The sequence below is a fragment of the Panicum virgatum genome, chromosome 5N (genome assembly GCF_016808335.1).
Source record: "Panicum virgatum strain AP13 chromosome 5N, P.virgatum_v5, whole genome shotgun sequence".
Classification (NCBI taxonomy): domain Eukaryota; kingdom Viridiplantae; phylum Streptophyta; class Magnoliopsida; order Poales; family Poaceae; genus Panicum; species Panicum virgatum.
This window is the reverse complement of record NC_053149.1, coordinates 65,345,744-65,415,890: the sequence shown is the minus strand read 5'-3', so window position 1 is coordinate 65,415,890 and position 70,147 is coordinate 65,345,744. Positions and strand designations below refer to the sequence as shown.

Sequence of the window (70,147 nt, the reverse complement as noted above, 5' to 3'; positions counted from 1 at the left end):
TATAGCATGAGGAACAGGGACACGCCCACTGCTATGGCAGCATAGCAAAGGAAGGCTGCAGTAACAAAAATTACAGGACACTATAAAAAATTAAGTCCAGTGTGATGGCAACTAGCTAACTACGGCGAAAAGGCATGGAAACTTACAAGGCTGCGTCGCCAAGTGCCAAATCTGCTCCACTGAACTAGGGGTCCTCTCCTGGGGTGCATGTAGGATGATCATTGTCGACCCAACAATGCAGAGACCACAGCCCAGCACGCCCACCCGATGCAACTTCTCATTCAGTGTGAAATGGGCTAGAACAGCACTGCACACAACAAATCACCTCATCAGACACCTAAACAGACGCATTCAGAACAAACCAGCTGAAACAATCCCCAATATACCTGACAATAATACTGAGTGCGCCCAGTGGTGTGACGAGGACTGCGGGCGCAAACATGTAAGCGATGAAATTGGCAATCTCCCCAACAAGCACTGCAAAGTTCCAGTTTTGACAAAACATTTGAATACAAGTTTGGCATGATTAAGAACAAATGAGCCCAAGGGAACGGCTGATGCTTACTGGTGACCATCCCGACCCACCAGAGTGGCTCCAAGAGGTAGCCATACCCTCCGGCACCTGAAATTTTGGACAGTTCAAGTACGTTCGTGTCATCTGTTACATAAAATCGACCTCTACTGGGCATAAAGGAGCGGCCTTTGTCACATTTCCCAGCACTGAAGGTTCGAATTTAGCGTACAGGAACCAGAAAGACCTAGAGGGCGGCGAGCGGAGTATTCGAGAGAGAAAAAATTGCGAGCAGAGCAAGACAGCGTCTTCGGCGAGCGAGGGCGGGAGAGGGGCAGATACCTGCTCGGGCGCCCGCGGTGGCGGCGCGGCGGAGGCCCTTCTTCTTGACGATGAAGCTGACGCCGATGAACGCCGAGGAGGCGACGGCGAGGAGCGAGCCCGTGAGGTTGGCGGCGAAGAGGTCGCCGCCCGCGGCGTCGGTCGCGGCGGGGCTCATCGGCGGCGTGCGGCGGCGCGCTGCCGGCGCATTTGAAGCGAGCCCCCGCGCTCAGGTTCGGATTGGGTTTTTTTTCCTGAGGAAACCATACCTGTATTACTGAGTAGGAAAACCGTACACATACGCATACAAGTACGAAAGAGGAGGATACATGGACAGCTGTCCAAACCATCTAGCACAAAGACCCCTCAGAAAACAAGATATTACAATTAGGTCCCTGGACCCTGTGCTTCCCGGCGCTACCAGATTTCGTCCTCGTCCGCCGCCGTGAAGCCGTCGCCGGTCATCGTCGTGGAAGAAGACTCCATGGCCACCGAAGAACTGGAGGAGCCCTATCGCGTAAAGACTTTGAGTAGCCGCAGTAGTCACCCGACGCGGACCTCAGGATTGAATCGCCATGGAAGGAACATCGGCCGGGTACACCCCGAGCGCCTCCAATCCTGGACCAGAGCTCGTCGACGACGCTTGCCGCCGGAGAATCAAGCTCGATCCACACTCCATCAAGCCGCAGCACCGACAGCCGTCGCTGCATCCTTGACCCGAGCCGCCGGATCCGCCGCCGCACGAAGTCGACGAAGAACAGACGAACACAGATCGGACTCCTGTACACGGGCCGGCAAAACCGGACCCCACCTCCACGAGCACGTCGACGGCGCCGGAGCGGAGCACCATCAAGACGGGGACGAGCTCGAGAGAACCTTATTCCAAGGTGGCGTCGCCGCTGCCTCGACGCCGCCGCCGGAAACCTAGACCTAGACACCCTAGGACCTAATCTACATCACTGGGACGAGGACCACCGTTCCCCCACGGCACCGAGGGCCAGAGGCCCGCCGGAGACGGAGGGGAACGGCGATCTCGCCGGTGGGAGCACGGGCCACCTCTCTCAACTGTTCACACGAGAGCCTTCGAGCGTGGTTTTGACCGGTGATGTGCGCGATGGGGCTGAATTGAAAGGAGGAAACAGGAAAGAGGGGACGGGACAAGCGCAGGTGTAGCACGAGAGGGTGGAATTGTCTGGTTACCGGGAATGAATTCGATCCCCCATTTCCTTTCCTTTTCATTTTTGTTTGGGTTTTGCCTCGCCCTTGCGTTGCTTGGGGTGGATGGACGTTGGGCACGGCCAGTCTCTCTGCCACGAAATGTCGTGTTGGACTTGGGTGTGAAGGCGAAAATGCCTTGGGGATGCAGTATCATGTGCGTTTAATTCGCTATCCCACCTGCTTCTTCTTCTTTTTTTTTTCTTTTTCCCTGGATGTTAACAATAATAATAATAAATGTTTCGAACGAAGTCGATCGGAGCAAGCGAGGGTACCCACGTGACAGGTAGTAATAAAGTAGCGAGTTTGCCGTAAAATATCAGGAAGAGACGTTAGATCAATTTTAGTGGAAAGTGTCATCGTTCGTATAGTTATCAAGATTGCAAATTAGGTAATCGAGACTCTCATATTTTATGGCATTTCTCCTTCTCACTCTTCTAACATATCAGGTTTTCTTTAGTTGCAAGGTGTAAAGTTTTTGAAAGAGAATCTTTCTATATTTGAAGTACTAAACATAGACTAATCATAAAATTAATTACAGAACTCGTCTGTAAATCGCGAGACGAATCTAATGAGCCTAAATAATCTGTCATTAGAGTTACTGTAGCATTACTGTAGCACTTTAGGGTCTAATTACGGCCTAATTAGGTTCATTAGATTCGTCTCGCGATTTACAGGCAAACCGTGCAATGCGTTTTTTATTTCATCTAGATTTAAGTTTCCATGCAGATGCCAGAAATTTTTTTTAGAATTTTAAATTATACAACTAAACAAGGGCTCAGTAAATTTAATATCCATAATATTTACATGATACTCCATTGATATTGCCTTAGCACTTGATCCGGACCTGCCGGTTTCTCTCTACTCCTTGCCGCCGGTGGCCGAGCAGGTGGGGCGGACGCGGGTACGGAAACGACGCACCGCGCGCGTTTGGGCTTTGGAGAGCACTCGTGCCGGCTCGCTCATCATACGGATTATATGGTGGTCGGTTGGTTCTCACGTCGCGGCCTTTTGCGGCCTCCAGACCAGACCCTGGACCGGAGACAACTTCAGGTGGGATTGTGGGAAAGGGGCAGCGGTCAGCAGTCAGCTGAGCGGTGGTGGACTCGGAACTGAGGGAGCGCGGCGCGCAGCTCCCTCCATCGCCGGCGCTTCCGTCTTCCGTCTTGCGCCTTGGTTTTGCCACAGGGCACTCGAGCGCTTGTTCGTGCGGCAAAAGGCACATCAGTGTATTCCAAGTAAAGAATGGGTTTGCTCCCGACCCGCCGTGGCGCCTGCCGGCCCAGAACCGGCGCATCATCTCCCAGGGGTTCGTTTGGTATCCTACTCGTACGAGACTCCACCGCGGAGACGCTTCGCTTCACGGGCAACGCGACGTTCCCTGGCCTCACACCCAAAGAAGAGCATGCGCGCTTCTGCCCGGACACCCGCGGGCGCGTGGAGTCGGTACGCAACAGCGTAACGTGTGTTACGTGACCATCCGTCAAGTAAGGTAAGCCCGATGGGGTTATCGGCGACGCCACGCACTCACCTTCTTTTTTTTCTCCGTCAACAACACGCGCAGTACCTGCCCAGGGATAGGTTCCGTGCAGTCGTGCGGGCACCAAGCTCGCATCAGCTTCCGGAGCACCAATCTGCCCTGGTCTGGTCATTCACGTTCTTCTCACCTTTTGAAGCGAAGCGGACGCCGGTCCTGGCGAGTGTGCGGACGAGAGAGTAGCACGATGCCACTACGCGCGAATCCAGCCGAGCCAAGCATCCCTGCTTCGGCTCCAATTCCTGGACGAGGGAGGGGAGGCGGCGGCGAGCTGCCCGCCACTGCTTCCACAGGCCACGGCCGCTCGCGTCCTCTCCTCTCGTGCGGGGGTGGACAAAACGAACGGAATCCTGCGGCGGCGCGCGGGGCTGACCACCACCCGACGGCCGACGCAAGTGGGCGACCGGCGGCGAGGTCTCCGCAAGGCGGCGGCTCTGATTCCGTGACGGGGACTCGCGTCGTTGGACGCTAGCGATCCCGTGCGCCCGCGGCCTGCGGCGGCGGCGTCTCTTCGTCGCGTGTGGCCGCGCGGCCCCCCGGTTAACCTTACGGGTTAAGGCTGGTGGAGACGGCAAACGCCGGGAGGAATCACGCAACGCGTCGAGGATTCCTTCCAGCTAGCCACGCCCGACCCGAGCTGATTGACGTGCTACAGCTCCATGTTCTCTCGAGGACACGAGTAGGATTCCCTGCTTGGATTATTAGTAGGGCTTCTTCGGATTCGACGCTGACCGACCGGTGTTCACAGACCACAGCACGTTGCCATCCTCTCCTCTCTCTCTGTGTCTACGCTGTTGAGCTATTAACGGATTATCATTCGTGGGCCGTATGTATGGCCCGTATTCTCCTGTTTCCCTACGCTGGAAACCGACCGACTTGTATAAGGCTCAGCGTAGCCGGGCTTCATTACGGGAAAGAACCATGGCCCACCACGCCCACTTGGCTGGCTGGGACCACAGTCAGGTCGGCTCAGTGGTGGGCCCACGAGTCAGCCTAGTGGGCCTCTCACCTCGAGCCCACAACAGCACTGCAGTAGCAGTCCGGAATTGGAAAGCGTGAAGGCGGCCTCTCGCAAACAAAAGAAAAATTCTAAAAAGGAAATACTCTAATGTGAAGGCGTCAGCGCTCATGGAATCGCGGGGCCCCAAGGCTGATCTCCAGTGGCTGCGTCCTCTGTGGCCAAAACTGACACTACACCCCGTGCGGCACCGTTGGTATTTCATGAGTACTGAGATTTTGCACGGTGTATTCACACATTGTTGTTGCAGAAGTTTCGATATACAGCAATGAATACGTATTACCATTGCAGACTTAGTACCTGCCTAAGATGCAGCTGTAAAAAGTAAAGGGAATCCGCGTAGTAAGAGATAATCTGTGCACTCGCTTCGCTGTATTCAAACTTCACAGCACTGTTTCAAAAAAAAAACTTAACAGCAAAAGCTTTCCTGAAAATCTTAATATTGATGATCCAGTCAGTATTTCCCTCGCACCAGCTGGAAGCAAATCTTCTTTTTTTTTTAAGGGGCAGCTGGAAGAAAATCACGAGCGCAACAAGGCAAGAAGAAATTTCGTAGACGGGGCTGGACCAACCGTATATCTCCTGTATACACGCCCGTATATCTCCTGCGCTCCACTTTTCCAGGTTTTGGGGCCTTTGGGCGGTATTCGGTCTCCACACGCCCGCCCGCTTTAAATCCCGTCCCTTCCCGTGCGTTCGGGAGGGCATCCCCCTCGGTAGCCCTCGCCTCCCCAAGGCCCAAACTCCCGTACCAACGCATGGCCGCCACAGCCGCCGCCGCCGCCGCCGCCGCGACCTCCACGCCCTCCTTCCCCCTCCTCCGCCGCCCGGCCGCGGCGCCGATCACCGACCGCCACTGCCATCTCAGGTGCTCCGCGAAACCGTCGCCGCTCGAGCTGCGGCACCGCGCCGCGCGCCTCGCCCCGGCGCGGGCCCTGCTCCCGGACCGCGTCACGCCGTTCTCCTTCGACGCGGACGGCGACGACCACCCGCGCGAGGAGTGCGGCGTGTTCGGGGTCATCGGGGACCCGGACGCGTCGTCGCTCTGCTACCTCGGCCTGCAGAAGCTGCAGCACCGCGGGGAGGAGGGCGCGGGCATCGCCGCCGCGGACGCCGATGGCAAGCTCAAGTCGGTGACGGGGCTGGGGCTCGTCGGGGACGTCTTCGGCGACCCGGCGCGCCTCGCCAAGCTCCCCGGCGACGCCGCCATCGGCCACGTGCGCTACTCCACGGCCGGCGCCTCCTCGATGCGCAACGTGCAGCCGTTCCTCGCCGCGTACAGGTTCGGGCAGCTCGCCGTGGCGCACAACGGCAACCTCGTCAACTACCAGGCGCTGCGCAACAAGCTGGAGGCGCAGGGGTCCATCTTCAACACCTCGTCGGACACCGAGGTTATCCTGCACCTCATCGCCACATCGCTCTCGCGCCCGCTGCTCTCCCGCATCTGCGACGCCTGCGAGCGCCTCGCCGGCGCCTACTCGCTGCTGTTCCTGACGGCCGACAAGCTCTTCGCCGTGCGCGACCCTTTCGGCTTCCGGCCTCTTGTGATGGGGCGCCGCCCCAACGGCGCCATCGTGTTCGCGTCGGAGACCTGCGCGCTGGACCTCATCGACGCGGCCTATGAGCGCGAGGTGGAGCCCGGGGAGGTGGTGGTCGTCGACCGCCGCGACATGGCAGTGTCCTACGCCTGCCTCGTTCCGCACCGCCCGCGCAAGTCGTGCGTCTTCGAGCACATCTACTTCGCCCTCCCCAACTCCGTCGTGTTCGGGCACGCCGTCCACGAGCGCCGCAGCGCATACGGCCGCGCGCTCGCCGAGGAGTCCCCGGCTCCGACCGCGGACGTAGTTATCCCCGTGCCGGACTCGGGGTTCTATGCCGCGCTCGGCTTCGCGCAGGCGTCGGGGCTCGAATTCCAGATGGGCCTTATCCGGTGGCACTACAGCGGCCGGAGCTTCATCCAACCGTCGCAAGCAATCCGCGACCTCGCAGTCAAGCTCAAGCTCGCGCCCGTGCGCGGCGTCATTACCGGCAAGAGCGTGGTCGTCGTCGACGACTCCCTCGTGCGCGGCACCACCTCGAGCAAGATTGTGCGCCTGCTCCGCGACGCCGGCGCACGCGAGGTGCACATGCGCATCGCCAGCCCCCCGGTCATCGGCTCCTGCCTGTACGGCATTGACACGCCGAGCGAGGGTGAGCTGATATCCAACAGGATGGACCTTGAGGGCGTGCGGAGGACGATTGGCTGCGACTCGCTGGCCTTCCTCTCGCTCGACAAGCTCCACAGCATCTACGGTGATGAAGCACATGAGCTTTGTGACGCCTGCTTCTCTCGGAGCTACCCAGTACTGCCCACTGTGCCGGAGCCGGTGCCGGAGCTGGTGTCAGCCTTCGAAGACTAACCAGAAAGGGTGTGGTTCAATACGCTGCATGCTTACTATAGAATCTAGACTCGATTTTGGGCTTGGCATTTTTATATTTGCAATTGCATTCATCCATCTGAATTTTGAGGTATACAAGATTTAGACATGGATCGAACTGCTCAGTGAGTTTGATCATCTATTGTATTACTATGATGATGATGACAGTGAATAACAAGAAAATTGTCTCAGCGACGCGGGGTTAAGAACTACCTTCTTGGCAATTCGGGTTTAATACGATGCTGTTTTGGGTTTGCATCAGATGTTGGTCTCACGTTGCTGCTTTTTGATATAGTTGGATAAGTTGCCTCTGTGGTTGAGTGCCTGTTACTAACAATTGACATGTTTGATCATCAGTGTTACAGTACAGTATCTATCATCTATTTTGCTTATGCTAGTAGCCATATAAATCATATGATTGCGATGTAAGCGATCTTCTTCAGGTACAAAAATTGAAATAATTTTTTTTGGGGGTAGGGGAGTCTTTACTTTCTTGTTTTGATATCTGAGAGACTGAGATCTGTTGCTCAAGAGTGGGCTAACAGATTATGTTTTCAGAATTCCTTAAGTCGGCATGAATTAGTTGCAAGCTTTGCATTACTTCTCTAGAATCAAGGTTTAAGTTTAACTGAGATGTCCATAAAAAAAGTTTCTGCTGATTATGATTTGAATAAGGTTCTCCAGCCTCAATCTTTAGTGAAGTGCCTCCTAGGTCCTTGCTGAGTTGGAGATCAAATCATATCTGCTAGTTACTTATTCAAATTTTATTTATGTGCCAAGTCAAGCAAGGAAGTTTCTGAAATCTTACTGCATTAGCACTGGAAGTATGATAGTCTGCTCACTGCAGTCAATCTTGACTGTAAGTGTCATACTAGCTGCCTGTCTTCCGACAACATTTTTTTTTTGGATGTTGATTTGTATTCAAGAAGGTAGTCAAAGGTAAGCATAAACATCACGACGATGACATGATTCTTGTTTTATGGTATTAAACCTGGCCAAAACAAACACTCTTTCGACAAGGGTTTCTGCTCACGTGATCTTGCTGCTTTGAACTATACTGTAGTATATGTTGACTCATCCACTTTTCTGTTGGAATACTTTCCGTTGACATCTTCAAATTTGGTCCTTGAAATCTTTGCGTTGATCTCATCTCATCCTCTGTATTGATCGAGACATGTAATGCTTTCCTGATAACAGCCATCTTTCTATGTTTTCTCTGAATCAGTCTGGTTTATGTGAAGGTGAGCTATCAACATGTAATCCATGCCTTGTGAACGTGAGGTATCTGTTAACATGTACGATGTCTTATTTGTAACAACCAACATCAAATCTGTTATGGTTGAGATATAGGTTCTAGAAGAGGTAGTTTGTTGTACGAGCTGTTGTAATCCGGTCAAGTAGTTGTAGTCTATCTCAACCTTTAACAGATTTGGATGTATATCTTGTAAGCCACGCAAGGGGCGTTTCCTTGCCTACTTAACAAAGGTGCGGCCTCCTACGGGAGGTTCAACGCTTCCCAAATTTTTCACATGGTAATCAGAGCCATCCTCTAATCAAAGTTCATCCATGTCGAGCTCCACCACCAGCGCCGTCCTCCCATCTACTTTCGGTCATCCCGTGACTGAGAAGCTTTCCAAGTCCAACTATGCTCTTTGGAAGCTGCAGGTTCTTCCTGCCATCTGCGGCGCACAGCTTGTGCAATATATCGATGGATCTTCTCCCGCTCCTGCCAAGGAAATTGATGGAGGACCAGACGGCAAGCAAAAGGTGCCAAATCCAGGATACACAATCTGGCTGGCCTATGACCAGCAAGTCTTCAGCTACCTCGTCGCGTCGCTATCACGCGATGTTCTGAAACAAGTCGCCAGCTGTGTAACCGCAACAGACTTGTGGAAACCCTTGGAGGAGCTATTTGCATCCCAAACTCAGGCACGTGCGGTGAACACTCGCATCGCACTGGCGAACACGAAGAAGGGAGCAACATCCGTCGATGAGTACGTCGGGAAGATGCGTGCTCTTGGTGATGAGATGGCGGCGGCCGGCAAGCCCATCGATGATGAAGAACTTGTCTCCTACATCTGCACCGGCCTCGACATCGAATTCAACCCGGTAGTATCTGCTATCCTTGCACGTGTTGAACCTATCAGCGTCACCGAGCTCTACAGCCAACTTCTTCTTCTAGAACCTATATCTCAACCATAACAGATTTGATGTTGGTTGTTACAAATAAGACATCGTACATGTTAACAGTATCAACATGATCATTTGCTTTCCAAGGCCATGGCTAAAGGGTAACTAAATCACTCCTTAACATACTACATCTTTAGTCCTTCTGGCCTCATGGACGCTCTGATCCCGTCATCTATTTCAGTCCAGACATGTGCTGCTTTCCCGATAATTCTCATATTTTTGCAATGTTTCCGTGAATCAGTCTGGTTTTATGTGAACGTGAGCTATCAGTTTTCGAAATGTGATTCCATCCATGGCCTTTTTTCTTTTACTGTGAAGTACTCTTGAAACTTGAAAGGGCCAAGGCCATGGCCGAAACTGAGCTAATATGCAGGACGCAAGTTTTGAATGGTCAAGAGCGACTAGCCTGTTCCAGTCTTCCAGAGGATGAGATATGGATGATGGCATCGTGTGATCTGCGAGTCTTACGGTCGCCTTCTTCTTTCGGCAGAGAATATATCCTGTTCTGTCTTTTTCTAGTTCCGGGAAGGCATGAAAGCACGTAACCAACAGGATAGACAAGCATATGTACCTTTTCATTGCACTGAGCATCATTATTCGGAGCCCGGTTTATCTGAAAATTGAACGTTTATCAACTACTATACTAATAACACGCGTTTTTGTATTGCGCTTTTGTATTGGAGAACCCTGAGCTGAGACTTATCTCTTCTTGGCTTCTTGACATGCGTTTTTGTCCATACAACGTGTTACACTGTTAGTCTGTTCTGTTGGAAACTGATGGATCAGGCAACTACGTTCGTGCTTGTCCTGGCTCCTAGATCGCGGTCTCTTGTGCGTGTTAGTAGCTGTGGTTTTCTTTGACCATGCAGAATGTATTTGCCGCAGAACTGGCTGCCTTGATCTAACTTTGTTGCTAATACTGCACTGTTCACTTTGCAGAAACGGTAGTATATCTCCATTTTATTGTGAAGACCTCCAATCTTTTTACCAACGCCATGAGCTAGCCGGGCTCCAGCTAGAAACCATGATGGGGAGCACTACGGGGTAGCCATTGAACTGTAAACTTGTGTGAAGGCAAGCAATACAATGGATGTACTCGTACTGTGTGCCGCTGAGCTGATTCGTTCCGGTAAGAGATCACCACTGGGGATTCGACAAGTTGTGAGGCAATTGCCAAATCTGTTCCAAGGTTTATATCCCGCCGTCTGTCTTTGAGCACCAGAAGCACGCAGGCACACTAGACGCTAGTGTCGTGGGTGTTGCGTCGCATTCCGTCTCGATAGTTTCTCTGATCGTTGCGGTCTCTGGTCCGGCTTTTCTCCCAGGAGGACCCGCGGGGAAGGGAATTTCTCGGGCGCGCGCGACGCAACGCCGACGGCTGTTGAAAGCCTGCCCCCGGCCATGAGTGCTGCTTTCCGCAATGTGGCGCGCGGGCCAAGGAGGCCGACACCGCAAGAGAGAATGATGCTGTGCCGCCGTGCCCTTCTCGTCCTGTGCCGGCGCGGTATCATGCTTGCTTTCTTTCGTGCCGGCGGCCATACCACCAGCCACAAGAGTGGAGTGGTGATGCACTCACTGATGCTGCCGTGCCGGTCCGGACCATATAGGGGCCTTTAGTTCCTTAAAAAAAAAGTTTGGCCAGTATCCGTCACATCAAATTTTCGGACACATACATGAATTATTAAATACAGTTGAAAAAATAACTAATTATATAGTCTAATTGATTCATACGAGATGAATCTAATGATGCTAATTAATTCATAATTAAATATTAATTATTAAATAACAACAAAATGTAGTATAGTATCCGAATTCAAACTTATTCACCAACTAAACACCCCTCGTAATTTCCTGCTTTTCGCTGATGCCGTGGTGGCTGGGTGGTGGTAGTGGTCTGGTAGGTTGGTAGCACAGAAGTAGGATCCATGAACCGAGAGGATATTTGTACGTCGCGACAAGAGGGATGACCTGGTATGTACAGCCAGTCAGTTTTTTGTTTTCGCGAGGGAAGTTTCTTTGCGCGGCACATGCACGCAGAATTTTGGTTCCAATTCGCATGATCCTATGTTGTTGTAGGCACAGAATGTGGGGTTTGGTAATTTCCTTGGCTCGAAATCACAGGAATGGAACCAGTTTCATGAAAAGATAGGATGCCGAGTGACGAAAAAGACGCGAAAGGAACCCCCATTCGTCCTCCCATCATCCTTCCATCATTTTGATCACACCCCCACCACCACCACCACCACCAGAAAAGCACACGAGACAAGCGCAACCCATTCCCAACGGCCGTGGGGGAACGCGACGGCGAGGAAAGCAAAGCTCCCCGCCCCGCCCCGGCCAGGCACAGCCCCCATCCATTTCTGAGGAAGGATTACCACCTCCCCTCCGTTCCCCTCGCGTCGCGTCGCGCGATTCGATTCGGTTCCTTTCCTCCGCTCCGTTCCGTTCGTCGCCGCTGCGGCTGCGCCCCGGACCGGACCCCAGCGACGCCCCCAAAGGCTGCGGCCGTCGCAGTCCCATCGATTCCGCCCGCCCGCTTTCCCACCCCTCGAAGCCGAATCCGATGGTTCCACCCGTTGACCGCCTCCGCCCTCGGAGGCCGCGCCGCCTCCTCCCCGCCCTCCTCGGCCCGCGCGCCCCCGCCCTATAGATAGACACCCGCCGCCCACTCCCCGATGGCGGTCGCCGGCGACGACGACGACAGCATGGATCGGGACTTCGCCGCCAGGCTGCGCCTGGCGCATTCGCCCTCCCCGGCCCCGCCTGCCGCCGCGGCCGCTTCCTCCTCCCCCACCGCCACAGGGGGGATCGCCTTCCGCGCGCCGCAGGAGCAGTTCACCGCCGCCGACTTCGAGCTCGGCAAGATCTACGGCGTCGGCTCCTACTCAAAGGTCGGCCCTATGCTGCCACCCACTAACTGCCTGCATCATGTGTCGTGGATCGTGGGAGTTGCGTGCGGTTACTTATCGGGGTGGAATGCGACATGGGCAGGTGGTGCGGGCCAAGAAGAAGGACACGGGCAACGTCTACGCGCTCAAGGTCATGGACAAAAAGTTCATCACCAAGGAGAACAAAATCTCCTACGTCAAGATGGAGCGCATTGTGCTCGACCAGCTCGATCATCCGGGTGTCATAAGGCTGTTCTTCACCTTCCAGGACTCATACTCCCTCTGTTAGTGCCTTACTGGTCTAAATAGCAGCAGTCAGCATTGCAAGGAGCTGCTGATTCAGTAATGCTGTGTCTCTATTGGCTTGTAGACATGGCGCTCGAGTCGTGCGAAGGCGGGGAATTGTTTGATCAGATTGTTCGGGTTAGTGTCCACTGCTCATAATGTGGTTCATCCGTGTTCTGTCATTGCTTCTTAGGTGCCGAGTTGGTTCGCAGAAAGGCCGGCTGTCTGAGGAGGAGGCACAGTTTTATGCCGCTGAAATTGTTGATATATTGGAGTATTTGCATAGCGTTGGTCTAATTCATCGGGATCTCAAGGTGTGAAAATCATGATGGAGTTTTCCCATGAGACTTTATTTTAATTCGCATTTGACAAGGACTATTATTCTTTCAGCCAGAAAATTTACTGCTTACTTCTGATGGGCACATCAAGATAGCTGATTTTGGTAGTGTCAAGCCTACAAGGGATACTCCAATCAAAGTCCTGCCAAATTCAACTAGTAAGAGAAAACATATAGCAGCATTGAATTGTCATAAAATTCGGTAATGTCCCATTTGTTAATTCTTGTGCATTTATGTACAGATGAAAGGGCCTGCACATTTGTTGGAACAGCTGCATATGTACCACCTGAGGTCCTGAACTCTGCCCCAGCAACCTTTGGGTGAGTGGACAACTTGCATGGTAAAACATGCAGCAACCAATTACTGTTGGATACTTGTTTACCTTCACTAATTTAAATTCTTCAAAAATTTCGTGCATGCTATGGTTGTATTCCGTGTGAGCTATTTAATGCATTAGCGCGCTGTTGACTATATTAGATACATAAAATATTCACATTGCATTAACCTCAGGAAACTAAATGAGCACCATGCATAAAATTCTGAAGCTGAAGGTCTGAGCTCTCAAATTGCTAGATTAGTTCGTCGTGAAAGAAAATGATGCATACTATGAAACGCACTTTGATGTGATATGGTCCTTTTTCTTATTAACTTCTTGACAGAAATGACTTATGGGCGTTGGGGTGCACACTGTACCAAATGCTTTCTGGCTCTTCACCGTTTAAAGATGCCACTGAGTGGTTAATTTTCCAGAGAATCATTGCAAGGGACATCAAATTCCCTGAGTATTTTTCAGATGAAGCAAAAGATCTTATTGACAAGTTGCTGGTATGAACAAATACTGATTACTTGTACAGATTCTGCACAAGTTCCTCCTTTATTCTTCATGTAAATACAATGCCGTTTCATATTACATATATACTGCGAGCAAAAAGTCCGGACGTGTTTCCAGTTCTCCAGTGGAAATATCAGGTCCGCTATTCCAATGAAGTGTGTCCAAACCTCCACCAGCTACCTGCTTTGGGTCAAAATAGGGATTCTTTTCCATGTGGACTGTACGGGATACTTGTAAAAAAAGATTAGTTTTTAGAAATAACCAGGATTTTAAGAAATAATAAAGTAGCATAGCCAAGCCTAGCAAGTAGTAGTTCGATTGTGGGGTAGACCACTAGACTATGTAAGTCAGTCGTATTCTGGAAAAATCCATTGGTTGCTTAGTTATATTACTTACTGTCCAAATGCAAACATGATGACTTTCAATAGTAAATTTGCACAGTTTCCCTAAAAAAATGCATGCCTTATATCCCAAATTTAAAAACTGTCAATTTGAAGTTCCAAACATATAGGCTTGACTTATCTTATTCCTATATTTATCTTATTATAATATGCAGGATGTTGATCCAAGCAAAAGGCCAGGTGCGGGGCCCGATGGTTATTCTTCCTTGAAGAAGCACCCTTTCTTCAGAGGCATTGACTGGAAAAACCTGAGGAAGACACGACCACCAAAGCTCGCCATTGACCCAAATGTATTTTTGTTACATATATCAATTAAATCGGTTAATTTATTATGGCCTTCCTCTTCCTGACAATATCCTATTCAGGCAAACGAAGATGAGGACAGCCAGGATTCAAATTGGCTATCACACATGGGAAGTACCACAGTTAACCAACAGTCAAACACTGTTAATAATAATGGTGCTGCGTCATCTGAAGTACGCTCCCATATATCTAAATTAGCTTCCATCGACTCCTTCGACTCAAAATGGTAAATTTTGCTTATCATGAAATTGATTATACCTTACAAGAGTCAGGAAAGAGAAACAAACGTATTTTTATATGGTGGACATCATGCTCACATTTTTTCCTTTCCACGAGTAAGCAATTCACGTTGACTATTTTCCTTAAAAAATGTGGCAGGCAAGAATTCCTGGACCCTGGTGAGTCTGTAGTCTTGATATCAAAGCTGAAGAAGATTAATAAGCTAGCAAACAAGAAGGTCCAGCTGATCCTCACTGATAAACCTCAATTGATCTATGTTGACCCGTCAAAAATGGTGGCCAAGGGGAACATTATTTGGTCTGATGACCCAAGTGAACTTAGTGTTCAAGTAACAAATTCATCACATTTTAGAATATGCACGGTATTCATCTAAATTGCCACTGCTTCTTTAGTATATACTGGAACTTGCATATTTGTCATCCTTAATTGACTTCTCTTGCAGCCAAAGAAAATTTCAACATTTGAGGACTCAAAACAGCGTGCCTGGCAGTGGAAAAAGGCAATTGAAGACCTCCAACGCTGCCAGAAGTATTGATTTTCAATTCAAACTAGGTTCCTGAAACCTCAAATCAGGCAATATGAATACAGTACAACATCCTTTTCACTTAGAGGAACATGGAGGAGCTTGTTTTCCTGCTGTCCTGCTCATGTGCCTGGTTGCAAGGAAGTTACTCGCTAATTGGCATGTTGACGATGCCCCTATGAATTTTCCATTTCTATTGACACTTAAATATAGGGCACAATTTTGTTTGTTGTTTTTGTATCTCTCGCCGTGGATAGCTTGAAACGGTTGCGCTCCAGAAATATTAACACAGGATGTCAAACAATTCCATCGAAACGGCTTCACAGTGCTTCCCATGGTTCATTGTCAATTGTCTTCTGTTCTAGTGCAGCTACAAATTTATGAAGTCATTATTTGATTTTGCAAGTTACTGTGCGATAACTGTCGCATCGCCTATTTTGTCCACATAATAGAATCACAGAAGGTACTGTAGGCACTGTAGGCTGCCATCTTTTCCATATCTTTTTTGACAGAACCGCCAAGTTAAACTAGCTTAATTAAGTGTAATGATTATTATTTGAACACATCAGGCACATTAGCTTAATTAAGTGTAACTTGACAGCCTGTTTTAACCCACGGCCCGATCGAAACAACACCGGTAGTCCCACGCGAAGGTGAGCACAGACGGTACAATGCTAATTACCTGAAACTAACACTATACTACATAACTCCCTACATTAAATTTTACAAACCATGTTCGAATACATAAATATTTTACAAGTCTGACTACCATCCAACTCAAAGTTTGATAAATATAAACTCCGACAACCACGCCACAGAAGTGCAAAAAACGAATTACACATTCAGCCCACGAATGTGCAATTTGGCAATCTACAAGACTACACGTCGCGGTCTTCAACGTTCCAACCATCCGCGTCTAGGCGAACAAACTTGGCGCAGCACGGACAGAAATCTACATGTGCAGGTCTTGAAATAATTTTTTAATAAAGCCCTGAGCAACTAATACTCAACAAAACTTACCCGGCTATGGGTATACTTAGCCTACTTATCTAGACATGCAAGGCTTTTTGGCTGGTGGTTTGTTTTGCAGAAAAGCAACTAAAAATAGATCCTTGCAAAATTTTAGCTCCAATTCAATTCAATAGATTTTCTAATTATTTACAGTTTGCATATCTACAACAATCAATGTGGACAAACAATTCATTAGGAAATATCATCAACCATTTCATCTCATTTCATTTTATTCCATTCTCTCGCTACGATGTGACCAAGAGATCAAGGCTCTCATATCCGCGAGTCACGGCGAATCGATCCGATTTAACCTTGCAAGGTGGACCTAACCAACACGGCACGTATTTGCCCCGTCGGACCACACGCACCAACCATTCCCCTCCCTGCTTCGAACTACAGAACCGCCCTACTTGCATATAGTCAGCCGAGCCCTACAAGAGACCACCAAAAGTAAACATATGCATCCCAATTCTCCGCGGCCACTCGACTACGCTAAGGGGTGGGTAGAAGTTCTGTACTTTCGAAGTGAGGCAGTACTCGGCTTACCGGTTTCAACTACCTCCTACTCCCAGCATGCGGTTAGTACAATTCAATCCCCGATCAGCACAACCAACAACGGTGCGGTCCTTAAGCGACACAGACGGGGCTAAACATTCCCCGCCCGGTCTCCAATTCCTTTCCTTTCCTCCATATTCCAATATTCCATATATTCGAATTATAGAAACATCCTACATCTTGCGAGTCCTATTTAGCATGACAAGGCTATCGACCTACACATACTAGTATAAAACCAAAGGAACCTAGGGATCATGCAACTAAGGTTCCAAACAATTCCTAAACACGTAATGCACAAGTAATAAACATATAATGATTTATAATTTAAAATAATAGGTTATGCTCCGGGGCTTGACTTCGGGCTGTTGCTCAGTGCTAGGCTCAACTGGGCCTTGGGCCGGTGTCGGTGTTTATCGCCAAGCCTGCTCAGGGATACTCTTAGCAGTAGGGTTTGTAGGTAGGGATCGACTGCTCTAGAACTCGATGTTACAAGGAACACAAAAATTTAGATAGGTTCGGGCCGCGAGTTTGCGTAATATCCTACGTCCTATGTGGTTTGTATTGCCTTAGATGTTGATGATTGTTTGGAGGGGGTCCCTGCCCGCCCTTATATATCTCGGGGGACAGGGTTACATGGAAAGTCCTAGCCGAGTACAGTTGGAGTCCTACTATAACACAATCGAGTAGTTTTCTTTATACTGTAGCTAGTTCTACGCCTATTCGGGTAATTTTACAAGAGAGGTAAGGTACATCCATGAGCTATCCCTTACTCTAGAACATTCTATGCCTATAAGAAGTCCCGCTGCCCTGGGTCTAACAAGCCCCCGAGCTCTTCGTAGCGGAGTCCTGCAGGCGTCGAGTACTTGGCTGACGTCTTCGAGTACTTCAAGTAGTCAGAACGTCCTTCTAGTTGCTTCTGGCCTTCCTTCAGATACGTCAAGTAGTTCTCCAAGTACTTCTGGTTGCTCCGAGGCTGTGAGGTGCTCTAGCCCTAAAATCTTGATCATATATGGTGCGCGAAGTACTCGCGCTCCATATGGAGTAGCCCCCCCGAGCCTTAGGTTGAATCGCAAAATCAGGCTGAGGGTCACTTCAGTCTTTTTCCTTCTTTTATTTTCTAAAAAATTTGAAAAATAAATCTCTGATGCCTATATCCCGCAGCCCTCGAGCCTTAAATCAAAATCCCTTTTGATGCGAGTAGCCCCCGAGCGTAGATTTGGAATTAAGGATTTAAGACGTTGCATCAGATTTTATCCTTCAAATTATTTGCAGGATTCATCAGATCCGGAATCCGAAAAAACCTCTTTTTCGGGTAAAATCTCAGAAAAATGATACAATTGGATACGCCACACTGATTGCACCCGAAATAACTTCAGGAATAAAACCCGGGATGTACGGCTCTTTATTCAGTGCTCACAAGGGAGGTTACTGTTTGGAGAATCTGCATTATTGCATCTTTTACTGCGTTCGTGAATGCTGCCATGAATGCGTTCGTGAAACGTGTACTGTTGAGTCACGGGTTCTCCTTCAGCAAGCTCCTTTGTGGCTATAAAAGGTGGGAGAGAGACCTTTGCCAGAAGCATCAAAGTGTAGCATCCATGGCTTATCCTTGGTGTTCTTGCTCTCGCCCTTCTGAATTTTACGTAGTTTCTTCCAACAAAATATGCTAGAAGAGAACTTGCGAGTGACAAGAGAAGTCTCTGATGCCTCCTCCTGCATCCCCAATGCTCTCATCAGATCCATTTTGGACATCATGTCCTTGCATCTTCCAATGAGGCAGATTTGTGGTTGCTGGGTTGAGTCTTGTTGTGTCACATTCTTGGGGTTGCCTGTTTCTGGGTGCCCAAGAACTGACATCTCTGGCGGGGAAGCTTAACCTTGTCACATCGTATTCTGGGAGAAGGAGAAGTTTCTCCAGAAGATGCTACAAGAGGACTTGCGAGGTGATTACTGTAATCTGCCTCCATACTCTTGAAACTTTTCTCCTAGAATACGAGTATCATTATTCCCTTGATGGGAATAACAAGTTTGTACTTTGTCACGGCCTCGGGCCGATCTAGCTGCAGCAGGCTTCTTAGGAAGCCAAGTAGTGTGCATGCAGACCCGAGTCGTTTGTAAAATTATGTAAAAAGTACTCGAGTTGTAATATCGAGCAGTTGTACTATGTCGAGTACTTTTCCTTATTCTTGGAATGTAATCCCAGTTAAAGAAAGGAAAGTCGAGTAGTTGACTAGGGATGTGAGTGTTTTCTTTTTCCAGAATGTAATCTTCAGAAAAAGGAATGTCTCTTTAAAATCCGGTTTTTTCCGTGATTTGTAACGGACTGTTAGCCTGTTGGGTGTTGTAACCATGTTGCTACCGCTATTATAAAATAAATTGGTAACTTAGGTTTTACCCCATCGACCGCCATTTATTTTCAGTGCCTTAGATCTATTTTCGCTCTCGAGCCCCCAGATCTAGAGTTCTTGCTTCCCTTGCGCTCCCCATCCTCATCCCTAGAGTTTCCGCCATTGTATGCTCGTGAAACGACCTGTGAATTTTCGGATGGCACCCAAGAAAGCAGTCAAGGGGAAAAGTGCGGCTGCGGAGACGACTCAGGAAGAAGGCTGGAACACAAGTAAGTGTTCCCAATCTGACTTAGAGTCTTTGGTAAAACAAGGCCTTTTGTCTCCCAGATCTGCTGTCCAATGGCGTCCTGCCTTGGGGAAGGATCATCCGTATGAAAATACGGGGGAAGTTGATGCTTTCACCTCATTCTTGGAAAGGGGATTGGGGTTTCCTTGTTCTTCTTTCTTTTCTGAACTCCTGCGCTACTACAGGATCCAGCTGCATCATCTGACCCCCAATTCCTTTGTTCATATTTCTATCTTCATGCATTTGTGCAAAGCTTTCCTGGGCATCGAGCCCCATTTTGAGCTTTTCCGATTCTTTTTCCATTTGAAGCCTCAACCCGACTCCTACGTTTTAGATGTAGTAGGAGGTGCGGGTCTCCAACTTAGGCAAGGGAAACATAGAGAGTATATCTCATATAGTCTTAGTAATAAGGTGATCGAATGGAAACCCAAGTGGTTCTATGTCGAGAACCAGTCAGGATGCTTTCCACCTATTTCTCTTGGCCCTCCAATCCAATGGCCTGAATGGAATAAAAAACCAGTCGACGAGAGTCAGGTTTCTGAACTACTCGAACGAATTGCCGTTCTAAGGCAAAATTTGTTGACTGGGGAAGCAGTCGTATTCGACAGGATGAAAAGAAGGATCCAGCCATTACAGGCTCGGGAATCACTTGGATTCCAGTATCAGGGAATAGCTGATTCGTCAAGATACTCGAAGGAAGAGATATCGAATGATGTAGCATTTAGTCGAGTACAACGACTGCTGAGGAACGTAAAGAAAGTTCCGATTGTTCCTAATACCTTTTCTGCTGTGAATCCACCGAAGCAGGTACTTGATAAGAGTAGTCGATATGTAGAAATCGAGTACTTTATCATAGTGTAAATCTGATAGGATTTGCTTTCTGTAGGAGGACATGGATCGCTTTAAGAGTAGTCCTTCGCTACCAGGCATTTATTCGCCTTTTTGTTCTTCCAATTTCCTCGATCTATTAATCAAATCTTAGTATACTCATATGAGGTTTCATATAAACAGTACTTGTCGGTGTTTACCGCCAAGCCTGCTCAGGAATACCCTTAGCAGTAAGGTTTGTAGGTAGGGATCGACGGCTCTGGAACTCGATGGTGCAAGGAACACAAAGATTTAGACAGGTTCGGGCCGCGAGTTGCGTAATACCCTACGTTCTGTGTGGTGGTTTGTACTGCCTTAGGTATTGATGTGTCTCGAGGGGGTCCCTGCCCGCCCTTGTATATCCGGGGGAATAGGGTTACATGGAAAGTCCTAGCCGAGTACAGATGGAGTCCTACTACAACACAATCGGGTAGTTTCCTTTGTACTGCAGCTAGTTTTACACCTATTCGGGTAGTAAGAGAGGTAAGGTACATCCATGAGCTATCTCTTACTTTAGAACATTCTATGCCTATAAGCAGTCCCGCTGCCCCGGGTCTGACTGCCGGGTTCTCACGCCTCTCCTCCTGCTGGGCTTGCTCTGGCGGCTCCTGTGGCTCTGCAACCACCTCGTAGACAACCTCCCCCGCTATGGCTGCTACATGTATGCACATGATATGAAAATTAAGGCAATGCAAATATTACTATATGTCAAAACAAAACTAACCCAACTGGTCTTACATTTACAGCATGGCTCTAACTCCAACTATGCATTTAATAAGTCATAAAAACATTTTATCTAGCATAAGTAAAACTGTATATAAAAAGTTGTCAAACAACAAATTTCTTGATTCTATCATTTAGAGCATGAAGATACGAAGCTAACAAAATTAGTTTTGCATTTTTCTGTTTTTTCTACAATTTTCTACGCATTTTACAAGCACTGCTACTCAGTGCTGATAAGAAGTTCCGACCCGGTATAGGAAGTTCCGACAACCATCGGAAGTCTTGTGCTTCTTCCGACAAGGAGTGCTCGGCCTACCCAAAATAAATGTGTAGGAAGTTCCGATAAGCACATTTTCTGTCAAAATCAGAAATCCTTATTGCGGAAAAACTAACCAACCAAAAATCAAAACCCTTTTAGATCCTAGTTGAGGGATGCATATAGAGATGATTGACCAAAGGAAATCACTTAGCTCCTCCTATAAATATAGATCGAACCGGCACAAGTTGAAGTACCTTGAACAAGATTTTCCCGTGCGAAGAACTTGAAATCAAGGGCACCCCGGGGAGGAGCACGTGGAGAGGAAGGTGCTCCACGCCATCTTGAAGCCACCTTGGCCTTGAGCTCAAGTTGGGGTGGAGGATTTGGGGTTTAGAGCTCTAGGGAAAGGGAGCACGTGAGGGAGAGAGTGAGGGAGGGAGTGAACGGGAGAGAGGGAGAGTGAGCTGTGAGTGAGGGAGAAAGAGAGAGAGAGAGAGTGAGTGATATTAATTATTGTGGGCCCAAAATAGGAGAAGCAGATTCAACCGGTCTGACCGGTCGCTAACACTGGTCGGACCGGTCCAGCTAAATTTTATCCAGTGGTTTTTTTGTCATATAGATTTAAAGCTAATGGCCATGTTAATCTTAATTCTAGGTGATCAACACTTGGGTGTTACACTTTTGTACATAAACAATACATTGATTGATATTTGAATTACTATTAGACAATTGTACCCATCAGGGCCCCGTTGGCATGACCTGACAGTGTAGGCAATAAATTAATGCTGACACTACTTCATAACATGAAGAGGTATCCATCTTTATCATCATTATATAGCTAAGATCTTCGTGAGTGAGGTAAACTGGTGTTTGAAGTCATCGGCTGCCAAGCGATGCCCAATTTCTTCTGTATCGAAGCCAGGCCCATGCTGGGTAAGCTATCCTATCTCAGAAAGTTGGTAACAAAAGAAGAATTCTTCCCTGCAAGCCAACAAGTGCAAACGAATCAGACAACACAACCTGAATATACCGAGGGGCCATCCACAAGACGCTCAAGGGACTAACAGCTTCAGGTTCACCTAGCAGGGCATAGTTTGTTGCTATCTTGAGCCACCTCGTTTCCGCGAGCACAGCAACAACCGCCGTGATGATCGAGGTCACCAACCCGATGCCGAATTGCCGATCCATCACAAAACTGTGAGACCATTACCAGAAGGGCTCTAGGTGTACTTCCTCTCTGTCGGAACGAGGATTCTGTCGTACAAGCCTTTCGAGCACTCTGACCTTCCGATAACCATCTTTATTGAATTTCTCAAAAAAAAATTGAAAAAATTCTCACAAATTGTACCCAAAATAATCTAGATTATCTCCAAACAATTTAATATGAAAAATAAGACATCACCATGCTTAGAAATACTTAGAAATGAGAAGATATGTAGCTTAGAGGGTTCGGAGAGTACAAATTCAAAATTACTGAGAATTTTTATCAAATCGATCACCATCGATAAATATGATTATCGATTTTTTCAGAATTTTTTGTCGAGAAATTTTTCCATGGAACCCTACGGATGATGAAGAGCGCGGCGGGCTACCGGCCGGAGGTGCCGCGGCGGGCTACTGGTCCACCGAGACAGCGGCGGCTCTCGATGTGCGCGGCAGGAGCGCCGCCTCTGTTTCCTCCTCCATGACCATGAGTATGCTACCTCCTGCTAGTTCGGAGTCAGCGTTGTGTCATTTTCTTTGTTTTGTTTTTTTGCAAGACCAGTCACTGCACTTCGCTTGCAAATTGCAATTACAAACACACAGTAGAATCCACACCAACATTGTTCAGCAAGTCGGCAGTCTGGTGAATCAGAATACTCTTTCACCAAAAGAACAAGCAGGGCCTAGTGCAAATCCGCAGCGTAAATAGATGCCCGTGCAATTATTTGCGATCGACCGTCTAGTCTGGCACAGAGCCGACTGCTATGTTTATTGATCAGAACAAATATCACACCCCTAGCTAGCTGGCTAGTTCACTCCACATTCCCAATCCAAATAACAAAGTAGTTACGGTTTCTTGATGGAACAAGATAGGAATACACAAACATAGGCTTGCTGATGGGTTAGGTTGAAATGGATTTTATGGGATGAGTTATGATGCGAAGTGTATTTGGATCAGGATGGGGATGACACCGTGGCGGAAGAGACCAACTTGCAAGCACAGGGACTGGCAGGCTGGGACGACCCATGGGAGAGGAAGCTCTAGCTGGTGATGACACATCCACGCCAGGGTGCGCCCCTGCTATAGGGATAACCTCGCTACACCGGCCTCCACGCCGCACCCCCCGTCCTCCAACAACTCAGGGATGCCACTGTCCGCGCCTGGCCTTGGTCGAGCGAAGAGGTGGTGTGGATGACCATCGTAGCGTGTAGAGGGAGGTCCACTGCCCGCTGGAATCATAGGAGCAGAACGACGGTGCTGCCTCTTGTCGCAATCTGCCATCGGCCTACTTGGGGCTGGGGCACACCGGCTGAAAGATAAGCTGCATCGATGATAAAGTAAGACCCAGAAGCCCCGCGACCTCCTCATCCAAATCTGGGCGTGGCGGTGGTGGAATAGCACCTTGCTTAATGATGACTGCTAATTTTCTGACAATCTTGTCGCGATCATGTCGAATTTGCACCAAAAATGCTGCGTAATGAACAACACTAAATACTAGCACTATCCAAGATAACCCTCGTTATCATGTTCAAGATAACCCAGACAAGTTGAAATAAACACAGCCTACCTATCTTGAACTTCTCCACTGCTTTGCTGCCTCCAAACTGGAGTGTACCATTTGCATTAATATATCCATTGTTCAAAATAACCCATACAAGTTGAAATAAGCACAGCCTATCTATCCTGAACTTCTCCACTCCTTCACTACCTCCAAACTACCTAGCCTGAACTTCTTCACTACCTCCAAATTGGAGTGTACCATTTGCATTAATATATCCATTTATAGCAGATTCTAAGCCAGCATAGAATAGCATCATCTCCATCTGCAGACCCCTTGTGGGCCCCTCTGCCTCCCGTGCAAATCCAGGAGGGGAAACGATACGACAAAATAAAAAGACAAAAATATTTAGGAAATATGGCGAGAAGAACTGTGAAACAAGCACCGTATAATTTTTAAAAGAGTCCAGCCCATCTATGCACACTCCTCCTAGTTCCTTCCATCTATAATTTTTTAAAAGGAAAGGGACAAAACAAAAATGAATCAAATCTTATCTCTTTCCTTGGATAGCAGCCACTCGTCTCTTTCCACTCCCCAATTCCCGTAGCATGCCTCCCTCCTCTCTCTTTCCCCTCTTCTCCCACGGCGGCAAATTCCGGTGGCCACGGCTCATGCTATCCCTCTCCGGCGGCCGTGGCACGCCCCCTCCCCCTTCTCCGGCAGCCACGGTGGCGCCCGTCCGCGACAATACTCGAAACTCTAAGGTATACCCATACCCACGAAGTCTAGTGGGTACGAGTCCGATTTTGGGTACCATCGCGTATAGTAATGATAACACACTATTTTCTTGTAAAGCGAAAACAAATATACGGGTATCTTTTTAATTTAATGTTGGGAACTAAGGTAGCCATAATACCCTCTAAGCTGAGGACCTAGATCTAAGACACACCAACTCATCACAACTTATACACTAAATACTTAGAAACTAGGAGACTAACACATACAAAACACTTGCTTTATTACAACACAATAGTATTACACAAGACTACACTATACACCCTCTCTTTGTGTCTATCCTAGCACTCACCCTTCTCATCTACCATGCTCTTAGATAGATGGCATGATAAGGAGGGGGTCCTTTAATTATAGGCAAAGGCGGATCATGGAGTGGTGACATGTGTCCTCCCTTCTAGAGAATTCCTAAATATTGCAAGGTTTTCTAATTTATTTATTACTAATTCTAAAATACTCCATGAAAATATCTTCCTATTGCCTTGTGGAGAATACTCTAGAAGATAGCCTTGCATTCTTCCAATATTTAACATGTTTGATAATTATCGGGGAACATTGTAGACTAAAACAATAGTTTATTTGTACTTCTGGAATTAATTTGATTATCATATATTTGCACTCCATAATATCCATTGGCTCATAAAGTGATACTTCTTCTGGCGTTTCTTGATGCAAAATCATCAAGACGGTATTGAGATCAATAGTGTCCAATATACCCTTCTCGATGTTGCACATTGCAAAGCCATTTGATCTTTCTTGTGACATAGTTGATCTCAAATAGTTGTTCAACAACTTCAGTTTTGAGAAACTTTTTTAAGCTGAAGTTAAGCTACAGTCACAGGTACAGTTAAGAGGATTCGATAAGCAATCAAAATATTTGGATAGCAATCTGCAGCCATAACAAACTTCAGAATCTCAAGCGCTGACATCAAAAAATCTGACAAAGTTGCTTGAAGAACTTTTAATGTTTAGCTCTTGGCCTCTTAGACTGCGATCACATAGACCAGCTGATCAGTAGCCGTATTGTACATACATAATACATACCTGAGCTTGGGTCCCCACCTGGCTTGGCCCTCGACCGTCACACATGGTGGCCTACCCCTAGGGCCGGCACTGGCGGCGTTCGATTCGACTGGAGTCTGAAGCGGCAACATGAACGGCTCCATCAGTAGATGGGGCAGCTGCCCCGCTATGCTATATGGGGAGCTACACCTCTGCATCTAAATAAGCTTAATGTCATGTAGCTTATTTGAATGTCCTGCCCTGTATTGTTTCACACTGGCTTGAGAACGATGTGAGAAACGAGTATGGGATGCTTGCTTGAGAACCTGTCCTGCTCTTCTGAATGCATGAAATTGATCACCTATGCATTGTTTAATTGATCACCTATGCAAAGAATCTTTGCATTGATGATCCAGGAGTTGTCTATGCTTGTTTCTCATGTCAGTAGAGGTAATTTCTTCTTGAAACCTGTATCTAATGTTCAAAAAGGTGGTTCTAGACGGCTGCCTAGGCGCGACTAAGCTCTAGGCGGAGAGCTACTGCCTCGCCTAAGGGGTAGGCGGTACCCTAGGCGCCTCCGGCACGTCGGCGATGAGAGGAGGGCGGGATTAAACACCGGAAATGGTGGCACGCCGCTGGGGATGGCAATTTTACCCGCGGGTACCCTACCCGATGGGTGAGGGTATGGGTCCGTGGGTACGGGTACGGGTATAGAATTTTACCCGCAGGTAGAGCATGAGTAAAAATTCTTACCCTCGGGTACCCGAGATACAATAAATAATCTAGTGAATTTATATCATTTTTAGCAAACAAGAAGGTCCAGCTGATCCTCACTGATAATAAAACCTCAATTGATCTGTGTTGACCCTACAAAAGTGGTGGCCAAGGGAACATTATTTGGTCTGATGACCCAAGTGAACTTAGTGTGCAAGTAAGGTATTCATCTAAACTGCCATTTGCTTCTTTAGTATATACTGGAACTTGCATATTCATCACACTTAATTGAGTTCTCTTGCAGCCAAAGAAAATTTCAACATTTGAGGATGCAAAACAGCGTGCCTGGCAATGGAAAAAGGCAATTGAAGACCTCCAACGCTGCCAAAAGTATTTGATTTTTCAGTTCAAATCAGGTACCTGAAACCTCAAATTAGGCATAGTTAATACAATACAATATCCTTTTCACTTGGAGGAACATGAAGGGGCTTGTTTTCCTGCTGTCCTGTGCCTGGTTGCAAGGAAGTTGTTACTCGCTAATTGGCATGTTGGTTTGTTGGCGATGCCCCTATAAATTTCCCATTTCGGTTGGCACAATTTTTCTTGCTGTTTTTGTGTCTGTCACAGCAGATAGCATGAAACGGTTGAGCTCCAGAAATATTAACACAGGAAACTATTTCACCTATTTCACCGAAACGTCTTCAACAATGCTTCCCATGGTTCATGGTCAATTTGTCTTCTGTTCTAGTGCATGTACAAATTTATGAAGTCATTATTTGATTTATCAAGTTACTGTCTTACTGAGTGTTATGCTCACAACTGTCACATTGCTTTTGTCCACATAATAGAATTACAGAAGGTACTGTAGGCTGCCATCGTTTCCATAACTTTGCACATACACAATACATTGATTCAGATCTGAATTTCTATTGGACGATTGTACCCATCAGGGCCTGCTGGCAGAACATGACAGTTTATTTAGACAATAAGTTAATGCTGACACTAGTTCACAACATGAAGCAGATGTCCATCTTTTTCATAATATAGTAAAGATCTCGGTGACTGAGGTAAACTAGTGCTTGAAGTCATCGGATGCCAAGTGATCCTGATTTCTTCTGTATCCAAACAGATTTAACCGTAACCCCATTCTCGGCTGACCTTAGAATGACATTTATATATCAAGAGCGCCTATAGCCATTCTATGCACTTGGGTGCCCATCTCATGCACAATGATTGTTGCCGACATAATGCCCTTGTTCCTTTTTGAGATTAAGTAAGGCTCTTCTGAGGGACCAATAAGGCGACCAGAAGGGGGGGGGGGTGAATGGGAGCCGATTAAAATTTATCGCAATCGGAAAGATCGGCTTAGTCCCGAAGTACCCGCCCAACCCTAGAGTCCTATGCACAGTATGGAGTAGCTATGATGGAGCTACACCAACACAAGAAAGCCCTAGGAACAAACAAGATCCAACGCGGAAGCAAACACCGAAAAACAGCACAAGAACCGGCACGGTATAACTCACCGGTTGATCCGACGCACAGTTTTGAACAGCGTCGGTTCAACCGATGAGCAGAGCCGGCAGCAGAAAGAAACGAGCACCGGTTGATCCGGCGTAGAGATTGACACGGCGTCGGTTCAACCGGTGTTAGCACACACCGGATAATCCGACAAAATCTAATTCAAAACCCTAGCAGTTGTCCAGAGGGACTGCAAAAAGATTTAATGGACACCGGTTTAACCGACGTTAAGAAAAGCCTATACGCCGGTGCAATGGGCCAAGCAGCAAAACCCTAGCAGCTGAAAAACCTACTCATCGGTTGATCCGACGCCTACAACTTCAAAGCGTCGGTTCATCCGGTGATAGGAAACACAGAGTCCAGAAAATTTTTTCCAGCCCGCGACCTTTGAAAACTTCGATGATTGGAGGGTCAAATCAAGTCCAAAGGAGCTCAAATTTTGCAGGCATGATCACAAAGGACTTGTGAACATGTCCACGGAAGGAATCGACGAATCACTCCATGGTTTGGGAGGAATCGAAGAATTCCGAGCAAAAACGGGGGTTTTCTTTAGAACACCAAGAACTTCGATTCGAGTAAACTCATGATTCCAGGGGGATTAGCACTAGTTTAGATGTATTAGAATCACTACAAAGAGTCACTCGATCATCAGAAAACCACTCATCATCTCGTGCTCAAGATTCGACGAAGGAAAATCGAAATCATCCAAAACAAGACACAAATCGTACGAGATTGAATTGAATTCACAAGGAGGATTGGGCCTCCTTTCCCGACAAATCTCAGTACAAAAGTCTCAACAATCCATACCTCTTGTTCTCATCCTTGAGAAGAAGGAGAAGAGCAGGGAGAAAGAGAGCCACGGGAGAGAGGAGGTCGGCAGGCCAGGAGGGGTGGGTGTTCTATTGGTGCCAGGCGCCAGGGAGAGAGGAAAGGGGTGAGGGGTATTTAAGGTGCCCACGCAGAGGTCCAAAATACCCTCGACTCAAACTAGACACTAAAACGCCCGTAGGGGCAAAACCGGAAATATGTACACGATCTCATCCGACGGCGGAGTTTCTTTCTTCAACTCGAAGCCTTCTCCGCGATGCCGCCATGTCGATGAAGATCCGGTTCACGGTTTTGGGGGGTCCGCGAAACCCGAGTAGGTGGCCGGTTTTGAGAAAAACCGCCAAAACTCCACGCGCGGGAAGATTCCCGCCTCCACGCCGTGGCCCTAGACGTCGTTCCCACCTCGGCCTTCTGACGGCCCTAGACGCCGCCCGACGCCCGTCACCTCCTCGCCTGTAGTGAGGCCCTAGACGCCGTCGACCCCCGTCACCTCTATCAGTCCCGAGACTGACGCCCGTGCCTCCACAACTTGGCGTCTTAAACCGCCGTCCGCCCCCTTGGTTTTGTGGCGCAAACCAAGAAACCCGCCTTCCGTCGCCGCTTGCGCCCTCGATCTAGGAGTGGACGCCACAGCTGCCGCCCGGCATGAGCTCCGGTCCCGGCTGCCCTTCACCGCCGTCCACCGCACGGTCCATCGGCCACAGCACCTCCACGGCAGCTCTCCATCGACACTAGACGCCCGTGTACCTGCGATCCAAAGACCAAGCGCACGATCACACCGCACGGTTGACAATTCACTCATCACAAGCATGATAGAGTACTCAACATTCCTCAATCTCCCCCTTGATGAGTGCATTGTCAACACATCACAAACGAACCAAGATTGAAACAAAAACAGTGAAGAACAAAGAAGCAAGAGAGAACTTGAACAAGTGACAAAAGCTCGAAAGAAGCAAGAACAAGTCACTTGGCCAAGCAAAGATCGATTCCCTCAGACAAGGGCAATGGCTCGACGCAATCGATCAAACACAAGCATGACTCCTCAAAGACAGAGGCAGGGCTCGACACAGTCATGCCAGAAGCAAAGGGAAAACTAGGAGCTAAACAACGCAGAAACTCCCACTGAATGCATTTCCTCCTTACCAGGGCAACTCTCACCAAATGTATGCACCCTCAAAGCCCTGTGCTCAACAAGTTTTTGGTTCTCTCAAAAATCAAACAATTTCCCCCCTTGTTCGATCACTCACTAAACTTCTCCCCCTTGTTGGCACATGCACACATCAAGGTTAAACAGACCTAAAGCTCCCCCTGAAACTGAGACTCCCCCTGGATATATGCTATGCAATGAATGCAATGCAGGAGGTGTAAGTGAAAGCATTCAGGGATACAATGATATGAGCAACAACTAGTCACAAGCACGTGTGCATCCATAAACAAGACCTGCATCTAGCTCAATAGTGTATATCAAATCAGTCTAGAGCTAGGCAAGTTCCAGTTTAGGAGAAATAAAAGCAACACCCTTGATCTAGCACTAGCAAGTAGGGAATGAAAGGCAGTGCTAATCAAACTCATATAGGTGAGCCAAAAACATCCAAAGCATGTTGTAAACATTGATTTTGCAATCTCATTATATCAAGCAATTTAATGCCAGGGGTTGAAAGCTTGTCATGCTTTACTTAGAAACGAGACCAAGCCTATGCCAAAGGCAATCAGAAGCTTAAGGCACTCGTTTCAGTCATGCACAGCCTTACCCGGGTTCTCACAGGTGCAAAGTGAGCCGTCCCGAAAGCTCGATCAGTGCGACAAGTAATCCCACCTGGATCTTTCCACTCCATTTCAAGCACAATTCAAGCAATTTTATCAATTTTAGATCATGTCAAGTATGAATTGCTGAACGAAAGGCTACACTAGCATGAATGAGATAGCAAAGCATATCAATCATACCCTAACATGCTAGTAGCCAAGACAGGGTGACCATGTTTTCAAATTTTCAAAACAAAATAGCTTAACTCAGATGATGTCATATACACAGTGGAGCAAGCTATACATGATCACATTTATAAACTCACACTAGCAAGCACTAGGAGATCATAGCAATGCATATAAGAATGCTAGTGCAAGTGAAACAATGCAAAATGTTGAAATGTACAATGCATATGCACAATGCAACTACCAAACTTAGAAAACTAAGAGAAGAACAAATAAAGCCTACAAAGCTAACCAAAGAAAAGTCAGCGATCAAAAGGGGTAACAAACCCCAAGCCCCCCTCGCAAGCGAGCAAAGGTGTCCTGCTCAAGAGGTTTGGTTAGGATATCTGCGGTTTGCCTCTCTGAAGGGACATGGATCAAGTCTATGTGGCCTCTCTCATGATTGTCTCGCAGGAAGTGGAACCGGATATCTATGTGTTTGGTTCTGGAGTGTAAGACAGGGTCCTTTGCAATGCTAATAGCAGACATGTTGTCTACAAAGATGGGAACCCTATCAAAACTCAGTCCATAATCCTGCAAGGTTTGTTTCATCCAAAGTATCTGGGAGCAACAGCTAGCAGCGGCAACATACTCAACTTCTGTGGAAGAAAGCGCTACGCTAGCCTGCTTGCGAGAGGACCAAGACACCAAAGATGTACCGAGAAATTGATAAGTGCCGGATGTCGACTTGCGATCCAACCGACACCCACCGAAATCGGCATCAGAAAAGCCCACAAAAACCAGAGAAGAATTTGCAGAGTACCAGAGACCAAACTCAGGGGTGAATTTCAGATACCTGAAGATGCGTTTTACCACCTGCCTATGGGAGGTGCGCGGAGAAGCCTGGTACCGCGCACAAAGGCCGACACCGAACTGAATGTCCGGCCGCGTCGCCGTCAGGTATAGAAGGGAGCCGATCATGCTCCTGTACTCCTTCTGGTCCACTGCCTCACCGTCGATGTGCTGATCGGAGTCGGCTGAGGAGACAAGTCACTCATGTCGAACTTCCACAGCAAGTCCCTGGTGTACTTGGCTTGATGGACAAACGTGCCCTGAGAAGTTTGCTTGATCTGCAGCCCGAGGAAGAACTGCAGCTCACACATCATACTCATCTCGAACTCCCTGGACATCTGCTCAGAAAACTTGGAGACAAGAGCGTGAGAAGAGCCACCAAAGATAATATCATCCACGTATATCTGAACTAATAGAAAATAAGTGCCAGACCGCATGAGGAACAAAGTTTTATCCACACATTCCATTTTAAAACCCTGAGCCAGCAAAAATGTTTTCAGTCTATCATACCAAGCTCTAGGTGCCTGTTTCAAACCATAAAGTGCTTTCTGAAGTTTATAAACACGGTTTGGAAACTTGGGATTTTCGAAACCAGGGGGTTGTTTCACATAAACCTCTTCTTCGATAAAACCATTTAAGAAGGTAGATTTAACGTCCATTTGGAAAACTTTAAAACCCTTAGAAGTAGCAAATGCAAGAAAAATCCGAATCGCTTCCAAATGAGTAACTGGGGCAAAAGTTTCCTCAAAATCAATCCCTTCTTTTTGGCAAAACCCCTGGGCAACAAGACGAGCCTTGTTTCGAACAACCAACCCATCCTCACCCTGCTTGTTTTTGAAAACCCACTTCGTTCCGATGGGATTACAAGCAGGTGGAGGTTCGACTAAAACCCAAACTTGGTTTCTTTTAAAATTTTCGAGTTCCTCATGCATGGCATTGACCCAATTAGAATCAGAAAGAGCGTGTCCAATATCTTTGGGCTCAAAAGAGGCAACAAACGCTGAATGAGCAAAGCCAGTGATACTTGTTACCTTGGACTGTGTAACTCGCTCATTGAGGTCACCTAGCATCTGTTGAGGTGGATGACGACGCTGAATGTGTTGCGGTGCTTCCCATGTCGAAGTCACCTCCTCCTCAACCAAAGCTGGTGCCTCCTCAGGTGCAGCTGGTGAAGGCTGAGTCACCTGCTCGACCAGCCCCCGGGAAGTAGACGTAGTAGGATCGGGGTCGTCATCATCGTCCGAGCTCATGGCGGAGGCGGCTGGGTCCACAGCACGCGTGGTAGCCTCAGCATCACCCTCTGTGGCTTCTTCCTCCTCATCTTCAAAGATGGAGGTGCCAAGCTCATCCTCTCCTGCAACTTTAAAGACTGAAGAATTGCACGGTGCAGCCTCGTCGAAAGTGACTTCACAAGTCTCTCTGACGATGTTAGTATCAATAATCAGCTCACGGTAAGCTCTAGAGTGAGAAGCATAACCGATAAAAATGCCGTCAGATGATCGAGACTCAAACTTATCCAGATTTCCTTCCTTTAGCACAAGACACCGGCAACCGAAAACTCTGAGATGGTCAACACGGGGCTGGCGTTCAAATCGCAAAAGTCTTGTGCATGAAAGCACGCAAGAAAATGCGATTGGACACATAACAAGCGGTATTGACCGCCTCAGCCCAGTACTTTCGAGGAGTCCTATGCTCGTCGAGCATCATCCTCGCCATCTCAACTAGTGTCCGATTCTTCCGTTCTACAACTCCATTTTGCTGTGGAGTGTAGGGAGAAGAGTACTGGTGTTCAAGACCTTGATCACTGCAAAAGGTGTCAAAACGAGCATTTTTGAATTCTGTGCCATTATCACTGCGAATTGCTCTCATGGCCTGGGGTAGCTCGTTTTTCAACCTCAAGATCAAGTCTCGAACAAACTCGAAAGCCTCATCCTTGTTCTCATGAAAAAGACCCAAGAATAGTGAGAGAAATCGTCCATGATCACAAGAACGTACCACTTCCCACCAACTGACATCACCCTAGAAGGACCAACTGTGTCCATGTGTAGCAACTCTCCAGGGTGAGTGGTCATCACCTGATTAACAGGCGGATGAGAAGTAGCAATCATCTTCCCGTGGTGACACCGATGGCAAACAAGGTCCTTTTCAAACTTCAATTTGGGCAATCCTCGGATTAGGCCAAGTGAGCTAAGTCTAGACAACAAGTCGAAGCTCAAATGTCCAAGTCTCCTATGCCACTTCCACAGATCAGAAGAAGGACTAGCCAACAAGCAACAAGAAGGGCCAAAAGGAGTTCCAGAGAAATCGACCAAGAAAACTCGGTCACGAGGAACGATCCGGCAAACCAGGTCTCCTCTGGAATCCAAAACTCGAGAACAACCCTCCTTGAAGCGAACTTCAAACCCCTCATGAAGAAGTTGCGAAACAGAGAGCAAATTAAAGCCAAGATTTGAAACCAAAGCAACCTCTCTCAGGGTGAAGCGGTCAGAAACTCTAACAGCGCCAACACCACGTACCTTGCCCTTACCATTATCCCCAAAGATGATGTATTCTTTGTGACGCGTTGGGGTGAGGCTGGAGAACCATTTGTCATTCCCGGTCATATGGCGCGAACAACCGGAGTCCATGATCCACCTGTTCTCCAAGCCTCCGACCTGCACATCAGTAGTGAGACAAAGGGTGAGCAAATGTCTCAACACTGGGGTTAGCAAAGTGTGAAGCAAACCAGTGTCGAGCCATTTGCTCTACAGAAGGGTTAGCAAAATCAGGAAAAACATATCCCCCGTCCCGTCTACCGCGAGGCTGATGACCACCACCGCGAGGAAAGCGTGGTGCATCGTACCCTCCTTCAAAGCCTCGGTCTCGTGGTCCATAGCTAAACTGAGAACGACTAGGAGCACGACCGGAAAAGCGACCACCCACTGGAGCACGGTAACCTCCACCGTCTCCGTGTCCTCCACCTACACGGCGCGCCCTAGCATCTTGCCTACCACCACGCCGAGGAGGACCATGCACCCGAGCAGAGTACATGTCCGAGTTGCGTCTCTCTTGCTCATGCCTCACAGCCCGCTTCCTCCTGAAGCAAAACTCCTCCAGGTGACCTTCTCTGTCACAGTACTCTCAGTGGTACCTCACCTCTCTCTTGGGAGGTGGAGGCCTAGCCTGTGGACGAGGTGGAGCAGCCCCCTTTTTCTGGGCAACCTGGGCTGTGGCAGCAGGAAGCGTATTGAGGGGATTCCTCAACTCATTGGGCTTTGGAACCCAAACCTGCTTCTGTGGAGGTGTTTTCGATGGTTCTTTAAGCACACCATCCACGGGGTCAACAAGCGAATGTTGCGTGCTCGTGCTAGCAGTGTTTAGAGCACTTGGAGCTCCAGCAGCCTTGCCGATCTTACCATACAACTTGTCAAAGTCTAACTTTGTGTATGTGTAACCGACCCCAAAACCATCACCACGCTTAAACTGCTTGATCATCATGCCCAACTGCGGCTCACTGCTAGAAACCCAACTCAGAATTGCCCTAAGATATGTGTTCTCATTCTCCAAGTTGGTTTTCTCTACAGCAAGATTATCCAAATCAGAAATCAAACCAGGGCAAACATGACAATCAATAAGTGGGCTAGACTCCCCGACCTTAGTCTTCCCTAAAGACTTAATCAAGGCGTTCTTCTCATCTAGCTCCGACCTAAGCGTGGGACAAAACTTACAGGCACCAAGCAGAACAGGCCTAGATCTAAGCTCCTCTAGCTCACAAACAATAGTGGCAAACTTAGACTGCAAAGAAGCTAGATCAGACTTAAAAATGGGACACTCATCACATTCAAGCACATCACTAACGATGGGAGCATCCTTGACTAGTTCAAGCTCATGCGTGGCCTTAGCTAGCTCAAGAGACACGTCAGCAAGCGAAGTCTTAGCAACATCTAAGTTCGCAACGTTCTCATCATGCTTGGCACAGAGAGCAACAAGATCATTCATGTGAGATATGCAGCCAGCGCACTCATCCTCACCAGATTTCTCTCTAGCACAAGCCAGCTCAGCCCTAAGCTTCTTATGCTCTCTAGCTGCTTCCTTAAGCAGCCTCTTCTGGTTGTCGAGAGCGGCGTACAACTCCCTAACCTCAGTATCAAGCAGGTCAATAGTGGAGTTTACCTCTGAATCACTCTCGGATCCAGGAGAAGAGCCATCGTGCGTCGGTGTAGCATGTCCACCCGAAGACGCACGAGCACCATTGGCCTCACCCGCCATGGTGCAGAAACCCTTGCGCCGACCGACCGCCAAGCATAGGCCGATGAAGCCGGTTGGCCTTGTACTGGAAGCGCTTCTTAAGCGACTCCTTATCGAAGCGTCCTCCCCGGTCACGACTGCGGTGCTTGTGGCGCCGATGCTCCTTGTTGGAGCCTCCCTCGTCGCGGTGGCGGTATTAGTCGAAGTTGTTTTTCTGGCCACCGCCGGACTTCTTGGGGCAGTCGGCGATGAAGTCATTCAGATCGCCGCAGTGGTAGCACCCAGGGTTCTTCTTCCTCTGCCTGTTGTGGTAGACACGCTGGAACTTATTGACGAGGAGGCACAAGTCGTCATCGCCCAGCGTCTCTAGCTGCTCATCTGTAACAGAAAGCAAAGAGGCAAGAGAAAAGCCAAGAGCAGAGTTAGCGTTAGAGCTCGATCCACCTGGGCCAGTCACAAGAGCGATGCTCTTAGAAGGAGGGGCACCATTGAGCTTGGCTCGTGTCTGGTTATCCACCTTCGTGGCCTTGAGCTTGCTGAAAAGCTCATTCACGGTCAGAGTCTCATAGCCTACAGACTCGATGATCGTGTTCACCTTGAGATCCCACATAGAGCGGTCAAGTGCATAGAGCAACTTGAGGGCCTTCTCGTGCTCTGTGTAGTCAAGGGTATCAGCAGATCTGTTCGCACTGACTTTGTTCACGATCGATTGAAACCGACTGAACATGTCGCCAATGCTCTCACCCGGCCCCTGTGTGAAGTTCTCATATTCACGCCGGTGAGTCTCGAACAGTCTAGCCTTAACCTGAGGTGTGCCCTCGTGGTAGTTCTCAAGGCACGTCCAGACTTTGTGGGCTTCTTGAAAACCCTGGACGCGTGAGAACTCCGCACGAGAAACACCAGCGAACAAGGCATTGACAGCCTTGGCGTTAGCCTCGTGCTCAGACACCTGAAGAGGAGATGTCCGAACGGCAAGCACCTCGTACGCCTGGTTCTTGGTGATATCCCAGACCTCGGCTCCCATGCTTTGCAAAAAGGCACGCATGCGAACCTTCCAATAAGCATAGTCCTCGCCGGAAAACACTGGGATCTTACTAAGACTCGCCATGGTCGTCAAGTGGTTTTCGAACCGGTTAAGGTACTGAAAACCTCAACGAAGCTCTGATACCAATTGAGGGACCGAAAAGGCGACCAGAGTGGGGGGTGAATGGGAGCCGATTAAAATTTGTCGCAATCGGAAAGATCGGCTTAATCCCGAAGTACCCGCCCAACCCTAGAGTCCTAGGCACAGTATGGAGTAGCTATGATGGAGCTACACCAACACAAGAAAGCCCTAGGAACAAACAAGATCCAATGCGGAAGCAAACACCGAAAAACAGCACAACAACCAGTACGGTATAACTCACCGGTTGATCCGACGCACAGTTTTGAACAGCGTCGGTTCAACCGATGAGCAGAGCCGGCAGCAGAAAGAAACGAGCACCGGTTGATCCGGCGTGGAGATTGACACGGCGTCGGTTCAACCGGTGTTAGCACACACCGGATAATCCGACAAAATCTAATTCAATCGCCGGTGCAGTTGTCCACAGGGACTGCAAAAAGATTTAATGGACACCGGTTTAACCGAAGTTAAAAAAGCCTATACGCCGGTGCAATGGGCCGAGCAGCAAAACCCTAGCAGCTGAAAAACCTACTCATCGGTTGATCCGACGCCTACAACTTTAAAGCGTCGGTTCATCCGGTGATAGGAAACACAGAGTCCCGAAACATTTTTCCAGCCCGCGACCTTTGAAAACTTCGATGATTGGAGGGTCAAATAAAGTCCAAAGGAGCTCAAATTTTGTAGGCATGATCACAAAGGACTTGTGAACATGTCCACGAAAGGAATCGACGAATCACTCCATGGTTTGGGAGGAATCGAAGAATTCCGAGCAAAAACGGGGGTTTTCTTTAGAACACCAAGAACTTCGATTCGAGTAAACTCGTGATTCCAGGGGGATTAGCACTAGTTTAGATGTATTAGAATCACTACAAAGAGTCACTCGATCATCAGAAAACCACTCATCATCTCGTGCTCAAGATTCGACGAAGGAAAATCGAAATCATCCAAAACAAGACACAAATCGTACGAGATTGAATTGAATTCAAAACCCCGGAGGGCACAAGGAGGATTGGGCCTCCTTTCCCGACAAATCTCAGTACAAAAGTCTCAACAATCCATACCTCTTGTTCTCATCCTTGAGAAGAAGGAGAAGAGCAGGGAGAAAGAGAGCCACGGGAGAGAGGAGGTCGGCAGGCCAGGAGGGGTGGGTGTTCTATTGGTGCCAGGCGCCAGGGAGAGAGGAAAGGGGTGAGGGGTATTTAAGGTGCCCACGCAGAGGTCCAAAATACCCTCGACTCAAACTAGACACTAAAACGCCTGTAGGGGCAAAACCGGAAATATGTACACGATCTCATCCGACGGCGGAGTTTCTTTCTTCGACTCGAAGCCTTCTCCGCGATGCCGCCATGTCGATGAAGATCCGGTTCGCGGTTTTGGGGGGTCCGCGAAACCCGAGTAGGTGGCCAGTTTTGAGAAAAACCGCCAAAACTCCACGCGCGGGAAGATTCCTGCCTCCACGCCGTGGCCCTAGATGCTGTTCCCACCTCGGCCTTCTGACGGCCCTAGACGCCGCCCGACGCCCGTCACCTCCTCGCCTGCAGCGAGGCCCTAGACGCCGTCGACGCCCGTCACCTCCATCAGTCCCGAGACCGACGCCCGTGCCTCCACAACTTGGCGTCTTCAATCGTCGTCTGCCTCCTTGATTTTGTGGCGCAAACCAAGAAACCCGCCTTCCGTCGCCGCTTGCGCCCTCGATACAGGTGTGGACGCCACAGCTGACGCCCGGCACGAGCTCCGGTCCCGGCTGCCCTTCACCGCCGTCCACCGCACGGTCCATCGGCCACATCACCTCCACGGCAGCTCTCCATCGACACTAGACGCCCGTGTACTTGCGATCCAAAGACCAAGCGCACGATCACACCGTACGGTTGACAATTCACTCATCACAAAGCAGGATAGAGTACTCAACATTCCTCATCTTCTTCTTATGCACATAGACTTGTGCACAGTAGACGTAAGATCCTTGTGTACTTCGCTATCGGAACGAGATCGGCAGGAAGATCATGACTGAGGCATGGCATAAGTTTTGCCCGAAGTGGGTATCAATCAGTAAGCGCCCATATCCTCCTCCTGTCAAGTGTGCTTGCCTGCTTACCGAAGAAAGTGGAAGGCCAGGAATTGGAATCACAAAGGCAAAGGGGTGGGTGCGCAGGAAGTCGCACACAGATATGACAAAGCCTTTCGAGTACCGTACCGATGATGAAGAGCGCGGCGGGCCACCGGCCGGAGGTGCTGTGGAAGACCAGACGGCAGCAGGAGCGCCGCCTCCGTTTTCTCCACCATCACCATCAGTTATGCTGTCCATCCGTGATGCCGGGGTGTGCTGTTTTTGTAGCTGAATTCCGCAGCACTGTACTTTGCCTGCAATTACAAACACACACAAGAATCTGCAGTTCTGCGCCAAAATTGTTCAGCAAGTTGGCAGTCCCGTGAATCAGAATGCTCTTCTCCGGACAGAATAAACAGGACCGGCCTAGTGCAAATCCGCAGCGTCCGTGCAGGGATTGTGACCGTTCGGCCATCTTGTGTAGCACAGAGCCGACTGCAATGTTTGTTGAGCCATACTCCACGTTCCCAATCGGAATAACGAAGTAGTTACGGTTTCTTGTTGTAACAAGATAGGAATACACAAATCAGGATCAAGAATACAATTCAAACTAGCTAGATCTTTTTCCAGAAGACTACTGCAAGCAAATTTAACCGTCATCCATCCTCAAAGGCAGTGTACAAGAACATATGAAAGCATCTGCAACCCATATAACTTTGGAATAAAAATCTGTACGAAGAACACCAATAGCTAGTTTATGCGCTTGACTGTCATGAAACTCAAGAGCTCATCTCATGCGCAATCATTCTACCCTTTTTCTTATGCACATAGGCTTGTGCACAGTAGATGTAAGCAGCGAGGCCAAAAGCACCGAGCAGTGCAAGAGACCAGTAGAAGTAATCGAGATGGGCTCGGTTAAGATTGTTGGAGAACCAGCTTCCCCCGGTGCTACTGGTCACCTTGTCGATGGCATAAACAAGAAAGCTGCTGCTGATGTTCCCTATTCCAGCTATGCTTATGTACAAAGCCAAGCCCATGCTGCGGAAACCATCAGGAACTTGGTCGTAGAAGAATTCCTGCTGGCCGACGAGTGCAACCGCATCAGCCAACCCAAACAGAATGTACTGAGGGACCATCCATAGGACGCTCATAGGAACAACAGCTCCAGGCTTATCCAAGAGGCCGTAGTCTCTTGCTAGCTTGAGCCTTCTCATCTCCACCAAGGCAGCAACAATCACCATGAGGATCATAATAACCAAGCCGGTGCCGACCCTCTGCAGCACTGTGATACCTGAAGGGTTCTTTGTAAATTTCCTAGCTATCGGAACGAAGATTTTGTCATAGATTGGAAGAAAGATCATGATCGAAGCGTTGCTCAAGTTTAGCAGGGAAGCAGCTGGTACCACTAAGCCCCCTATGTTCCTGTCCAGTGTGCTTGCCTGTTTAGAGAAGAAAGTGAAGCACTGTGCGCCAACAACCGTGTTAATCAGGCAGGTAGCCCATATGGGAAACAACCTGAGCAATGCTGTGGCTTCATGAGGATCATTCGAGCTGCCCGTGTCGCTATCACTAGCATCCACCTTCGGTGACGACGGTGTTGGCAGATCGCAGCTAGAATCAGCAGGTAATCTGCAAGGGAAAATGAGAGAATGTGGTTTCAGCATCAGAAGAATAGGTTCAGTGGGAGGTTTCAGACTTTCAGTAAGCTAGCTTGCCTTGAGTGCCATGCTGCAAGCCAACCACGAATCCATGCTGCAAACGGTTTGCCAACTTGGCCAAAAGGGTTTCCACTAGTCTTAGGAGGATAGAAGCGGTAAGTCTTCCTCGCAATACAGAAAACAGCAAGGGCAAGGATCATGGCAACACACGGGATCCCAAACCCAAGCTGCCAGCTTACGCTTTCTTGAATGTAGTTAAGTATGGAGACGGTAAAAGTATTGCCGCCATATGCAGCCCAGAACCACCAATTGAAGAAAGAGCTTCTCGATGCCAGTTCTTGAGGCTCATTCTCGTCAAATTGATCCGCACCGAATGCCTGGGCGCAAGGTTTGTGTCCACCCTGGGCAAACGCCAACAGATAGAGGGAGAAGTAGAAAAATGCCACTTGGCCAGACAAATCTGAGCATTCAGCTGCCTCCACCCTGCCTTCACACTCCACTCGCACTTGTGGCACAAGAACTGATGAGAGGGTGAGCATGGCCAGCCCCTGGACATGGGATCACCGGAAGAAATTCAGGATCAAGTGTTGGACCAATCCTTGCGAACAAGAACAGGACACTGCTGCAGTATCACCATGCGAAGTGATCGGACCAGGGCGATTTTGTTGCTCACTTCGGGACTGATGGCCAAGGTGAGGCAACACGTGTGTGCTTGCTTACCAAGATGTAGAGGACGGATGCGGCGACGACGGTGCGATAGCGGCCGAGCCACGAGTCGGCAACTGCCGAACCAAGCAGCGCCAGCAGGAACGAGGCGCCCATCCAGGCGTTGACGGCCGCCGCGGCGGACGAGGTGGACTGCCCGAGCGGGCCGGTCAGGTACATGATCAGGTTGCCCATGATGCCACAGAACGCGAACCGTTCCGCCACTTCCATTCCTGCAAGCACAGACAACAGGAGTTTTGGCCTTCGGCAGTTCGGCTTGCACATGCACCGGCAATTTGGCATCGCATGTTCTTGGAGTCCCGTACCGATGATGAAGAGCGCGGCCGGCCACCGGCCGGAGCTGCCGCGGACGGCCGGACGGCCGAGGTGGTCCACCGCAGCCAGCGGCGGATCTTGCCGTGGAAGGAGGGCCGCCTCCATGGCGTGAACCTGCAGCCTGGAGAGATGATTTCGGACAGCATATTATAATCCCTACTCTGAATACTTTAAACACAACATTGTGCAGCACGTTTGGCAGGGCTAACCTGTCAGCATCCTCCAACTTTAAAATCCCATCGAGACGGTAACAACTGCGGTGCACTACCAGCCGAGCAGGAGTCGCTGTACCTAACTACAGACAGCGACGGCATATTTCTGCAGCGGGTAATAACAGCGCCACGGCATCCTCCAATTTAAAATCCAGGTCTCGACTCTCGAACCTCGAAAGATTGGCCAGAATATGCAGGTGTTATCAAAATGAATCAAATACCGCACATGATCAATCTCAACAGACACGAGCAAATCAACAGAGGGGATAATTTCCCACTTGGCCATCTGTAGCCGTTGCATTGAAAAGTTTGCGCATAGCTTTTTGCACAGCTTCGAGAAAGCTGGCATTTTGCAGCCAGTCATTGTATCATGTAACTTGAGTACATATCAAAATTCAGCTCTCAAAAATGACATACACAGGGTATGAGGGAAAAGAGTAACCGCAACATCTGTGGATGACACTGTATGACTTGTGTTGACATTTGGAATAATATCCCGGTGCCTATTCAAGTAATCGAGTCTTGAAGTTTGAAATCATGCATCTCTTGACAGTAAGACGTGTCTCAAGAGAGCACATTGAACTCATTAGCTCTACCATGTAATATGATTTTATTGTAGTGAATAAAATCCTTGAGCAGGATACTGATGATAGCACCTCACACGAGTAGTAGAAGTTCTTTTAAAAAGTGAAAACGATGAATCGGACGATGCTAAATTCTCCAGGCACCAAAGAGCAGAATTCTAAACTCTTGTCTTTATTCTGAAATCATCTAACGTTTGCAAAAGGGTTTAGTGATAAGGACCTTCTTACATCAGTTCCACTTGTTTCTTCAAGTGTATAAACCGCATCAACAGATCCCCTCACAGCTGGATCTTGCACATATATTCCTGATCTAGTTGTCCTTGTCATCGGCACAGTCGTCCTCCTCGGTGCAGTCCTCGTCGTCGGTGATCTCTGTATAGTCGGCGTTTTGCCCTGATTGTCTTCAAGGAAGTCAACGAAGGGATTGTGGGGATTCAGTATCATGTATTCGACGAGCGCCGGCGGCACAATCGTCTTGACCACCTTCTTCCTCTTCTTTCTGGCACCTGCCGGCTGGACCTCCTCCGCCGCCTTGCGATTCTTTGCAGCCCGTGCAAGCTGGGTGCGGGTCCACGGCACCTTAATGCCTTGCTTAAGAGCCTCCGCCTCCAACTCGCGATACTCTCGAGCCCGTATCTTCTTCCCGCGATCAATGAGAGCCTTCTGCTCCTCCTTCAGTTTGAGGATCCCAGCCTCCAACGACGCGCTCGCTTCCTTCATCTTCATCAACCGCGGCGATATCCTCCTGAGGTCAATTTCACCGTCCGCCGTCGCCCGCGATCGAGCCCGAACCTCTCCCAACTTGCTCATCGCCCCGAGCCCAAACTCTTTCTCTCGATCTTGAAGCACATCGAGTCTAGATTTGGATTACGAGGATGCGGCGGCGGCTATGGCTTTGGCCACGGAAGGGGAGGACAGAGAGGGCAAACGGGCCAGGTCTGCCCAAACTCATTTGGCATGTTTGGGCTTTGGCCACGGAAGGGAAGGACAAAGGCGTTTCCGGCGTTGGTTATGGCCATCCAAGATTGGTGGGCCATCCAAGATTTCCGGCGCTCGGAGCGATGGCCCGCCCATCTGCGCCCTGCGATACGTCTTGGGCCAGCCCAGCTTAGTTTTATGGGAAAATTCGATTCATGCCACCACAACTCCGTGAAATTGGGTGTCATGTTGAAAATCATGCCACTCAATGGCATGGATTTCAACATGAGATCCAATTTCAAGAAATTGGAGTGGCATGGATCCAACTGACCCTAGTTTTATTTGGTCATGGACAGCCCAACATTTATTGTTGTAGCGCACGTGAGTTGCATTGGTTGCCAGCGGCATCCCACACATACAGGGTCTTTTTAAACAAACGTATTTCTAGGTTGCTATAAGAAGGGAGTAAAACCATCACAACTTGGCATACACTATCCGTTTTTTAATTTAATTTGCACCACTAATTTTTTTACGAGATATATAAAATAAAATCCCTGAATCATATGTTTTGAAATATTTTTTAGTTTTCTAGCAACTTATAATATGTTTATATTATGTGTAGTAACTATTTATATATTATGCATGTAGCAATTTATGTGTAAATATGCCAGAAAATTATTTACATAAATTGCTACAATACTTTTTTTTTCTCAAATGAAGTATCTGTATAAATTGCCATTTTATCTCTATACAAGTTGGTACATGATCTTTGACATAAGTTGATATATGTATGTCTACGTAAATTTGCTACTAGACAAGCAAGCATACAACATAAGATTCTATAACAAAAGTTAACACATTCTTTCTATATAAGTTACTACATCATCTCTATAGAAATTGTTTTTTCAGTTGGTATATAAGTTTGATCCATAAATTGCCACATACTATACAGTATAACTTGCTACTATAGGTACAACATAAGTTGATAGTTACATAAAACAGCTTCGAAACATATGCATCATGTGCCTAGTTTTGTAGATCTCATCATAGGGATCACAATGGCGTAATCGGATTTGAAAATGGATTATTAATGAGAGAGTAATGATCAATTAAAGAAAAAGGAATCATTTTTCTTGATATCAACAGCTGCATCATCTGGGAAAGCGATGTCTCCACATATCACATAGCACACTCATGAGTCATGTTGCGCCTACGGGCCATGCAGTGGTTGTGTTAGAAGGGGATAGGTCGCGTGATTCGTGTTGGCACGACCCGTCGCGCGATAGCGTGGTCCCTCATGTACACTTGGTGGAATCTGTGAAATGAGCGCAGCGGAAGGATCTTTCAAGGTGAGGAAATCCCTCACAAACAAGTGTTCATCGTCATCAAGCAAAATGAATGAAGTATTGAACATAATTAATCTCAACAGAGCAAACTGACAGCGGGGAGAATTTCCCGCTTGGCCATCTGGTGCCGTTGCATTGAAAAATTTGCGTATAGCAATTCCAAGATCATATCATAGCTTTCAAGATTTTTGCACAGGTTCGGAGAGAGCTGGCATTTCGCAACCAGTCACTGCATCATGTAGCTTGACTGCTTGAGCATATCAAAATTCAGCTCAGAACAGAGATGACATAGGGAAAAGAGTAAGTACAGCATCTATGCTGATGACACTGTACGACATCTGTATTAACCAATGATAAGCTGCAAACCATCTTCCAACCTGAGCCTTTGAAGAACTTCCACAAAAGCCTGCCATGACGACCGAGATGCATCCACAAGCGCTGCTCAGGCATATTTTATTCCTAATGGGTATTGGTAGACAATCACTGTACCAAAAGCCCGTGCCCCTTTTTCTTGTGGGCATACACTCGTGAAAAGTACAGGTACGCAGCCAAACCAAAAACATAGCACAGCCAAAAGCCAATAGAAGTAGTCAAGATGCCCTCGGTTTAGATTGTTAGAGAACCAACCGTCTCCTTCCCTACTGGTCACCTTGTCGATTGCGTACACAAGAAAGCTACTGATGAAGCTCCCAATTCCAAATATGCTCAGGTATAAAGCAAGGCCCAAACTGCGTAAACCATCTGGTACTTGATCATAGAAGAATTCTTGCAAGCCCACCATTGTGAACACGTCCGCTAAGCCAGACAGAATAAATTGAGGGACAACCCACCAGACGCTCATAGGGATTGTGACCTCAGGTTTGTCCACTAGGCCACAGTCTCTTGCTATCCGGAGCCTTCTCATCTCCACAAGGGCTGCAACAATCATCAGGATCACAGAAATAACCAACCCAATTCCTATTCGTTGCAATGTCGTGATACCACAAGTGTTCTTCGAGTATTTCTTAGCTAGCGGAATGAGGATGCGGTCATATATAGGAACAAAGATGATGATTGACACACTGATAAAGCTTTGAAGGGTAGCAGCTGGTACCTGTAAGGTACCTATCCACCTATCTAGTGTGCTTGCTTGCTTAGTGAAGAGTGTCATCCATTGGGCAAAGACAACTGCATAGATCAGACAGGTTGCCCCTATCGGGAGCAATTTAAGCACTGCAACAGCATTGTCAGAAAAAAAATTTGTTTCTGCTTTGTACTTGTCTCCCTTGGATGATGATGCTATGGCACAGTGAGAATCATCAGATGATCTGCATGCCCCAAAGGGGGGAAAAATAAGGTCATGATTTGGAGAGAAAGAGCTCACTAACAGTTCGAAAAAAGGCTTACTTTGGTGCACACCAGCATCGAATCCATGCAAGAAGCGATTTAGCAATATATCCAAATAGACCTCTGCTATTCGTTGGAGGATAGAAGCGATACTTCTTCGTACCAAGCCAGAAAATTGTAAGAGAAACAGCCATGGCAATGCATGGGATTCCGAACCCAAACTGCCAGCTTATGTTATCTTGAATGTAATTCAAGATTGAAACTGTGGCAATATTGGATCCATAAGTACCAAAATACCACCAATTGAAGAAGGAGCTCCTTGACGCACATTCTTCAGGATCATTCTCAACAAATTGATCAGCCCCAAATGCTTGCACACATGGTTTGTGGCCACCTTGACCACAAGCCACCACGTAAAGTGACACATAGAAGAAAGCTAAATGAATACCCATCCAGGATACAGAAGAATCCACATTATCTTCAAATTCCGACGGTTGTTGTGGCACAAAACTTGATGATAGGGGGAGCATGCCCAGTCCCTGAATGGCCAATACAATTCAGCAAAAGTTGCATATAACCCAGCAAGCTGAATGTCATTTGATTTCAGAAAAAGTGACGCGCAGCATGTCGATTGGTAATTTTTCCCAGGCTCTTTGAATACTACATCAAGCACCAATTAAACAAACCAAACAATTGTGTATGCCTCTATGGTAATGTTTTACAAAATGTGATTATTCAAAATAGCAGAAAGTTTAGTAATTTGATCCCAATCATTTGGCTCCGGGGCAAATTTTATCCAGTGATTTTTAATATTAACTGTCCATTCAAGAGTCAGGAAGTTGGACAGAATTAACTTTTGATAGTGGAGTTTGATCTTTTTTAATGGAAATTATAGGATTGGAGCCCACAAGTTCTCTTATCTGCTTCATGCCATCCAAAGCTTACATGGAGCAAGTCGTGAATAAACTGACAAGATAGTTTGTCATGAAAAAATGAACTGACAAGATCAATGGAGTTATGGAACTACATAAACTATTAAACTCCATCGAGTATCCAAAGGTTTAGCTCCAGAGGAGCAATTCTAGCAAAAGTTTAACGGACTCTATTCTAAATCCATTTATAGAATCATTGTTCTTATCCCATTTATAGAATCATCGTTCTTACCCATTTTGAGTCATTTTCCTTATTCTATTTTTAGAATTATTGTTCTTATCCCATTAAGAAGCATTTATAAATTCAGAAACAAATTCCAGCACGCACATGGATAACTCCAGTATTAAGTGCATGCTAGTAGCACTTGCGGCTGCCTAAAGCGTACCAGCGTAGTGCCTACTGCAGCTGAGTTATGACTGAGGAAGTTGCCTACAGCCCGTTCCCTGTAGCAGTTGAACGCTTGAACCCAGGGTAAATGTTGGTGCTAGCAGCGAATCAAAGATGACAGAATACAGAGCAAACCAGAATGTAGACGAGGGAGGCGCTGATGATAGCGCGGTACCGGCCGAGCCATGAGTCGGCGACGGCGGCGCCGAGCAGCGGCAGCATGAGCGCGGCGCCGCTCCAGGCGTTGATGGCCGCGGCGGCCGACGCCGTGGACTGCCCGAGCGGGCCGGTGAGGTAGGTGATCAGGTTCCCCGAGATGCCGGAGAACGCGAACCGCTCCGAGATCTCCACCCCTGCGGCAGACGGCACGCAGGTTAGATTGCGGCAAGAGAGACGGCGACGACGGCCCTGTTGACTTTCTGGGTACCGATGATGAAGACGGCGGCGGGCCCCCGGCCGGTGGTGCGACGGGAGGCCGGCCGGCCGAGGTGGTCCAGGGCGGCCGCTGAAACAACCCGGGTTTTCGAAAGAAGAACCCGAATCCCTGTATCGTCGTGATACTCCCTGGATCAGTAGCTATCACATACATAGCTCATTTCAGGCAGTAAATCAGTTCATACTCACTTAAAACAAGTTCAAACATGGATTTAATTATTACAAGATCCATAGGATCTGCAGTACGAATTTATTACAAGCCCATTGGGCTAAATGGAACAAGCAGAAAACGGAAACGGTAGCCGGTCTTCAGGCCATCCTTCATCTCAAACTTCAACTCCACAGGCAGCACTTGAGCGTAGCACGGGCTTCTAAGTCTTCAATCGTACCATCCATCGGTGTTGGCGTCGAACTCCTGATCGGATCCTGCATCTTGCCAAACTATCCCCAAGGACGGGATAGGTTCACGTCACCATCCATATGCAAGTTTTAAGTGGATGCAAAGGTATAAAAAGTAGCCAAGGATAGGCTGAGGTTTCCTATGCAAGCACAAGTATTTATAAATATCTACACATATCCATAATTATGTCTCTCACCCATCCCAGGTCGGTGCAGGAACTCCCTCTCCCTGCACCTCAGCTGACTCCAGAGGGGGTAGTGGACTAGAGGGAGGTAGAAAGCTGGGTTTACTACTCTAAATGATGTAACAAAAAAGTAGAAATATACATGACCGAGTACGCGGCTATACGTATAGTTTTCACCCTGCAGGGGTTGTACACATGTACCCACTCGCCCTGTCGCCAGCCAGCAGACAACTCCGACTGACTCCAAGGCACCGGTCTACTGAGAACGGGACTAACCGCTACGACACCATCCTGTCCCCCCAGGTTGGGATGCATCCTCTCGCAAGAGGTCGCCCTGGAGTTGTGTGGCCCCACCCCTTGCCATCCGGAGTTTATATAAGGCCCATGCTACTCCCGCATCGGGCCTCCCCCGCACATACCCTACTTCTAACAGGTCTGGTGACGCGCATAGCTAGCTCGGACCGGGTCCACCCACATAATGGACAAGTGGTGTGCACGTTTACAAAGTCCCACAAATCATAGTTACCGCATATGTCCATAAGAGCCGGGGGCACGCAGTCCTCCGCAGTGGTCCGCCAAAGGCACCCATAACAGGTATTGCCTCTCCTTGGGCACCCATAACAGGTATTGCCCCTCCTTCTCTTCTCTTCCCGCACCCGCCACAGGTGCTCCCCAGAATGTGCCCAATACACATTCCCGGCCAGTAGCTTGCCTCCGCTAAAAGCCCTATCTCTGGCTCCTCACAAAGTAGGTCTCATGCATGCCAAGACTATCATATCATGGAATTCCCATACCCATACACTCTCATAGTAGCCAAGGCATCCAAGAATCAATCAAGGTATAGGGATGCAAGGAATACGGTATAAGTAGGCCATGCAGCCTTATCTCACACACACACAAGTAAAGCGATAGCAATTCTAGCAAGCAATGCCTAATAGGAATTCAAGTCGTAGATGGATGTGAACCTGAGTGCTCCTCGTAAAACTCCTGGGCCTCCTGGTAGTCCTGGTCGTCGATCTTCCCTTCAGCAGTAGGACCTAATCGTAATTACGGATTACTATAGGGGTCAAAGTGCAAAAATGCACAAAACTACTCAAATAAGATCCAACTCACAACAAAACCTGCTCTAACGCGTAGATCATGATTTTAGAAGAATTATGAAACTGATTTCATAATTTTCGGAGCTCCGGTTGATTTATTATGATTTTCTGAAGCTTAAAACAAATTCTAGAATTAAATAAAAGTTTTCAGACAAAGAAAACACTCAGTCAGCCACGTGGCAGCCTCTGGGCATGCCACGTGTCATGCTGATGTCAGCATGACGTCAGCACGAGGTCAGGCTCCACTGACGTCATCATGACGTCAGTGTTGACTTGGTCAACATTGACTAAGTCAACGGTCAACAGGTCCACGGCCAGGTCAGCGGGGTCCGCGGTCAGTGGGGTCCACCAGTCAGCCTCATAGAGAGAATGACATGTGGGCCCCGCGTGTCAGGTCTGGTAAAAGAAAAAGAAAAAGGGAAAAAGGGGCGGTTGTGTTCGCGGGCTCAAAAGATGTCAGGACGGCTCGGCGGCCCAAGATCTCGGCTTGGCTCGATCCGTTCCGCGGCTCGGTGTTTTGGGCTAGCTTCAGGGAGCGGCTCCATAGGCCGGCTCAAAGTCCCAATGGCTCGGCTTCAACGGATTGGGCCGGCTCAGGTTGACGGCCCATTTCTTCTTTTCTTCTCCTTTCCTTCTCTTCACGGGCTGTCTTGGGCCGGCGCAGCACGGGAGCGTGTGGCCGTGTGTGCTACAGGGTGTGTGCCAGGCGGAACAGAGAGGCGGCGGTCCAACGGCGAGGTCCGGCGGCAGAGCGGAGTACCGGTGACGGTGAGGCTTCTCTTGGCGGCGACGGCGGCTGAGACGGCGGCAGGGGCCAAGGCGAAGTAGCGGCGGAAGCGGAGACGGCACAAGGTCGGGCTACGGGCAGCGCATGCGCAGGACAAGGCCGGCACGGTGGTGGCTTGGTCGTGGTCGCCGACGGCACGGCAGCAGAACGAGGGTGGCAAGAGGACGGGGCGCAGGTCGACGGTGAGGCCAAGGCGGCGGGACGGATCTGCTCCGGCGAGGCGAGGCCAGAGCAGGGCTAGGGCGAGGCAAAAAGGTGTCGCGGGGCAAAGGACGGCGGCCAACGGGCAAGGGCAAAGCTTGGCGCGGCGGTGGCACGGCCACGACGTGCGCGAGGGTGAGATCCAGGTGTGTGTGTTCCCGTGTGCCCTGCAGGTGGCGTGTGCGCGCACTCGACACGGCGCGGCCTTGGCGTGGCAGGCTGGTGCGGTGCGTTTGTGGCCGGGGCTTGCCTGGCGTGGCGCAGTCGTGTGCGGAGCTGGTCAAGACGGAAACAAACGAAGGCCAAGGCACGGGCAGGGACTGGTTCCGCGGCGCGGGGTTCAGGCAGCAAGGCGGGGCAAAGGCCCGTGCCTAGGTGCCAACACACGCGCGCACGCACGTGACACACGCACGGCGTGGCCGCGGCGGTGGGGCTCACCGTGGCGCGCCAAAATGCTGCGCCCAGGCATGGGTAGCGCACGCACGCACGCACGCGGGCACCTACCTTCCAGGGCCGCGGTGTGGCCATCCCGAGCGGGCTCGGTTCGGCGGCGCAGAACAGGGGCGATGGCGGCTGCGAGGCTATGGTGGCGGCGCGACGGGTCCCTGCAACGCGCACACAAAAGGGGATGGAGGTCCTAGGGACGGCTAACGGGGTTCAGGGAAGGTCGGCGTGGCGGCGGCTCACCCGTCGGGCTCGGAGAAGACGGGCTCGGTGCCTCGGAGAGGCGAAGCAGGGGACGGTCGGGGCAGTGCAGGACACGCAGCAACGTTGGTGGAGCCGTTCGGGCGCAGGCTTGGCGAAGCTCCGGCGGGTGGCGGCGTCCTCCTCCCCCCGGCGGCGATGGCGTCCTCTTCCCCGAGCTCGGCTCCTCCTCTCCTTCTTCCTTCCTCTGCTTCGGCTTTCCCCTTCTCGATTGGAGGCGGTGGCGGAAGGGAAAAGAGCCCGGGGCCTAGGGTTTGCGCGGAGGCCGATTGGAGGCTTTATAGGCGGCGCTCGGGCTTGGCTTGGTCCTCACGGTGGCACGGACGCCGAGGATTGCACCGCGGATGGCGGTTCGCGGATGGGGCTACGTGGCGCGCATCAAGGGCCTCCGCGGCGGGGCTTGGCGAGCAAGGCAAGGGGGACAGGGCAGCGCAGTTCGCGGCGGGCGTCTGCTGGCGTGGCAGGTGAGGCCGTTGTCCCTCCTTGGCGCGGAGCGGAGGCACGCGCGCGGGCAGGTGAGAGCAAGGGCGGCGTCGTCGCGCGGAGGAGAAGAACAGAGGGAAGGGAAAGCTGCCGGTGGGGACGGTTCGTCAGCGGCACAGAGAGAGGGGTGAGGGGGTGTGGCGCTGGGTTGGGCTGCGCGGCGAGCTGGCCCGCGATGTGGGCCGGCGGGGTGTGCGGCTTGGGCCATGCAGGCCAGGTTTTAGCAGGCCGGTCGAAGGGTTAGGCTGGGCTGGTTGCAGGCTTCGGGTTGGGCCGGCGGTAACGGGCTGGCTGGGTTGGCTTGCTGGTCTAGGGGGTTAGCAGGCTGGTGGGTTTGGTTAGGTCTTGTTAGATGGTTGGGTTAGATGTTAGTTGGGTTTTGTTCCAAGGCCAAGTTAGAGGTTAGCATAGATTTCAAATTTGAATGGCTCAATTCAAATTTGTAATCCACACAATTTTCAAACAAGAGATATAAAATCAAATTTCAAATAAACAAGGTAGATCCAAAAACTCCAAACAAAATCCAAAGAAATCACACTAGCATTAGAGTCCTTATAATTTGTTTTTAATTTACTAGGAATTTAGAGGGAATTTAGAAGGCAACCTTATATTATCCTAACTATTTTCACATTCACACAAAAAGTTTTTGAAAACTAGCATTTTTGGGAATTATAACATTCCGTAAAAATTACGGGATGTTATAGCCGCCGGCTGCGGGAGCAGCAGGAGGGCCTCCACCTCGGCGTCCATGATGAGCGGTCCCACTCCGCCACTCCCTTCGTATCCCCGGCCCTGCTCGCCAGTCATCGGCTCATCGCCTCGTCGGCTGTCTCATAGTACTATCGTTGAAAACTGAAAGGGCTTTGCTGTTTGGTTTGGGCTTCAGCCGAGACAGGGAAAGGCCTCCTATTTAACTTGGACTGACTTTGCTGTCTTTTAGTTTACTAGTAGGGTGCACGTGCGACATCGCACGTGTCTAAAAAATAATATTATAAAAAATAATTACATTAAATTTTAGTTGCAACAAACATTTTTAAGAAACTATATATGGTGAAAACAAGCAACGGGATCTAAATTATGGTGAAAATACACAAAATATTCAAAACATATAAAATATATAATTATAAAAACATCCTAATATATAATAAGTTTATTATTTGGGATTACTTTTGTTTGCCTTCCAATATCTATATGGTTTTTATTTGGGCTTTTCTTCATTTCTTTTTCCCTCCGTTCGCTTGGTTGTTGCTATTATTTTGGACGTACTGAGGTACACAAAGGTACATGCCTGCTCATGGGATTGTCTTATAATGTTGCCCATCCTAGCATATGAAGGGTGAAGGGACCTAGCATATTATTTGGCACCTAGCATATGCCATAACCACCAGAAATCTTAAGGCTACCTCTGAATGTCAATTACTACAAAAATTCTGCCCATTACATATGAAGGGTGAAGGGACCCATTGATTGTTCTCACATATGAAATCACAACGTCGTCAATGCATCTCGACAAAAATGATATAGATTGAAGCAATGAGCTGCATAATCTTGATTACACAAGCCCACGATCATGGAGAGTTGCCTTATCTTTTCTTGCTCCAACTCCTTTGCCTCTCCCACTCAGCCATTGTTGCTCAGCAAAGTTTGTTCCTCTCTAGCACCTAAATTCTAAAAGAAATGATTAAATAGACTAATATCAATTAGCCTTACCCATAATCACCGAGCACACCTTATCCTCTTCCTAAAATTGACTGCTTCATCCCAAACCCGAGGAGCCTCGTCAGCACCTCGCGACTGCGAAACCAGGGATGACATACCCTATCGGACGAGGGCGTGCAGCCGGTTGCGAGTGCCTCTCACGGCTTCCCGCGTGCAAGTGTCAGGCAAGCGCAGGGAGGCTCTTCGTGCGACCGCTCGGCTTCCAGAGCACAAGATTAATCTAGTTGTTCCTGTAAACTACATAGGCACAACAGTATATATCAACTGCTATCGAAAGCAACTCAAAGAAAACATAACAGATATAATTGGAAAGAGGTATCCACCTTAAAATCTTTTAGAGCAATAACCCTCTTAGATACTGATTAGACTTGTAGGTAATCAGACATGCATTTCAGATATGCCAATAACAATGATGATATCTGAAAAAGCAAAGGCTATCAGAGCTCTAATAGAAAGAAGAAAGGATAGGAAATTTGCTAAATAATGAGTAAGGACCAAATTCACAAAAGCCTGGAAAAAAGTGTAAGAAAAGATCTGGTTGAACCAACCTATGTCGAAAACAGGAATGGAAGAGTGTGCCCAAAATACCTTTTCAAGAACTGTTTCTTGAAGTTCAGGAAGTCGATCATTAGAATTTTTTTGGTTAAAAAACTGTGTTTATAATACCAATAGGACTGATATGATATCTAACAAGATCGCCAAATACAATCACCAAAACATCATTAATCAACTGAGGAAAAAGCAGAGCCTGCGTTCAAGGTGTACTTATCCATTTTAGCATATTGTTCAAGTATAAAACAGGTTGCTCAAATATAGTATGAGAGAGATAATGCACAATATACAGTTAGACTCGCTCAAATTCTCACGACTATATGCCTGTAAACTCAGAGACATTTTGTTTTGCTTCTAAACTTTTTTGCTCCGCAAGCCTTCTAAATTGTTGCCCGCCCACTGCGATGTATCCATACTTTTTGTCTGAGATTCAGCCATCATGTGATTCATCAACAGGTAATACTCTTCACATAAAGAGTGGAGGAAACAACATAAATAAAGAAAACCATCAAAGAACCTTTCAATCTCTGGGGCATCTTCATTTATATACCACATCCAAGCTGAACCACCTCTGCTCTCTATATGTTTTCATCTGTGTTTTAACAGTGAGTAGACCATTAAAGCAAAAACCAGGAAACATACTCTATTGAACAATTGATGTAGAGAATAGCTGGCAAACACCTAATTTCACACTGAGATTTCTAGGTCGCTAAGGTGGCAACTTAGCTTTAGATAGAAATAATTTTAATCATAAATATAGGATTTTCGTAGACTACTACAAAAGGAGAGCTAATTACAAATGCAACACCAAGGAAAATTGCAGAAAGAACAACAGAAAAGAACAGTTCTATAGCCTTGATGATAATGCACAACATACGGTGTGGAGGTGGATCTAGGCCTTCGACAAAGTTGGAGGTTCAGGCAAACTCGACCAAAAGCGAGAGGTCCGAGCGTGGGATGGAGAAATATTGTCGTACCGTGGCCACCATGATGGCCTGGAGCCGTAGGAGCGCAGTGACGCCGTCCTCCTTTGCGGTGTCGAGCCAAGCGGCAAGAGCCGCCGCCGCTCCACCACCAACACCCGCGTCGCCGCCAGCTGCGCATCCGTCACCGCCTCCTGTGGTCGATGCCGCCATCGCACGTGTTTTAAAAAAACCTAATAAATCTTCAATGCATAGGACCACAGAAATGTCATATAAGATTTGCATTTTTCCAGTGAAATCTGTGTTGTGCAAAAGATCCCATTAGATCATTTGGTAAGTCCCAAATTTCCAAATGAGACAAATATACAAAATCTCTAACACAGATATTTTTTTTCATTACGGTAAGTCGAATTCAGACAATAACCTTCATAACTCTGAACCCACATCTTCCTTCAAAAACCAATTCTCTATCACATCTCGACCTGAGGTCTAATCCCACCATGTGCCAGTCTAACCATCAGTGTATCCCATTTGCCATCTCCAATGGCTTTTCACATGCCTCCTGTCACCATCATATTTTAAACACGAAGATGATGGTTTAAACTTTAGAGCTCCCACTAATACATGCAAAGCAAAATTATAATAGACTGGCACTTGATATATTGGAAAAAGAAGACAAATTATGAGGGACCAACACAGGCTACCCATTTGAAAAGTGAAATCAATGAAAGTGAGATAGTGCTGCTCAATGTTAACTTAATTACGAGACTTAATAATCTCCATCCAAGTTACCTACATTAGCAATCTGTCATAAAAAATTAACTTATAAATTTTATGTTAGAGTGGTATTGGCTGGCAAATCATCATCACAATTTTTTTTTAGGGTATCATCACAATTAGGAGGAAACAAATATAATACATGTACTCCACCAACTCTTTAGCTTGCTCCATCAGTCACTCGATCCCTCAAAAGAACCTGAAGAAAACAAATGCACAAAAGGGTATTATTAAAGATGGCTAGTTTAGGCCCATACAACAGAGAAGAGTCTACTAAGAAAAATTTAAAATACCAAACACATTTTAGCAGAACAAGTGCAAGCCAAGCAAGCCTTAAAAATTTAAAATACTAAACATGTTTCTACCAAAAAAAATTGATGAGATAAGCTAAAACATTTAGATCATACAACATTGAAGTAAAAATATATAGCAATCAATTTAAAGTTACACATTTGAACATCCAACTAACCTGAAGACTGGAATTCTCAACTGCTTAAACATTCAAATTAGATTCTAGAAATGATGCATAGTTAGAGCAAAAACAATAATATGGCTCGTTTAAAGCTAACTCAAAGAAATAGGCACAACAATATATATCAGTTGCTTTTGAAGCCAACTCAAAGAAAATGCAATAAATATAATTGGAAAGAGGTATCCACCTTAAATCTTTTAAAGCTACCCTTTTAGCCTCTGATTTGAGATGTAGGTAATCAGACATGCATTTTAGATATGCCAACAATAACAGCGAAGGTATCTGAAAAAGCAAAAGGGCTATCAGAGATCCATTGGAAAGAAGAAAGGACAGGAAATTTGCCAAATAAAGCATAAGGACCAAATTTAGAAAAGCCTGAAAAAAAGGTCTAAGAAAAGGCTTGTGGAGCCAACCTGGTAAAAAAAAGAATGGAAGAGTGTGCCCCAAAGAATTAAGGAACTTAAATAAATTGGGAACACAATCTTTTATCACCACTGAATCTTGGTGATTGCATTCCAAGGCAGTGGGAGCGTAGCTTCGTGGAATGGTGCGCAAGGTGATGAAGAAAGTGAAAAAAGACTATAAGAGAGGAGTAAACTCCCTAATAATTTTGGGCGCTTGGATGATATGGAAGCACAAGAATGCTTGTGTGTTTGAGGGGGTGGCTCCCTCGGTCAACTTTATCAAGAGGGATCTCAACTTATTTGGTGTAATCTAGTCAGCTAGGTCAAGGTTTTGGTCATGCTCTAATTTGTTTCATAAGCTAGCTTTTCATCTTTTGAACCTATCTCTCATATTTGGTCCCCGTATGTGAGATGGGAGTTGTAAGGGGACTACTTTTCTCTCTAATGCAATGAAGCGCAGCTCTCCTGCATTTTCCCAAAAAAATGGAAATAGGCTTCCTTGGTAATAGAGGAACAATAATGGATTTTTTGAGGTTACAGTTCCCATAAAAGTATTTCTTTTCGAACAAACAAACAAATATTCGAGCATTCAAAAGATATTTTACAATTGGAAATAAAATGGAACACTCAGCTACTCTGCTTGATTCTCAATTTGAATTATGACAAATATTCGAGCTTTTAAAAGATCTGCATTGTTAAGAACAAAAATAGCTTTAATCAGGTAACCTGCCGCCACTTCTTAATTTGCCAACAACTGTGAAGAGAAATTAATTAAAAATTTAAAAGATCATTGAACAGAGAAGTACCCGTTGCTTGTCCATCAAATGTAGCTTGCATCGCCACCATGATCACTGGCTCCTTAAGTAGCAGCATACAAATCGAACAACACAAATCAAAACGACGCTTCAACCATGTGGCCGAAATTGTGAGAAATGAAAAAATATGTATCCAGAGAATAAGGTTAATGTCGAGAGATGGAGAATAGTAAGAAGGATAGTCATCTGAGTTAATTTTTTTAGTTATATCAACATAGATCAAGTTGATTGTTTCAAAGTCGTTGGTTATCCATTGTCTGCCATACTTAGCACTTAGATAACACAGTGAATATAGATAACGGGCGTAATCCTGAATTTGTAAACAGAGAGCACAGACTCACCCATGGATTTGTAACCAGAAATACCATTTCTTCTGGTGAATCAATTTGACAACCAAAATAATTTGACATCCCTGACCATTAATCAAAATATTCATAGGTCTTGGAGTTGTCACTGGGAATTGAAATGATGTCAAGTCATGTAGAATACATTCTGAACTCGTAGCAGACAATACAAATTATTTTAAAATACTCATCAAGCAAGATAAATATTTCAAATTTCGTAAATGTGAGCACCTTGAATTGGGAACAACGAAATTTGAGATTCTAGCATTCATGAGGTGTAGGCTTTAGCATAAAAAAAGACATGGGACACTAAAACTGAAACTATTATTGATTGATTTTTTTTTTCAGTTTCATATGTCAAGACTATTAGTGAACACCAAACAATATATCAGTGAATGCATAGCCTCATTTTACCGCTTCTCTATAACACAAAGCATAACTGCTGAGTGAGAACATGTTGGAAACACTCACAAATCCTATATTCATTTTCTTTAGGAACATGTATTGTTTCAGCTGAGTATATTTCTCCACATTCTAGTAAGCGTGTATCTGAAATACTGCTATGCTCAGTCAAGGGACTTGAAATTTGAAAATAATACTACAATAGAACTTGAAATTCTGCAAAGAGCGCACCATGTACTCATCGCCGAACTCGATCGAGAAGGCGTCCTTAATGGCCTCCACCGGTATCGCTCATGAGGATGAAGACGTTCTTGGCGTGGTTGGCCCCAAGCTGTACGAGCACAACAGTGCCCTCCTCCTCCTCCTCCTCCTCCTCCTCCTCCTCCTCCTAGAAGAGCTCGTCATCGCCCTCTTGCCTGCAAAGCGAGGATACCAAGGTGGACGAGGAGGCCCCATCCCTGTGTGCCCGGCCAGCTCACTGCCGTAGGTGAGGATCTTGCACAGATTGTGCCTCATCCGCTGCCGGTTGTGGTACGCCGCGCAACGGTCTCCAGCACCGTCCCCTCTGCGCCTCGCCGAGCGCCGCCGCCACAAATCCGCGCCACTGCCGTAGATCCACGCCGAGCGCCACGGGGGGAAGGGAGAGGTGCGGCCGGCCCGAGCTGCCGAGCTGCTCCTCTTCCCGCTGCCGCCATGGACGCGGTGGCCTCCTCCCACGCCACCGGCCGGGCCCACCGCCCAGCGCCGCACACGACCGGTTTCAGCCCCGCCGCCGTTGCTGCCACGCACCGGCCCGCCTGCGCGCACGGACGCGTCATGGAGTGCACAGGCGGGTGGTGCGGGGTTCACAGGCGGCGGCCGCGCATCGGGGGTGAAAGAAGAGATGGGAGAGAAGGAAAGGGAGGCATGATTTGTGGGACGAAGAAGGGACACAAGGACCAGGAAAGCGTGATTCGTGGGCGGGATTGGGAGTGGGTACGGGGGCGGGTAGAATTTTCGCCGGTGAAAAAAAAAACGGGCAAACTGCGGCAAACATTTTAGAAACAGTGTTTTTCCCCTCACCACCTAGATTTCCATGTCCACTTTGCTTACAGGTGGGGACAGCGAGGGGGAATGTGAGAGGTGGGTAGGAAATTTTTTGGTGGAAGATGACTTTGAAAGTTATGATCTTTATAGTATAGATCTGTCCACGAAATTTCAGGCCCAACCGGGGATCAACCTAATACTCCCAAAAGGCCAAAACTCTGGAAGTGATATACACGTGGGCTGTAGGCGCCATACATACTAGGGCCTTTCCATCAACTTTTTTTAGCCCCTATCACATCAATAAGAATCTTATCATTTAGGAGTATCAAATAAAATTTATTTATAATTTTTTTTGACAGATGAGTGCTAATTTGCGAGATGAATCTAATGAGCCTAATTAATCCATGATTTGCTACAATGATGTTATAGTAACCATTTGCTAATTACGGATTAATATACCTCATTAGATTCGTCTCGCAATTTAGCCTCAGGACTTTGCAGTTAGTTTTGTAATCAAATTTTATTTAATATTAATAAATATCAAGATTCTCTTGAATGTGACATAGTCTAAAGTTTAGCCACTGGAACCAAACAACCCCTACGTTCATTATGGACCAGGCCACAAGAAGTGAGGACCCACCACGTGGACTTCTCTAGGATTCAGCTCATCTAAATAAGCCCTTAATGATCTCCAACTTGAGTGAAAAAGTAGTTTTCTTTTTTGAAAAGGGAACAGGCAGGAGTTCTGCCGTTCAGAGGAGCAAAGCTTAAACATTCATAAGAGTAGGCCTAGGCCTAAAAGAAAAAGAAAAGAAAATCAAAAGAAGATACAAGATCTCCTGCCCAAGGCTTATGCTCCAATTGGATGTAGATATTTTGTATATTGCAGAATTTGGAATTGGCATTGGTACATCTAAATTTATGCTGTTTGGGTGGCTTCGAAATGGAACGCCGGAATCTCGATCCAATAGCAAACGGCATTTGCTCTACAACCTTTCTCCTTTATGCCCTTACTACATTGATGTACATTTTGCACACAAGCAGATAATTTCTGCTCACCAAGGTCCAGTGCTACCTATCATCACAGCTCACCTTTGCTCCTGTACACAAATCGCTTTGAAAAATACAAGAAGACGGCCACGTTTAGAGCGGCGAGCCCCGCCAGGAGCCAGTAGAAGTAGTCGAGGTGCGCTCGGTTGAGGTTATCGGAGATCCAGCTCTCCCCGCTGCCCCTGGTCGCCCAGTCGACCGCGGACACGAGCATGCCGCTGGCGTAGCTCCCTGCCCCCATGGCGCTCAGGCACAGCGCGAGGCCGACGCTGCGGACCGCGTCGGGCACCTGGTCGTAGAAGAACTCCTCCAGGCCGACGTCGGCGAGCGCCATCGCCAGGCCCATCAGAACGTACTGCGGCGCCACCCACCACAGGCTCATCGGCACGGCCACGTCCGGCCTATCCACCAGGCCCGCGGCCGTGGCCACGCGGAGCCGCCTGCCTTCGACGAGCGCCGCGACGCCCATCGCGGCGCAGGACATGGCCATGCCAGCGCCGATCCGCTGGAGCGTGGTGACGCCGGCGTGGTGCCCGGTGACGCGCCTCGCCAGGGGCACGAAGGCCCGGTCGTACACCGGGAGCACGGCGATGAAGGTGAAGCTGACCAGGCACTGGAGCGCCGCGGGTGGCACGACAAGCCCCGTGCCGACGCGCCGGTCCAGCGTGCTGCCCTGCTTGGTGAACAGAGTGTAGACCTGCGAAGTGACGGCCGAGTAGACCATGGCACCGCACCATATTGGGAGCAGCTTCACGACGACTCCTTTTCCTTTATCCTCCTCGGGTTGTCGATCTAGAAGTCTGCGCAAAGCAAAAGGGATTGTGACGCAGAACTTGTTACATGAAACGAGATCGCAGAAGTTGGTGCGTGCTCACCGTTGGGTGCTAGTGGCATCCTTACGACGGAAGAACCTCGTGGCCCATGCGCGCACGGTCTCGACGAATCGGCTGCCGTCGACGGGTTCCTCAGCACGATACGTCCGTGCGCCGAGCAAGAAGACGGCTAGGCTGAGCACCATCGCGGCCCAGCACGCGCCGAACCCGGCGGTCCAGCCGGCGTTGTCCTCCACGTAGCTCAGCGCCGTCGTGGACGTGGCGTAGCCCCACGAGATGGAGAAGTGGAACCAGTTGAAGTAGGAGCTCCGCGACGCGGGCGAGCTGGGGTCGCCGCCGTCGCTCAGCGCGAACTGGTCCGCGCCGAGGGCTTCCGCGCACGGCCTGTGGAAGCCCTGCGCCAGCGCCAGAAGGTAGAGCGCGACGTAGATGAAGGTGAGGTGCGCAGGAGACGTCGACGGCGGCGAGCTCGCGGGGTGAGGCTGCGCTGCTTGCTGCGCGGAGGCGGCCGTCAGCATCCCCAAGCTCTGTCATTTGCAGTTCAGGAAACAGAGTGTCAGGCATCGTTGCAGAAAGCGCTGAATACAAGCTTACAAAGATGGCGAATTCATTGGTAGTTCACAATCACTAGAACTAGTACTACTCCACACAAAACAAACAAAATCGTTGCAAAATTGAATTCATTTCAAGAAAATAGCGAAATTCGTTGTCATTACTACATGGCATGTAATGCGAACAGTGAGCGAAATAAGGCGAATTAGCCAAGAAGTGCATGGCACAAACCAGCAGATAGAGCACGCCGGCGGCCAGTACCGCGCGGTACCGCCCGAGGCGCGAGTCGGCGGCGAGCGCGCCGACAAGCGGCAGCACCTGCACGGTGCCGGCCCACGCGTTCACGCCGGCGGCCGCGGGCGCCGTGGGCATGCCGAGCGGGCCGGTCAGGTACATGATCAGGTTACCCTGCACGCCGTAGAACCCGAGGCGCTCCAAGAATGCGACCACTGCAGGGCAGCAGTAACAACCACAATTGAGGCAGAGCAAGTTATAGTTTATCATGGCAGTGTGGTAAATCAATTCAAGATCCGCGAACCTACCGACGAGGTAGGACGCCGCGCGCCAGCCGCCCCGGACGTCGTTGGAGCCGGGGGACGGCCCGGGTCGGCGCAGGAGCTCGCCGGACTCCATTGCCCGCCTCCGGAGGTGGAGTCGTCTTCCCCTGATACACGCCGAACACTCGAACAGGACGGAAGCGCGTTTAATGTTTTTTTTTCAGTGTCCCACATGCTGCGGCGTGGTCGATCTGTCCAGATCGGATCAGTCATCAGTTCTTTATTCGGTGACTTTGCTTCCGTATGTATTGTAGTATCCTTTTAAAATTCAGCGATCATATGAAAATATAATACTACGATTTTTCCTCAGCATCTAGCCACTTGTAGGCAGCTGCTGCAAATTATTTGGCGTTGGTGCAGTTGTATTCTATTCGACACGCAACAAAGACTACATAAAGACTGTTACAGCATACTTCTGCAGTTGTGCTAGATCTTTTTGCAGATGTGTACATTGCTGGAATAATCATGCTGATGGTCCCTCCAGGGCCGGTTCACACTGTTTTCTATTTGAAAAGGACAGGCACTTCACTACGGTGCTGACTGAAATAGATAGATGAACAAGGACAACTGCGGTGCACTACCAGCCGAGCAAGGAGTCGCTGTACCTAGGCAGCCGCGGCACATTTCTGCAGCGGGTAAGACAGTGCCACGGCATCCTCCAATTTAAATTCCAGGTCTCGAACCTCGATAGATTGGCCAGAATATGCAGGTGTTACCAAAATGAATCAAGTACCGCACATGATCAATCTCAACAGACACGAGCAAAACAACAGAGGGGAGAATTTCCCACTTGTCCATCTGGTGCCATTGCATTGAAAAGTTTGCGCATAGCAATTTCAAGATCATATATATAACTTTCAAAATTTCTGCACAGTTTCGAGAGAGCTGGCATTTTGCAACCAGTCATTGTATCAAAATTCAGCTCTCAAAACAGAGATACACAGGGTATGAGGGAAAAGAGTAAGCGCAACATCTGTGTCGATGACACTGTATGACTTATGTTGACATTTGGAATAATATCCAGGTGCCAATTCAAGTAATCAAGTCTTGAAATTTGAAATCATGCATCTCTTGACAGTAAGATGTGTCTCAAGTTCCGGTGACCCTTCAAAAAAAAGATGTGTCTCAAGAGAGCACATTGAACTCATTAGCTGTACTGTACCACATATAAATATGATTCTATTACAGTGAATAAAATCCTTGATCAGGATATTGATGATAGCATTTCACTCAAGTAATAGAAGTTCCTTTAAAAAGTGAAAAGGATGAATCGGACAATGCTATATTCGCTAGACACCAAAATGCAGAACAAAGGGGTTATTCTGAACTCATATCTTTATTCTGAAAGCATCTAACGTTTGCAAAATGGCATGGTGATAAGGACACCCTTTCATCAGTTCCACTTCTTTGTTCAACTGCATATAACTGCATCTACAGATCGCCCTCACAGCTGGATCTTGCACATATATTACTTGCATAACCCCTTTGCTTCCTGATCTAGTTGTCCTTGTCCTCACTGCATAACCCCTCCGCCTCCAACACTAAAAATGTTTGCCTTGGTGATGAAATAATGGATAACTCTCACCTGTCTGTGGCTTGCATGTTAAGGGCCAAATAAAGTAGCACGAACTGAACTGGGAGATTCCAATATATTACAGTTGCAGCAGTGAGGAACCGAACCTACATAAACAGAACAGCTCATGGCAAAAGGTACTCATTTGGGTAAAGGTGTCTGTAAGATCAGGAATCTCTACAAGACTGGTGCTGTTACAATCAGCAACAATTCCAATCTGGTGATTCACTAGCGTAAACCACAACCATCAAACTAGCTGGTTTAATTGATAACATGAGAATCACCAGTAGCAAGGACAATAAATAACATGACAATTGTGATAATAACATCAGGACGATAAATAACATGAGAATTACTTGTACGAGATGGTAATACCAAGATGATTATTACACTGCAGTAATAAGCACAGTTGTGGATTACACACGGATAGTACTCAGCTTAGGCTTGGGTAGGTGGATCTTGCAAACACACACAGATTACTTGCATAACCCCTTTGCTTCCCGAATCCTGATCTAGTTGTCCTTGTCGTCGGTGCAGTCCTCCACGCCGGTGACCTCGGTGCAGTCCTCCTCGTCGGTGAGCTCGGCCAAAGTATAGTCTTCCGCATAACCCTTGGTACGGTACTGCTTGATGAGGATCTGCTGGTACTCCTTCATGTTGTCAGCCATAGCCTTTTGTTCGTCATAAAAATCGTGGAACCACTGAGGACTTTCGCCCAGCTTCTCTTCACGGAAGCCAATGAAGGGATTGTGGGGATTCAGTATCATGTATTCGACGAGGGCCTGCGGCACAATCGTCTTGACCACATTATTCCTCTTCTTTCTGCCCGCTGCCGGCTGGCCATCCTCTGCGGCGCCTGCCGGCTGGACCTCCTCCGCCGCCTTGTGATTCTTTCCAGCCCCTGCAAGATGGATCTCCTCCACCTTGAGGCCATGCTTAAGAGCCTCCGCCTCCAACTCGCGATTCTCTCGAGCCAATCTCTCATCCCGGCGATCGATGAGAGCGTCCTGCTCCTCTTTCAGTTTGAGGATCCGAACCTCCAACGGCGCTCTCGCTTCCATCATCTTCATCAAACACGGCGATCTCCTCCTGAGGTCAATGTCACCGTCCGCCGTCGCCAGCGATCGAACCCCAACCTCTTCCAACTTGCTCATCGCCCCGAGCCCAAACTCTTTCTTGTTAAAATGCTCTGGATCGACTAGATCATAATGAATCACATGTATGTGCATGAAAACATAACGTAGGCTTACTTTCTTTAGATGAAGAACCAATCTAGATGTGTAGATGGTATGTGTGACTCTTCCTAGTGCTTGCAATAGATGAGTTTGATCAGAAATGAATGAGAAGAGATGAGTTTGTGCACTAGGGGAACCAACACCAAAACAATTGGACATTGCCCACTGATCATATGCAAAATCATTTGAGACTCAAATAGTTTTTGGCAAGACTTAGGACCTAAGTTTTGACTAAACTTAAGGGCCAAGTTTCTAGCAAAACTTGGGGCTCAAATGGTTTTAGCAAAACCATTCGAGGCTTAATGGTTTAGATCCTAGCCATTCATTTATGTTTTAACAGCTGAGATCATTTTCAACATTCTCCCTCTTGATCGTAAGGTTAAAACATTATAAGTTCATTCATCAATAAAATAGTATACAAAGATAAAAGGATCATAACGGTCAATAATGTACCAAGAGACCCTATTTACTATTGTACACCAGTTTACATCAAAACAAACTTCTTTAACTTAAGAGCTCATACATCATTATGCATAATGGTACAGACTCACTCTATGATAAATAGTACAACAAGACAATAGGTTACAATAGTCAATTAAGTACTATTGAACCAAATGACTATGGTTCCTATTACATCTCAAAATGAGTCCACTTAGCTTATGGGGAGATGGTGTCTTCACGGTCCCAATTAATTCAAGATCAAAGACTTTTCTACCAAACCCATGCCGGCAACATGATCTCTGAATATACTGGGTGGTAGGCCTTTAGTAAGAGGATCCGCTAACATAAACTTTGTGTGTTATGTATTTTAATCTTATTATCTGATCTTGAATTCTATCTTTCACAACATTGTACTTTATGTCAATGTGTTTGGCAGCACCACTTGACTTGTTGTTACTTGAATAGAGTACTGCTAGTTGATTATCGCAGTATAAAGTGAGTGGTCCTGAGATACTATCCACCACTCTTAATCCTGGGATGAAGTTCTTTAACCAAGTTGCCTGTCCTGTGGCCTCATAACATGCTACAAATTCTGCTTGCATCGTTGATGAAGCAGTAACTGTTTGTTTGGAGCTTTTCCACGAGATAGCTCCACCAGCGAGTGTGAAGATATAACCTGATGTGGATTTCTTAGTATCAACACATCCCACAAAATCAGTATCTAAATAACCTATAACTTCAAGGTTATCAGATCTCTTATATGTAAGCATGAGATCTTTAGTGCCTTGTATATAACACAAGGTTTTCTTAGCGGCCTTCCAATGATCAATTCCAGGATTGGATTGATATCTGCCAAGCATCCCGGTTATGAATGCTAAGTCAGAGCGAGTGCATACTTGTGCATACATAATACTTCCCACTGCTGATGCATATGGGATAGTCTTCATCTGCGTAGCTTCATATTCATTCTTTGGACATTGAAATGTCCCAAATTTATCGCCCTTGACAATAGGAGCAGGCGAAGCTGAACATTTGTGCATATTGTACTTCTTGAGTACTTTCTCAATATATGTTTTTTGAGATAACCCCAAGATCCCATTGGATCTATCTCGGTGAATCTCAATGCCTAAAACATAAGATGCTTCACCAAGATCTTTCATATCGAACTTACAAGATAGGATCTTCTTGGTTTCCAGTAGCAAATTGATATCACTGCTGGCTAAAAGAATGTCATCCACATATAACACCAAGAAAATAAATTTACTCCCCCTGAACTTGGTGTATATGCAATTGTCCACTTTATTTTTTCTTAAAACCAAATTGTCTGATAATTTGGTCAAACTTCAAATACCACTGTCTTGATGCTTGTTTTAAACCATAAATTGATTTGTTAAGACGGCATCCTAAATGTTCTTTATCTTATATAACAAAACCCTCAGGTTGAGCCATAGAGACATCTTCATGTAAATCACCATTTAGGAAAGCCGTCTTTACATCCATCTGATGTAATTCTAAATTAAAATGTGCAACAAGTGCCATTATTAGTCTGAATGAGTCTTTTGAGGAAATAGGTGAGAAAGTCTCATTATAATCAATGCCTTCCCTCTGAGTGAAGTCTCTAGCCACGAGTCTGGTTTTGAATCTTTCAATATTACCCTTGGAGTCATATTTTATCTTGTAGACCCATTTACAGCCTACTATTTTGGCTCCTTGGGGAATTTCAACTAAATCCCAAACTTTATTTGTACTCATAGACTTCATTTCTTCTTGCATTGCACTAAGCCATTCAGAAGCATATTCACTATGCATGGCTTCTTTAAATGATGTGGGATCATCATCTAATGCATACTCATCCATATCTTCAGTCACATAAGTGACATAATCACTCAAGATTGCAGGCTTCCTAATGACTCGTTGTGATCTCCTTAATGTATTTTCGTTAGACACATCAATCACAGTTTGAGGGTGTTGAACATCTTCACTAGGAAGATCATTAGTAGTAACTTGTGAGACAACAACCGGTGTCTCAACTGGTGTTGTTTCAACAACCCTTTCATTTGAAGGTGCAATCCCAAAAGCTGGAGCAAAATATGGTTTTTGAATAATAGGTATTGGGACATAATCCCGCTTTTCTTCAAGATCTATCTCCCGGGGTGTTATTTCCCCTTTCATCATTTCACTTTCCAAGAACACTGCGTGTCTTGTTTCAACAAACTTAGTGAACTGATTTGGACAGTAAAATCGATACGCTTTAGACTTGTCAGGATATCCAATAAAATGGCAACTAACAGTCTTTGGGTCCAATTTACCCATATTAGAATTGAAAACTCTAGCTTCAGCATGACAACCCCAAACATGTAGATAATTCAAAGTTGGTTTTCTCCCAGTCCATATTTCATAAGGTGTTTTGGGCACTGATTTACTGGGAACTTTATTCAAAACATGACAAGCTGTTTTAAGAACCTCCATCCATAAATTAAGGGGTAGAGTGGAGTGACTCAACATACTTCGTACCATATCCATAAGAGTGCGATTACATCATTCGGCCACTCCATTTGTTGTGGTTCACCTGGTGCAGAGTACTGAGCCTTTATGCCATTTTTCTGTAGAAACTTAGCAAATGGACCAGGAATTTGGCAATAAGGCATATGCCTCCTATAATACTCTCCACCACGGTCAGATCTTACGATCTCTATCTTTCGATCATGTTGATTTTCCACTTCAGCTTTGAACAGTTTGAACTTGTCCAATACTTCAGCTCTTTCTTTCATCGGATAGATATAACCAAAACGGGAGCAATCATCAGTGAAGGTTATGAATAAATCAAAACCATCCACCAATTTGATATTAAAAGGTCCACAAATATCTATGTGGATTATCTCCAAAACCCCTTGGCTTCGATTAGCGCCTTTCTTAATTTTCTTAGGATACTTTCCCTTAATGCAATCTGTGCATTTTTCATCATCAAAAACCGAGGATTGGAGTATATTTTCTTTAATGAGACATTCAATCCTCCCCCTCGAAATATGGCATAAACGATAGTGCCATAATTTCAAAGAAGTCTCATTATCGTTTCTTTTACGCTTAATATCAGGAGTGGATACAACATTATTGATTGCATCATTTGTGGAAATAAGATAAAGTTTGTCTTGTCGGATGGCAAGACCAACATTATTCTCATTATACATAATTATACATTTCTTATTTCCAAAATTACAACCAAAACCATCATCATCCAAACATGATACAGAAACTAAGTTTCTTTTCATGGATGGTACATATAATACATTATTTAGTTGAAACTTAAAACTAGTATGCAACAAAAGTGTAAAAACACCAACAGCTTCAGCTTCAACTTCAACTCCATTAGCCACCCTGATTTTTCTTTCCCCTTTTCTTAGGGTCATCTTGGTAGCGAATCCCTGCAAGGAATTAGCAACGTAAACGCTTGCTCCTGAGTCAATCCACCATGTATTGGTGGCATAATCAACATACAAGGACTCATCTACAAAAGTAATGAAATCATTACCTTTCTTATTAAGCCACCTAAGAAAACCAATACAATCCTTCTGGAAGTGTCCAGGCTTGCCACAAAAATGGCATCCTTCTTTCTTTTTTTTCACTTCCAGCATCTGTGTTGGTATTTTGCTGGGGCTTATTCTGCTGGATTTTCTTAGAACATTGCCCCTTATTTTAAGGGAAAATTCGATTCATGCCACCACAACTCCGTGAAATTGGGTGTCATGTTGAAAATCATGCCACTCAATGGCATGATTTTCAACATGAGATCCAATTTCAAGAAATTGGAGTGGCATGGATCCAACTGACCCTATTTTTAAACTGAGGATTTTTAGACTTCATATATTCATTGACAAACCTTTTTATATTGCCATTTCTGAGAGGCCTAAAATTGACCAACATGTTCAATCCTCTCAGCCTTAAGCCTTTCTTCCTCTTGGACACACATGGCTATCATTTCATCAATGCTCCACTTTATTTTCATAGCATTATAGTTGATGGTAAATGGAGAAACCTCCGGGGGCAAAGATGATATTATGAAATGCACAAGAAAGCCATCAGAAATTTCCATTTCCAAAGACTTAAGTTTAGCAGTCATGTGCCATTTCTTCATAATATGCTCTCTTAAACTTCCGGTCTGATTATACTTTTCTTCTACAAGTCTCTTTATCAAAGTGCTTGCATAAATTTTTTAGGAACCTTTGAACTGATCCTCAACTTTGCTAAGGTATTTCTTAGCAGTATTTGAATCCGGAATAGCGCCTTTAATACTTTCAATAATAAAACTTTTAATTATCATGAGGCACTTACGATTTGATGGCTCCCATAAAGCCTTTTTATCATTATATTCCTTCAGGAGTGCTTCATAATTTTCAGAGCCCTCCTGAGGCTCTTTAGGAGCGTCATTATTGAGAGCATAATCGAGATCTAGCAGAGTTAAATTGATCTCTAATTTTTCTTTCCATGAAACATAATTGCTCCCATTAAGTGGCTCAATACCGTTTATCAGTCCGGTAATATGAGTATAAGATGCTGCATCCATAAACAGAAGGAAAAACTTTAGTGAGCAACATCATAAACTTTAGTGAGCAACATCATAAACTTCTTTTATTGATCAAATTCAAAATAGCTTTGGCCAAAATTGAATAAGAGCAATAAAATTTTGTGAAAATTATTCATTCATCAGCTTTGGCTAGAAAAATGAATAAAATTCACACTTTATCATATGGCTCAAAACTTATTTTATTAATTCAATCCAATCACCTTTGGGCAGAAAAGATTGAAAAATAAAATTTTGCGAAAATTATTCATTTATCAGCTTTGGCCAGAAAAATGAATAAAATTCACACTTTAATAGAGGCATAAATATAAAATAAATTGCAGCAGAAACATGTATTAAAAAATATTTAAGTATTGCATAAGCAAAATAAAAA

At 47.3% G+C, this 70,147-nt stretch overlaps 5 protein-coding genes, 1 non-coding gene and 1 pseudogene across 6 annotated transcripts in view; 3 read left to right on the top strand and 4 right to left on the bottom strand.

The window, feature by feature from the left end:
- LOC120673657 (probable magnesium transporter NIPA7) overlaps positions 1 to 1,121 on the bottom strand; it is a 2,645-nt gene extending 1,524 nt beyond the window's left edge. Inside the window, exons 1-5 of the mRNA XM_039954607.1 lie at positions 854 to 1,121; positions 566 to 622; positions 387 to 477; positions 147 to 307; positions 1 to 55 (exon numbers count right to left, since the gene is read on the bottom strand). The exon at positions 1 to 55 is cut by the window's left edge and continues 73 nt beyond it. Of these exons, the coding sequence (XP_039810541.1) occupies positions 1 to 55; positions 147 to 307; positions 387 to 477; positions 566 to 622; positions 854 to 1,010 (521 nt within the window). The 5' untranslated portion in view covers positions 1,011 to 1,121. The remainder of the gene's footprint in view (positions 56 to 146; positions 308 to 386; positions 478 to 565; positions 623 to 853) is intronic.
- Positions 1,122 to 5,296: 4,175 nt separating this feature from the next.
- On the top strand, positions 5,297 to 7,280 carry LOC120673656 (amidophosphoribosyltransferase, chloroplastic-like). The gene has a single exon (XM_039954606.1). The coding sequence runs from the start codon at positions 5,361 to 5,363 to the stop codon at positions 6,999 to 7,001; it is 1,641 nt and encodes a 546-aa protein (XP_039810540.1). The 5' UTR covers positions 5,297 to 5,360; the 3' UTR covers positions 7,002 to 7,280.
- A 1,785-nt stretch (positions 7,281 to 9,065) lies between these two features.
- Positions 9,066 to 9,204, top strand: LOC120677098. The gene has a single exon (XR_005676162.1). It is a non-coding gene; the product is annotated as a small nucleolar RNA Z247 (small nucleolar RNA).
- A 2,178-nt stretch (positions 9,205 to 11,382) lies between these two features.
- On the top strand, positions 11,383 to 15,361 carry LOC120674051 (3-phosphoinositide-dependent protein kinase 2-like). Its single transcript, XM_039955133.1, has 11 exons — positions 11,383 to 12,100; positions 12,201 to 12,381; positions 12,468 to 12,520; positions 12,595 to 12,696; positions 12,773 to 12,878; positions 12,962 to 13,040; positions 13,380 to 13,545; positions 14,109 to 14,243; positions 14,319 to 14,482; positions 14,635 to 14,857; positions 14,939 to 15,361. The coding sequence occupies exons 1-11, from the start codon at positions 11,885 to 11,887 to the stop codon at positions 15,029 to 15,031; spliced, it is 1,518 nt and encodes a 505-aa protein (XP_039811067.1). The 5' UTR covers positions 11,383 to 11,884; the 3' UTR covers positions 15,032 to 15,361.
- Positions 15,362 to 39,357: 23,996 nt separating this feature from the next.
- On the bottom strand, positions 39,358 to 41,719 carry LOC120672671 (protein NRT1/ PTR FAMILY 5.10-like). Its single transcript, XM_039953196.1, has 4 exons — positions 41,510 to 41,719; positions 41,199 to 41,416; positions 40,536 to 41,026; positions 39,358 to 40,449 (listed from the first exon to the last, which is right to left on the bottom strand). The coding sequence occupies exons 1-4, from the start codon at positions 41,622 to 41,624 to the stop codon at positions 39,600 to 39,602; spliced, it is 1,674 nt and encodes a 557-aa protein (XP_039809130.1). The 5' UTR covers positions 41,625 to 41,719; the 3' UTR covers positions 39,358 to 39,599.
- A 2,837-nt stretch (positions 41,720 to 44,556) lies between these two features.
- On the bottom strand, positions 44,557 to 47,762 carry LOC120672672 (annotated as a pseudogene).
- A 12,042-nt stretch (positions 47,763 to 59,804) lies between these two features.
- LOC120674026 (protein NRT1/ PTR FAMILY 5.16-like) lies at positions 59,805 to 62,177 on the bottom strand. Its single transcript, XM_039955084.1, has 4 exons — positions 61,932 to 62,177; positions 61,621 to 61,838; positions 60,880 to 61,364; positions 59,805 to 60,804 (listed from the first exon to the last, which is right to left on the bottom strand). Exons 1-4 carry the CDS (start codon positions 62,020 to 62,022, stop codon positions 60,036 to 60,038), a joined length of 1,563 nt encoding a protein of 520 aa, XP_039811018.1. The 5' UTR covers positions 62,023 to 62,177; the 3' UTR covers positions 59,805 to 60,035.
- Between the last annotated feature and the right edge of the window lie 7,970 nt (positions 62,178 to 70,147).

What these genes read in the sequence shown, in the direction of transcription:
- LOC120673656 (XM_039954606.1), top strand. Translation starts at nt 5,361, where the DNA reads ATGGCCGCCACAGCCGCCGCCGCCGCCGCCGCCGCGACCTCCACGCCC.
- LOC120674051 (XM_039955133.1), top strand. Translation starts at nt 11,885, where the DNA reads ATGGCGGTCGCCGGCGACGACGACGACAGCATGGATCGGGACTTCGCC. An exon ending in TCTGCCCCAGCAACCTTTGG is followed by an intron (nt 13,041 to 13,379) that starts GTGAGTGGACAA and finishes ACTTCTTGACAG; the next exon opens with AAATGACTTATGGGCGTTGG. An exon ending in CACATTTTAGAATATGCACG is followed by an intron (nt 14,858 to 14,938) that starts GTATTCATCTAA and finishes CTTCTCTTGCAG; the next exon opens with CCAAAGAAAATTTCAACATT.
- LOC120672671 (XM_039953196.1), bottom strand. Translation starts at nt 41,624, where the DNA reads ATGGAGGCGGCCCTCCTTCCACGGCAAGATCCGCCGCTGGCTGCGGTG. An exon ending in GGCCGCGCTCTTCATCATCG is followed by an intron (nt 41,417 to 41,509) that starts GTACGGGACTCC and finishes CTGTGCTTGCAG; the next exon opens with GAATGGAAGTGGCGGAACGG. An exon ending in CTTGCAGCATGGCACTCAAG is followed by an intron (nt 40,450 to 40,535) that starts GCAAGCTAGCTT and finishes TTTCCCTTGCAG; the next exon opens with ATTACCTGCTGATTCTAGCT.
- LOC120674026 (XM_039955084.1), bottom strand. Translation starts at nt 62,022, where the DNA reads ATGGAGTCCGGCGAGCTCCTGCGCCGACCCGGGCCGTCCCCCGGCTCC. An exon ending in CCGGCGTGCTCTATCTGCTG is followed by an intron (nt 61,365 to 61,620) that starts GTTTGTGCCATG and finishes TGCAAATGACAG; the next exon opens with AGCTTGGGGATGCTGACGGC. An exon ending in GATGCCACTAGCACCCAACG is followed by an intron (nt 60,805 to 60,879) that starts GTGAGCACGCAC and finishes TGCTTTGCGCAG; the next exon opens with ACTTCTAGATCGACAACCCG.